This window comes from Marmota monax, unplaced genomic scaffold, assembly GCF_021218885.2.
Source record: "Marmota monax isolate L192 unplaced genomic scaffold, Marmota_monax_Labrador192_F-V1.1 WCK01_AAM20220418_F8-fsc01481, whole genome shotgun sequence".
Lineage (NCBI taxonomy): Eukaryota > Metazoa > Chordata > Mammalia > Rodentia > Sciuridae > Marmota > Marmota monax.
The window spans coordinates 1-63277 of NW_026693936.1; the positions used below are offsets into that span (position 1 = coordinate 1).

At 39.6% G+C, this 63277-nt stretch overlaps 3 long non-coding RNA genes across 3 annotated transcripts; 2 read left to right on the forward strand and 1 right to left on the reverse strand.

Moving 5' to 3' along the window:
• Positions 1-9310: 9310 nt before the first annotated feature.
• LOC124106242 (uncharacterized) lies at positions 9311-32992 on the reverse strand. The gene is made up of 2 exons (XR_006856033.2): positions 31454-32992; positions 9311-30544 (listed from the first exon to the last, which is right to left on the reverse strand). It is a non-coding gene; the product is annotated as an uncharacterized LOC124106242 (long non-coding RNA).
• On the forward strand, positions 18330-25454 carry LOC124106246 (uncharacterized). Its single transcript, XR_006856036.2, has 2 exons — positions 18330-21483; positions 24770-25454. It is a non-coding gene; the product is annotated as an uncharacterized LOC124106246 (long non-coding RNA).
• Position 32993: 1 nt separating the features above from the next.
• On the forward strand, positions 32994-43883 carry LOC131424921 (uncharacterized). The gene is made up of 3 exons (XR_009228569.1): positions 32994-33474; positions 34990-39419; positions 43339-43883. It is a non-coding gene; the product is annotated as an uncharacterized LOC131424921 (long non-coding RNA).
• The last annotated feature ends 19394 nt before the right edge of the window (positions 43884-63277 follow it).

Genomic DNA, 63277 nt, shown 5'->3' on the forward strand with positions numbered 1-63277 from the left:
TCCTGGGAACCACCATCCTGCTCTCTGCTTTTACAGAGCAACTGGTTTTGATTCCACACTTCATTGAGGGAGCACCACCTTCTACATTTGCTGTTTTCAAATACAATAATGTCTCCTAAAGCTCATTAGGGTTTCAAATAACAAGATTTCCTGCATCTTGAAGGCAGTATGTTGTTCCGGTGTCAAATGGTTGACGTGTTTTTGTATGTGGACATAATCTTAAAACACCAGTTAAGAAAATTAAGGAGATTTTTTTCAGAAGTGATTTATGAAACATTATTTTTATTTGTTTTAGTACCAGGAATTGAACCCATGGGGGGTTAACACTGAGCCATATCCCAGCCCTTTTTGTTTGTTTGTTTGTTTTCAAATTTTGAGACAAGGGTCTTGCAAAGTTGTTTAGGGTCTTGCTAAATTGCTGAGACTGGATTTGAACTTGCAATTCTCCTGCTTCAACCTCCCAAGCTCTGGAAAGCAGTATAGAAATCTGCCAGAAAACTTGCAATGAAACAAACATTTGAACTAGTTATCCCACTCTTTGGCATACACCCAAAGTACTTAAAATTGGCATACCATAGGGATGCACCCACATCAATATTTTTTGCACCTTATTTCACAATAACTAAGCTCTGGAACCAACCTAGATGGCATTCAACAGATGAATGGAAAAAATACACACACATACACATACATACACACAACCATACACACACACAGGAATATTACTCAGCCATAAAGAATGAAATTATGACATTTGCTGGTAAGCAGATGGAACTGGAGACTATCATGCTAAATGAAATAAGCCAATCCCAAAAAACAAGGATTGACTGTTCTCTGATATGTGGATGCCAATGCACAATAAAGGGGTGGGGAGGGAAGAATTGACATTCATTGGATAAGACAAAGGGGAATGAAGGGAAGGGAAAAGGGATGAGAAAAGGAAAGACAGTAGAATGAACCAGATGTAACTTTCCTCTGTTCACATATGGATTCATGGCCAGTGTAAATCCTCATCATGTACAGCCAAAATATGGGGAGTTATACTCCATGTACCTATAATGTGTCAAAATGCATTCCACTGGCATGTATAACTAAAAAGAACATAAAAAATTTAAAATTCATCTGCAGAGGCTTTACTGGGGCCTATTCTGGATCACAAGGTGGGCAGTCCATGGAACAGCGGTGTCAGAATGGCCCAATGAGCGTACGAGGAATTGTGTTGTCCATGACAGGAGGGTGGGTCTGTGCACATAGTCAGTTGCCTGCCTGCTGGACCCCATTTTGCACTGCCATGCCAGTCTGCACAAGCTTACTGGGCTCGTCTCTCTGAGCTGTCACGTATGGGAGAGTTGTTCCTCAATAAAGAGTGGGGGCATCAGAAGTACTTCCACTGTGGGTGGGCACATACGGAGTAATTGTGTCCTAGGAAACCTCCTTGGTGCCAGGGACTGTTGCAGTGGTCAAGCAGAGTCTTCTGGGCAACCAAGACACCTGCAGGGACCGGATCAGGGGGTGATAGAAGCAGCATTGGGTGGTGGGGTGGGACATGGTTTCCACAGATAATCTTATTTCCAATAGTCCCAAAGGTGTGGACAAGTGTCCCAGCAAGGACACAGGGGTGGTGGCAGCTGCCACATCTAAGCCATGTCAAGGTTCCAAAGGATGACAGCAGCTGGCTACCTGGCTGTGTGACAGGGTGTTGGCAACTGTAAGTCCAGCATGTGGACCACTGTACCGGACAGGAGAAGATGGGGAGCACGTTGTGGCAGTGACAAACAGACACCTGTCCCTTTCTTTCCCGCCTTTCCAGAGGGAATGGGGTTTGTGCCCTCTGGTGCAGGTGCTGTGACCCCACCTCTGATCCTTGGCCTGCCTTCTCCATTTCCTGATCCCTAGGTGGAAGCAACATGGGTCTTTGCAGTGCAGGGTCCAGCAGAGGTCACAGCTGGGTGTGGTCACAGTGATGCAATAGGCAGCAGGGACAGCAGACTACCATGCACCATGGGGCACCTAGAAGAGCATGTCCCTACACTGGTCCACAGTGGAAGCAGCCAATGTGAGTGTCAAAGTCAGAATTGTGCCTTTTCCGGTGTTTCTTAATTAGAAAACACAAGGATGTTGGACTCGCTTTATGTTTGGATATGGAGTGACCAGGAGAGAAAAGCAAACACAAAACCATCAATTGCAAAATGAAACACACCTATCCCACTCCTTGAGTTATGCCCGAATGACTTAATGTGACACAGCCACATTAATGTTTATAGCAGCTCAACTCACAATAGCTAAACTATGCAAGAAACCTAGGGGCCCTTTAGCAGATGAAATGGAAAAGAAAATGTGGTATATACACACAATGGACTATTACTCAGTCATAAAAAAGAACAAAGTTATGACATTGGCGAAAGAAGCTAATCCCAAAGAACCAAAGGCTGAATGTTTTCTCTGATTTGTGGATGCTAATTCACAAAAACGGGGGAGGGTGCCTAAGGAAGAATAGAAGGGCTTTGGATTAGGCAAAGAGAGGTAAAGGGAGGGGAGGTGGCATGGGAGTAGGAGGGATAGTAGAATGAATCAGACATTATGAGCTTATGTGCATATATGATTACATGATCAGTGTAATTCTACAACACATACAGCTGGAAGAATGAGAAGTTATACTCCATTTATGTATGATGTATCAAAATACCATCTACTGTCATATAAAACTAATTAGAATAAATAAGTTTAAAAAAACAAACACAGTTTACCTAATCGCTTTCCATTCACCAGGACTCCTACAGATCCATTCTCATTGTGGTCAACCCGGGTTTAATGGAGTCTTCTCATCCCAGGACATATTCCTGCTTGAACCAGAACAACAGCATGTGTTACAATTTAGATATGAGGTATCCCCAGAAGCTCATGGGTGAGACAATTCAAGAAATATTAGAGGTGAAATGATTAGGCTATGAGAACCTTAGCCAATCATTCCCTTAATCCACTGATACAGGTTAACTGGACAATGATTGTCCGCAGGTAGGGGTTGGCAAAAAGAAGTAGGTCAATGAGCGCTTGTATGTGGGATGTATATATTGTGCCCAGGGAGCCCACTAGCACTTCTCCACCTTGTGGCAATATCCTGAGCTTCTTACTTCCACCACACTCTTTTGCCATGATTATTTGCTTCCTGATGTCCAGAGTTCTGGAGGCAGCTGACTCTGGACTGCTTGTGAAACCGTGAGCCAATTAAACATTGCCTCCTCTAGTTCTTCTTGTCAGGTCTTTTGATCATAGTGGCAAAAAAAAGCTGACTAGAATAGAAGTGGTTACCAAGAGATGAGTTCTTCACTGTGACTAATCTAACCATCTGGTTCAGTACTGTCTAGATCCTTTCGGAATTTGGGGTGGAATTTTCAAAACTTTAGAGATGCCATCTGGAAAAGCTTTCACTATGGTAAGCAGAGCTTTGGGAGTGATTTTGGTGGAAGCTCAGAAGGCCAGGAGGCTAAAGGACTGTCAGTATTAAAGACGGTGCTCATGACTTTGCTGAGGAGAAAGCTTATTCTATTGGAAGAGGGACTGGAGGGCATTCATGTTACTTTCTAGCAAATTCATTGTCATTTTCCATTTAACATTTTACACATGTCTTGACACTATCTATGTGGCTAAATTTAGTTAGAGATGATGTCTTAATTATTCTAGTGGAAAAATTTCAATGCAGCACAAAAATTTCAATGTCATCCAGTGGTATGGATATTGCTAGCAGCATTTATCCAGATGACTGTGAAAATGAGCAGCAGGTAGCAGAGTTTGGCCAGAGAAGTTGCAGTAAAGCTGGCTCCACTGGTAGCGAACTAGGTCACTAGTAGCAAACCCTTGGAGATGAATCTTGCCATTTGCTCCTTCTTACTATCTACGTTGTGGCTGCCATGAGGTGAGCAGCTGCCCTTCAAAATGTCCTTGTGCCCTAATGTTCTGCTCCACCTCTGGCCCAGGGCAATGGAGCTGGCTGTCCATGGACTGACACCTCTGAGACATGAAATGTTCTGCATCATCTTAGCCCCAGAGCAATGTAGTCAGCCAAACATGGACTGAGCTCTCTGGAAAATGCAACGCTAGGCCACAGGAAGAACACTGCACACCTTCAATATGGTGTAGAGAGAAGGATGTGTATGTGCTTTGGTCAGGATGAGAGGGAACTCTTCCCAAACAAACTACATATTTTACCTGAAGTAACATCACAGTCAGGCACCATTACTGGATCAAGGATCCTGTGGGACAGTTCCAGGGACAACTGTAATGGTTTTCTAAATTGATAGTATGGTGGGAACTATAGCTGTAGTTATCTGAGGGCAACGGATGGTGGTTTGACTCTGGATGGCTACAGTCACGTCCAGTAGAATCGTGGAGATATTTATTTTCGGAGCCAAGTAGAATGACTGCCTAAGTAACCCAAAGGAAAGCAGCCTCAGAATGACCCTCTGGAGGGTGAGAATAACTGTGCGGTGGGTGTGGGAGAAGAAGCAGGGGAGAGTCAGGAGGCACCTAAGCTCAGACCAAGTGGGGGGAGGGGTCTCTTCACCCTGGAACCTTCCTTTGACCAATCATCTTGGCCCAAGTCCTTTCTCTGTCACAGGCTCCAGCCACATGTCACAAAGGCTAAACTGGAGTTCAGCCTGTGGTTGAAGGAGGAGCTGGCTTCTCAGCCAAGCTGCTCTGTGCTGACTAGCGTTGGACTAGTGTGGACTTCTGCCTAGTGACGAGCCCCAGGTGCCCTCCATGGGCAGTCTTTTGACCAAGTGCGTTCGCAGGCTGCGCCGCAGGGCCCTCTTGGGCCATCGCACTCCCCTCCGCCTCACCCGGGAGGCTCCCTCTCCTCACAGGGACCACCCCGCTGCACCTGCCTCTCCCCTCAGCCCTGCCAGCAGGCGTTTCCCCCAGGATCACAGACCTCGGGGGCCTCCTGCTGCTGGCAGGGACAGAGGCCCGCTCCTCTCTCGGGGGACCCTGCTGCCCGTGTCCTGGGGGCCGCTCCCCAAAAAGCCAGTGCTATCCCGGAAGAACTCTCAGATGTTCGGACCCTCGAGAGCAGTAAGGATCCCCCCTCCTGCGCGCAGGCCTCTCCTCCTGCCTTCAGTTCCTCAGCTCATCCACCACGCTGAGGGGCCCATGACACCTTCTTGCTGCCCTATTGGTGCCTCTAAGGAAGCTGAGCTCAGGGCCCAGGAACAGCAAGACGAAGGCAAGATCCATCAGGACGAGGAGGAGGAGGAGAAGGAGGAGGAGGGGGAGGAGGAGAAGCTGAAGGAGAAGAAAGAAGAGAAGCTGGAGGAGGAGAAGGACGAGGAGGAAGAGGAGAAGAAGGACGAGGAGGAGGAGGAGGAGGAGGAGGAGGAGGAGGAGAAGCTGAAGGAGAAGAAAGAAGAGAAGCTGGAGGAGGAGAAGGACGAGGAGGAAGAGGAGAAGAAGGACGAGGAGGAGGAGGAGCTGGAGGAGGAGGAGGAGGAGAAGGTGGAGAAGGAGGAGGAGGAGGACACTCGGGGAGACCTCAGTGCCCTGGAGCCCAGTTCTTGGCCCCCAGAGGGAAACATCCTTCCAGAGAGGGCCCAGGTGTCTCCCAAGAACTTATCATCTGGGAGCCCCACAACCTGCAGCTCCCACTGCCCTGCTCAAGGAGTGCTCGCCCTCCTTAAAGCTGAGGGCCCCTCAATGCTCCACAAGTGGACCCAGGAGCCTGTAGATCTGCCTGTCTCTCCAGCCTCCCAAGATGCCATCCAGGGAGAGCAGGGCCTAAAGCCGACCTGTGTTCTAGCCCAGAGTTGGCCCTCACTAACTGCTGCTTCCAAGAGGCCGCATAAAAGGAAACAGCTCATGCCAGTGGCCCTGCCATCACTGATTTCCTGGCATCAGGATGGGCTGCCCCCACCTGCAAAGCGGCCACGTTTATGTACAAATGGCACCCTGAGGAGGGTTCAGAGTGCCAGAAGTAACCACGTGGAGCCTGAGGCAGAGGTCGCCCAGGGCGGAAGAGAGGCTCCGGAGGACTGCACCACCACTGTCCATTCATCCTCCCCACCTGCAGGCCCTACCTGGAATGCAGGCCCCCTCCCCCCACCCACTGACCCCTCCCCCATCCCAACCAACCTTGCCAGCAGGCAGGTGGAATTCCAACCTGCTGGGCCCCTGAACCAATCCATCCCTCCACCTTCCCCCTCATCTAATATTCCTCTGCCTCTTCCCAGGAAACCTCCTTCTCCATTCAGCCCCAGTCCCCATGTCGGAGTTACCCCTAATGTGTTTCACCCAACAACACAACTGTCAAGACCTGTGATACCTCCCAGTTCCCACCTCCCCACACCTCATACCCAGGTCCCTTTCCCCTCCAATCCTACCTCTTCCAGAACAGAATCCCCAACCCCCATGTGTATTGATCCTCCTCCTCCTCCACCACCTCCTCCCCTTCCTTCTTCTTTTCCTCCTCCTCTTCCTTCACTTTTTCCTCCTCCTCCCCCTCCTCCTCCCCTTCCTTCTTTTCCTCCTCCTCCCCCTCCTCCTCTTCCTCCTCCTTTTCCTCCTCCCCCTTCTCCATTTCCTCTTCCTCCTCCTCCTATCCCTCCTCCTCCAACTCCTTTTCCTGCTCCTCCTCCTCTTCCTCCTCCTAATGTTCCCTCTCCTTTGGCTGCTCCTCCTGCTGCTCCTCTTCCTCCTCCTCCTCATTCTTTCCCACGACCCACTCCTGTCCCTTCCACCCGCAACCCCAATACCCAGGGCCAGCACTCCGTCCCTCCAACCCTCATAGCCATGCCATTGGCTCACCATTCCAAGCATCCTGCTGTGCTGCCTGAGGACACGGCCATGGACACTACCCCCCCTTCCATGGCCGTCATTTTCCCATCTTCTGCGTCCAGTGACAGCTCTGGCCCACACCGCAGTGTCCATCGCCATAGGCAGCACAGGAAGCCAGCAAAGGGACCAGTCTTCCCCGGCCCCCCAACCCTTCAGTTCTCCCAACCCAACCCCAATCTGTCCCATCCCATTGTCCCACCACCCACCCCTCAGCCTGCACTTGGGAACCCTGGAAAAGCCAGAAAAAGGAAAAGAGCCTCTCTTCCCAATGCCCCCGTGGTTACCATGCTGCCAGTGAAGGTCCACTCACCATCCTCCACCCTGGCACAGAGGGCCTCTGCACCACCAACCTCCCAGGCTGCCAGTGAAGAGCCCATGGATACGACCCCTCCTTCGAAGGCTGTCAAGTTCTAGTCACCTCCTGCCTCCCAAGTTCTTAGACTGACTCAATTTGGTAAGCATGGAAGACACATCGACAGCTATTTCTATATTGTAGGCCTGGTGCTACATATTTGGGATTTGATTTCTGCTTTCTATTTTTTTGCAATGTTACTTTTGAGATAAAATGTGCTTTGCAAATGTTGGCTTTTGACATAATAGCTGAAGACATAATCACCAATGAAGCAGTGCTTATGTGTGCGTGCACACACACACACACACACTCACACACACACACACACACACACATACACAGAAATGCCACAGTCTTTGTCTCTAAGTTTCAGAAGTAGGCAAACTTCAAAATTTTCTAAAACTATAAAGGAGACTAAAGAGATGTGATAAGTGTATGAACTGTGGGAGCCTGGACTTAAATCAAGCATGGAGGATGACAACAGGACAACTAACAAATTGGGCTATAGACTAGAGGAAAGTATTGTGTCAATGTTAGTTTCCTGAATGTAGGAATTTTTCAGGGTCATGAGAGAGAATGTGCTATCCTGGACAATTCATAGCAGAGTAATGGCATTAAGTGTCCAGGGGTGTGAGACACAAATACTCTTCTCAAACTGTTCAGAAAGGTTGAATTAGGGAAAGAGGCAAGATAAAGTACATGTGGCAAAATGTGAAAAGTCTGTGACTCCTCCTAGACATTCCAAATAACTCTCATGGAGAGACAGGAAATAAAGTTTGTCCAGGCAGTTTCAGTGGTCTTCCCTCCCCCACTAGGAAGAAATTTTGGCATTCATTTGCAAATACACTTCAATATTTCACATGTATAGATGAATCTTTCAACTATTATAATATAGACCTGTCTCCCTCATTAATGATGTGTTAAAAATCTTTAAAAGCTGTTTGCTCAACAAGATTAGTTCAACAAGATTGATTACATCAATTAGGAAAGAATTCCTATATGGAATTCTCTTAACGGTATTTCTAAAGTTTGAAAATCCTGCAGAGTAAAAAATATCTAAAATTACTATAAAGAGTAAATAAGAATGAATTGGAACTGATGTAAGAATGACTGCAGGTTGTGTTTACATAGAAAGCAGAATTGGGCTTTACAGAAGGAAATGTGGCCAGGCCAGAAACAGGGCAGCAATGAAGTTATGTAAGTTGTCAAGAGTTTGATAGCACCATGACGTTGATCATAAAACTGTTCCATGATGTGTGTCCTCATGAGAATCCTGAGGTGCCCGTTTCCATGACTCTGTACACTATGCTTTGCTTTGCTTCACATCCTCTATATTGAAGAAGCTGGAGTAGAGCAGCTTTCTATTTCTCAAAAAGATTAAATTTAATCTCAACTGGAGGAAGACCTTTCTAACATGTGGGACATGAGTAGTCACATTGGGTCTGGCCTTGTGATCCTCAGGTGACATATTTGTCATCAAATATAGCAGTTGTCCTTGGGGGGAGGATCAGAAGACCTAAAAAACGCTACCAGAAGTCTTATAGAACTGATAAGCAAATTCACTGAAGTAGCAGTATGCAAGATCAACATTCGTAAATCAATAGATTTCCTATAGTCCAATAAGGGTTTGCTGAGAAAGAAATTAGGAAAACTATCTCATTCAAAATAACCTCAAAAAATAAATTAAAATACTTGGGAATAAATCTACACAAGGAAGTGAAAGATCTCTACAATTAAAAAAGCAATTGAAGAAGATCTTAAAGATGGAAATCCCCTCCCCTCCCCATGTTCTTGGATAGGCAGGATTAACACTGTCCACCTGCTGAGCCCTCAACTGACCTTATTGAAATCTCATGAGAGATGCTGCACCATAACCACTGAAATTTATATTTTAGAGAAACTATGAGATAATAAATATTTGCTATGTTATGCCACAAAGTTTTGGAGAAAAAATATTATATAGCAATAGATAACCAATAGCCAAATCTCATCATATCCAGGTCAATCACTGGAACCCTGGCCCCTAAATTCTTCTTTATGGTTCAAGTGGCAGAAAAATGGGGCAGAATTATCCCTCATACTTCCATGTGGCTTTCTTCTTCTGCTCATGGGAAGTCTTATCCTCTGCCACCCTCTGAATGCTATGTACAGTCAATAGTGATATTCTCTAATTGAGTATTAATTCTCATTGTGCTGAGCTGGAAAAACCATCCTCCTCCTCACCCATGCTACAGTCTGACATTATGGTCATGAGAAGAAATGTTTTTACATTTTTAGTTTCTATAACCGGGTCTCTAAGAATGTTATTCTTTTATTTGCCTGCTGTGTTTCAGCACCTTCTTTTTTAGGGTAATGACAGTTTATTCCTTAAGGGCAAGGCTCAAACACAATGTGAGAGACAACACACTCTGAAGCACTCAACCTCTTCTCTTCCCTTTGACTGTCCAGATTAGGTACTGGATGCCACTCTTTCAGAAAAAATATGTCTTACCTTTAAGCTTAATATGTTTATAATAATTCAGCCATGATAGCGAAGAGAGTCTTAAAGTTTAAGAACTTAGTAAACAAGTGTGACATGGTCTAAACTATCTTGATAGATGATTTATCTATAAGGTAGATAAGGCTTAGTGTTGTTATAAAGTTATTCATAATAAAATCTCCTTCCTCAATAGAAACTGCCCTGAGAGATCAGTAGGCCAATGGGTACCCAGAGTGTCACAGTATCTTTGACACAATCTCCAAGCAGTGTGAACACAATAGTGTCTCCCAGGCCAAATAATTCAAAGTGATTCCTGACACATACTGCTTTACTTCGGGCCCTTTGACTTTGCCAGGCTGACCACCAAAGTTTATTCTAGAGGCTAAAATTCAGTCATTAGCAATCACCCACAGGGGATGCACAGGCATCTCTGAGGGGCTTGGCAGGAGAAGACTACTCCATAGGGATGGTCAATACTGTACTACGACTAAACTTTCTATAAGACAGGGTCTAATTTTATTAGTTAATTCTGAGACACAGAGAAGGATAGATGAAAGAATGCCAAAGAAAGGCATGATTCAGAAAGAGAGTCTGAGGAATAAAGGAATATGCTGCAGAGCATTTGGTAACTTCAGAGTAAAAGTGGAGCTGGGAACAGAGTCAGGAGAGAGACAGAGGGAGCTCTGTGGAGAGATGATACATCAGAGTGTCACAAAGTTCCAATTCTCCATGATGCTTTCTGGCACCACAGAGGAGAATGACTGCCCTCCTTCCTTCCTTCCCTGTGGCTTTACACTAACTCTTATCACCAGAGATAAGCTGAGTGTTTAGTTATTTTAGATGACATGAATCAAACACAGCAAACTTAAATTTTTCTTAGGGCCAGTCAACCTCATTACATCTACAGTTGGTCTTCCCAAGTGCTACCCTGGGTTCTCATTAAAATGACCCATCACTGGACGTGGTGCATGCCTGTACTCCCAGTCACTCAGGAGGCTGAGGCAGAAGGATAACACGTTCAAGATCAGCCTGAGAAACTTGATGAAACCCAATTCTAAAATAAAAAGGTCTGGGTATATAGCTCAGTGATAGTATCCCAGAGTTGAATCCTCAGTATCAAAACAACCAACCAACCAACAAATAAATAAATAAAACAACAATAACAGCTAAAAAAACAACCCTGTGTGGCCAAATTTCCCTATCTCTGTGTCCTAATATAGATGATCCTCAAATTGCAATGGGATTATATTCTGATACATCCATGGTAAACTGAAAATATCATTGTTTAAAATGCACTTAATTTGTTTAATGACATCATACCCAACCTAGCCTGCCTTAAACATGTTCAGAACACTTATATCAGGCTATTGTTGGACAACATGCATGAGAGCATCATATTGTATATTGCTAGTGTGGTAAAAGATCAAAATTCAAAGTATAGTTTATGCTAAATGCATATCATTTTCACACTACTGGATTAAAAGACATAAATCGAACCATTGTAAATGGGGGAGAATATAGTAATAATAGCTGCCATGTATTCATCAAGGCTTTGTTTTTAACAGATATCATTTCCAATCCTTATACTGACTTGAGAGTCTTATTCACTGAACTGACAAATACTTCATTTTGAAATTGATAGCCCCATTTAAAAAGTAGATTAAAGTTCAAAATAACCTTGGTTTAATCCAAGGTCACACAGCTAATGATTTTTAGAGCTGGCATTAAAACCAAGCATTATTTATCTCCAAAGATCCATCCACTAAACCCAGGTACAAAGATGACAGTTTTTTTTTCCCCAAAATACAAAGATGACAGATTTTATCATTCAACTAGTATGTTCTGAACAACTATAAGCTTTCTACAAAGGGATTTCCACTGGGTCTATTATTTGTTACATAAGGTTTGGAAGTACATCACCTAAGAAGGAACAATAAGATTTGGAGGCTTTACCTTGGAAATACTAAATTTCTAAGCTAGTGCACAGAAAGAGGGGAGAAGAGATTTTGTCCACTGAGTAGGACAGAAGACAAGTGGCGGGGACTGGGGAGGTAAATAGGACAAATGGGAGCATATGTTAAAGGCCATCAAGTGCTGACAACTTCTTTGATTAAATGCAGAAAGTGATAGAGTTATTTTATTCCAAACTAGGAAGGAGAAAACTGATAATTATAACATAGGGATGGTCTGGGGAGAGGAACAGCAACTGCCAAATTAATTCATTTGCTCAGGGAATAAGGGACCACTGGTGGGTTCCGAGCTCTAAGGAGGGATGCTATATTGCAAACAGACAATTTTAAGGTGTAGAGTTGAAGACTTGGAGACTTTAAGAATAACCCCACTCATCCTTTAATACTGTTTCATAAATCTCTCTGGTCTTCCCTTCCAGCCTTCCCTGGGTGATCTAGTATGATACAAATGCACTGAGTCTCTTTTCTGACCTGTTTCTGAATTGTTAACACTGGAATGCTCAAATTAAGCCAGTGACACAGAAAGAATATTCTCAAAACCAGACTCAAAAAGTAAAGCTAAATTTCTCATTGTTTTCTTCTCTTTCTTTCAGAACTCTGGAATACGTACTAAATAATAACTATGCAAGAAATTACCAGCACGAGTCAGCCTTATTACAGATGAACAGTTCATCACTAATGTATTTAACTCAAGTTCTTCGAGTTCTAATGAATTAACTGCACTTAAGTGGCCTGTAGCTGAGAACTTGTTGGGGGAAAATGGCTTGGATACAAATCCCATCTGTAATCACCCTTTGAAAACACTTAATACTTATGCAATATTTAAATCAAGGATTATTTTCAATTCCCCTGTCAAACATCTTAAAGGAATATAAACAACTTATGGCTTTCTAATATGTGGCAATATGTAATGCATGCAGATGACCATTAGGGATAAATACAAATTAACATGTATGGGCTCTTAAATTGGGATCCATTTCCCCTTTAGGCTATGAATGCTGTAGTCCTATGCAGCTTAATTACTTTGCCTGAGAAATTTCTAGCTGATGACTGTATCTACAGGACACAGAATCACATTGTAGATCAGCTCCAAATCCTGTGAAGTCAAACAATCATTATTTGATTTATCCATTGTTTGGAGAAAGGAGACATATGTGTCTAAATTGATTCTTTGGAGTTAATATCCAAAGTATCATAAGATCATTTAATGTGCAGTTCATCATGCAGTGATTTGAACAGCATTTTTGAGACTCATGTCACTTCACTGAAGAAGATCCTATAAATAAACACTGCTAAAAGCACTTTGCTTATGAGCTGCTATATTGGAAATGTCTAGAGCGAGCCAGAAACTCTCTAAGAAACCACAGCAGCTTCCTTTGGTCAGCAAGCACAGATATAGAGTTATTACTTGTACTATTCTGTTTTAAGAGGGCTCAGCCAGGCTGTACTTGAGCATGAAAGGACTCACTGTCAATAACTCTGAAGTGTTAATGAGACATAGAAACATAGATGCTATTCAAAACTGGCCAGGACCTTAACAGAACATTTTACCATTTTAATTTCAGTGTGTTAAAAGAGGTGTCTGGAAAATGGATGTAGTCCAGAGAGGAAAACAAGAGAAATGATTAAAGGGTAGGGAAAATAACAGTTTGTAGAAAAGTCTAAAGGGATTTGGATTTTTCTATTCTAAAGAAAATTGGAGCTATATTGTTCTTTAAAAGTCATTTTCCGTTTAGTGAAAAACTATTCTAAAGTTAAATTGAGAATTAGTACTTGGAGATAGCACTATATATATACACACATGCATATATATGCATATGTATTTATATATAGATATAGAACAAGGGAGATGTGTTCTCTAGTCTAAAACTTTGTAAAGGCAGGAAAATGCCACTAATGGTGGTAAAGATGTATTTTCCCCAATTGTACTCTGAAAATCACTGATCTCAGAGGCAGGACTAGCGATTACTGAGTCATTTCCACAATTAATGTTTGGTCTTATTTTGGACAAGCTGTCTCTCCCCAGATACTTATTCCTATTTCCTACCAGAGTCTTATTAGCCATGACAATTTTTTCCTAATCCTATCTCAGGAATTTTTCTTTTACTACTAGTTCTTCATTTACTTAATATATTGTATTTAAATCACCTCATGTACCTTTATAAAGTATGATCCTTTGAAATTCTGCCTATCTACTTTTGCTCAGTCCAAATCATACATATCTGAACACCAAACTCCTGCATTTTACAAACTGCAGACAAAAGTAGTACTTTTAACTTGTTGGTCCACTAAATCTCCTTTCTGCCTACTCTTACCATAGAGATAGATACACAGGCTATGAAAGTATTAGTGATTAATTCTGACTACCCTACATTAATTGAATTCTCACCTAGGTAAAGGTCTTTGACAAAGCCATTATAATGTGATTAGTCAAATAACTTTTATAAGTGGAAAGAGAAGGATTTGATTTATCTCTGATTCAAAGATGCATCAAGATCACTCTGAATAAAAATATCCATCTGTGTCCACATATATAACATTTGTTGAATGAATGAATGGGCTGTGATTTTAAAATAGTGTCTTTAATACACAAATTACTCTCAAGCAATATGCATGATGAAATGTTCATATTGGCTATTGTCCTGATTTTTACTTTTTCTGTGTGACTCCCCAGACTATTTTGACTCCAATAAAGATTGTTTTTAACATAATAAAGATTAATAAAGATTGTTTTAATTGATGATCAACTCCATCTTTCTTCTTCCCATAACCATGAGCCACATCAGAAAATATAATGGATACCATTGAAAAATCACTGTATATCAGGAGCTCAAGCATGATTCTTTAAATAATGAATCAAAGACTCCACTATATTCCTATAGCCTATTGAATCACCACATACTTTAAAGTGCTCTGTGGTGTGTTTAACAAATGTTTATCCATGCCCGAATGTATAATTACTAATTTAGTCTGAAACCCCACTTAGTAATTTCAGAAGGTTCTGCATTCTGGTTCCAAAGTAAACTTTTAGAAGAAAACTGAAATACTAAGTGATTTTTATGTGAGTAGAATTGATATGAATCCATACATTATTAAATGTTCTTATACTTCAACAGTTAATGTTTTCTTCCTTCATGGCTATTCATTTTTGTAGTAAAGCCAACAGACATTAAGACTTTTCTTGCTTGTTTATAATGAAAGCCATTGATACAATCAAAGAAAATAGAAGATGTTTATATACAGACCTACTTGGTGTCCTGGAATATCCAATGATTACCCTGTGGGGAGGAATTCACAATGCAAAAGAACCTTTACTATCACTGCTGGCTGGTAAGGCAACCTCTCCCACACTGGCTGGAAAGATAATTTATTTTAGGGGAGAAGGTGCATGCCTGAAGCCATCATGAAATTATATGCGTCTGTCAAAGCAGCCACTGAGCTGAATCTCTCCTCCCTTTCCCTTGTCCCTGTCTTCCCTCTTCTTCTTTTCCATTCTTCGTCTCAGCTTCTTCCATAAACTTCACATCTTTTACCCTCTCTTAGCCGCTTTCTTTCCTGAGGTGTTGATTGTCAGCAGCTTCAGTTCCTCCAGCTGGACGCACCTGTTCCTTTTGTTTCTGCTCATGCAGACAAGTTGACTAAGGAGGAGTAGGAGTGATGAGAAGTATGACTGAGATCCGTCCCATTGTTCTATATCTATCTACTGCACAGCTTGCTTCTCATGCTCTAATCTACAGTCTTAATTGAGAAACCATCTCATATTTGTTCCTGTGAATAAAAGTTTTATAGAAAAATGAAGTATTGGAAAAGTTTTCTTAGTAGAATTTTACACAAGATTTATGAGCACATTTCAATCTGTTAACATAAGGTGGTCTATTTAATATACCTAATTAGTTCTCTATTACTGCATAACCGCTTACGTTTATTACCTCACAGTGTCCATAGATCAAGAACTGGGGCATGGGTTAACTGGGTCCTGTGCTCAAGATCTTATAAATCTGCAATCAAGGTGTCAGTCAGGATTGGAGTCTTGTTGTGGCATGAGATCCTTTTCGGAACTCATGTGGTGGTTGGAAGAATTCATTCCTGTGTTATAGAAATAGGCCCTCAGTTCCTCAAAGCTATCTCCTCTACTGAAAATTCAAAACATGGCTTCTGTGTCCTTAAAGGGTACAGGAGAGCATTTCTCTGACTTCACCCATCTCTGACCTTTAGACCCTCTTTTAATGCTTCACCTAACAACATCAGGCTCAATCCAGAATAGGCCCATTATTATACTTTAAACTAATTAAGTAACAATTATATATGCAAAATCCTTCACCTATATCACATAACAACAATGGATTTATAGGCATGATATCCTATCACTTATATATTCTGTTGGTTAGAAGCAAGTTAAAGGTCCAAGCTACAGCTTAGGAGGAGAATTCTACAAGGGTGTGTACCACTAGGGTTATTTGGCAACCACAGCTTAAAATCAATGAGTTCAATAATCTCCCTCCTCTTTGCTAGCCATCCTGGTAGTAACTACTCTTTCCCCTAAGATACAGCAATTAATTCTGTAATAGGCGGGTTGGGTTCTTTGTCTTGCCAATTCAAAGAAAGATTTCCAAGGACAAGCAGAGGGTAGAGAAGTAAGATTTATTTAAAGCATAGAAAAAAGGCTCCAATAGAACAGGAGGGGTCCCATGGGAGGGTGCTGTTGGCTATTCTTTGCCTGAGGGTTTTTAAAGACATACCTAATGGCCTAGCACAGGTGATAGGTGGAGACTTTGTTAATGAGGGATGCTAGTCTGGACTAATTAAACTCTTCAAGCTCTGAGTTTAATGAGCCAATCAGAGGTGTGTAAATTCAATCCCTTATTTATGTAATTAAGAGAATGGGTCCAACTTTGTGCTTTTGCACATCTGTCAGGGAGAAGCCACCCTTCATGTAAGGGTAGATTTTTGTGGGTGGCCGTTGCAACAGGTAAAGGTAACTAAGGAAGAGCCATCATGGTTGCAGCTATCAGGGGTAGCAACCGGATATTCTCATGGCCCACTGTCTCCTTTCAGAATGTCATGGTGCCTTTTCCTCTTTCCCTATTCTGAGGACCTTAACCTATCTGCCTTGGAGAGTCATTTATTTAACTCTAAAAATTTTCTTCAAGTACCACTTTAGCTATACACTTTCCTTCTCCTAATCCTCATCATCAACCAGAAAAAAGAACTATTTCAAATCAGAAACCTTACATGCAAATCCCTGCTTTCTGATCTCAGACTCTTGTCCATCATGTTCCTCATGCCTTCACTCTATCCATAACTACTCTTTAACTTCAGAGAGGCAAAGGTTCTTCAAGGGTTCCATTTTCTTCCAGATTATCAGCCACCTCTTGGTTCTCTCATTTCCCTAACTAGAATCCAATCCCTGGATATTACCTCAATCTTGCTCTCACCAATACCTTTAATTACTTTAGCCCTAGTATTTCCATTGTTTCTTTCCCTCATTACCCAGCCTTATTCTTTTCAACCTCTAGGCTGCTTAAGATTGGTGAAGATAAATCAATCAAACAGGTCTTTTAATGTCCCTACAAACACATAGTAGTCAAAGTTCTCAACTACCTTAAATCTTTAACTTTTCTGCCTGAGAATATGTATAGCTCAGTTGGTAGAATGCTTGCCTAACATGAGAAAGGCCAAGTTTGATAATCAGCACTACAAAAAAAGTTTTGACTTTTATTACTCTCTCCTACACCCTTCAGAGGCTCCATGTATTTGATATCCTATTCAAGTATCCTACCCAATTCCCATAATTCAATGGTGTTATTGGGAAGTGATGGAAACTTTAAGGGTGATGCCTATATGAAGAAAGTAGATCATTTAAGAAAAGATCCTATATGTCACATAGAAAAGGTAAAGTCACAAATAGTCTGATTACCCTCTACAAAATGTGTCCTAACTGAACTTATTACCTGCCACATCCTTCAAGATAGTAATTATCCTGTTTTTCTTCAATACTGTCCCTTTCTCTTTTTCTTTCTTCCTTCCTTTCTTTCTCTCTTTTCTTTTCCCTTTCTTCCTTCCTTCCCTCCCTCCTCCTTCCCTCTTTCTCTTTTTCTTTCTTTCTTTACTTTCTTTGAACACTTTATTGAATGAAGATACTGCATCTCACTTCCATCTTCATCTTGTCTCCCCATACTTACTATTATGGTAATACTACATATAAACTCAGACAGGAAGAACTAAACTTGGAGATAAAACCACAAAACTAATTGTGTGCACAATATTTTAACATGAACAAAGTGATGATTTGTATTTTCCTACACTTCTATAAGCTACCTGAGGACAAATACTTGGTTATTGATTTTTGTTTTTGAGAGCATCTAGTACATTTTTGCATGTGATAAATGTTCAATAAATGTTTGGTTCCATTATAGTTAGTATTTCTATCAGTATTTGTCTTTTTGGTGGGGGTAGGGACTGGGGATTGAACTCAGATGCACTTTACCACTGAGCCACATCCCTAGCCCTATTTTGTATTTTATTTAGAGACAGGGTCTCACTGAGTTGTTTAGCACCTCTTTTTGACATTGGCTTTGAACTTGTGATCCTTCTGCTTCAGCCTCCCAAGCCACTGAGATTAGAGGCATGTGCTACCACTCCTGGCTTATATTTGTCTTTATTTATTGATTGATGAATATATACATATACATGCATATCTATATATCTTTATTTATTATTGTATTTGTTTTTATTTATTTATGTGTTCTATTTGACGCTGTAAGGTTTGCATCTGGAAAATGTCCAAGAGATTCATGCACTGAAATCTTGAGACCAAATGCAGGAATGTTCAGAGGTGGGGCTTTGGGAATATGATTAGATCATGAGGACTGTAACCTCATCACTGTATTAATCCACTGATGGATTCATAATTGGATGGCATTATTGGGAGGTCATGGAAACTCTAGGAGGTGGGGCCTAGGTGGAGGAAACATCAATGTAGGCATGCTTCTAGCCCCTTCCTCACTTTCTCCCTCTGTTTTCCAACTGCCATGAGGCAAGCAGCTCTGTTCTGTTATATGTTCCATGCTGTGATGTTCTGCCTCCCCACAAGGCCAACCAATCATGGAATGAAATCTCTAAAACCATGAGTCAAAATAAATCCTTCCTCACTTTAGTTGTTTTTATCATGTATTGTTACTGTGGCAGAAAACTGACTAACACAACAGCCCCCACAAATAGAAGGTAAGTTCCACGAAGAAAGGAAGACTTTCTACCTGTTACTGCTATATCATTAGTTCATTGTTAAATGTGTGACATTTAACAGATAGTTGTTAAATGAATATATAAAACTGAAATAGTAGGTGCTTAATCAATTTAAAAATACATTTTGGGACCTGTGTAGGTTAAAAGTGAGGAAAACTCAAGTTAATTTTCTTTCAACTAAGCTTCTTTTTCCCATTTACAGAGAAGAAAATTCTGTTCAAGGAGAGTATACTGTAGGGCTTGAAAAACATCCATCAGAGTAGTTCTACAGGCATTAGTATTTCTCTCTGGCTTTTTTTTTAATCTAATGCAGCATTAAAAAAAAAAAAAAAAAAAAAAACATGTCTTGTTGAATGATACAAAGCATTATCCAAAGCACAGGGGGGTGTCTGAGAAGGTAGGTTTAGTAGCATTGTAATATGATTACATTGTTTTGAAATTCATTACTTTTTCATCTGAATGAATATGAAACCCAGAATATTAATACAATGAAGACTGGCAGTTGATGACCCTACAGAAGCTGCTCCAAGTTGCTGATAAAACAAGGACAGTGGTACTTCTAAATCTCAGAGTTGTTTGTAGGTGTCTTATTTTTAATCAAGATTTGTAAGTAATGGTGCATGAGCTGTTCTCTGGCCATTGTTATTCAACACCATCACCTACTATTGTCTGCAATCTTAAATGGGCTGTCTCATCAATCAAACCTCCCCTTCCCATATTCACAGTACCTGGAGAATCAACAAAGCATGTAAAATCAGCACTTTACTTGGTCCTTGAGAAGGTACTCCTTTAGACATGATGAGAGCCCCTTCCTTCTCCACAGCTCCTCAGACAATTTATAGCCCATTCTGCACTTGACTTTTACAAATACCATCTTCAGATATAACAAGACCCCCTAGGGTTGAAGGGTGAAAAGGGGTTCTGAGGAATGCCATTTCCTTTTTTGATGCCTTGGTGCCTGAGTGCCACGTGAAAGATTTAATACCAACTCTATTCCTCTGATGCATATGACAATATAATATCCTCTAACTGCATCTGTTATGTCTTTGTACAAAGAGGAAAAATATTCTTTGCAGCAGGACTACAAAATTACACACATTACAACTGAATATTCAGGTATGAAAATAGATGTTCTTATTTGCTGGGGAAAAAAAGCAACTGGAAATTGTTTTTGTTTTTGTTTCATGTTTCACATAACATGGGGCTGAAGGAGAAGGACTTAGTAATTTTACAGGTGTCTTAAAATACATAGCTCATGGATATTTGATAGGAATATTTCAGCATAGTGACACAAAAGTTACTTCAAGTAAACAATGGATAAATCCATGTTACCTCACTTTCAGTAGTATTACAGAAAAGTTAAAGGCTGATGAATAGCTTTCTCCCCCTTTTAACAGCATCTATTTTTCTTTTTACCACTTTTGGCCATCCAAAGTTGACTAGAGCTGTAATCCATCTATGTACTATTTACTTTAAGTGAATTTTGTAAGTATGTGAAACATCTGGCTTCCTATCTGTCCAAATATGACCATTTGCATGTAAGGGTAGGACATATGCCATTTGCAAGCTGTCAGGCACTATGTGGTCACTAAGTAAATTTAAACTAAGTGCAATAAAAATGGCTATCAATTGTTAAAGAGTAAAATAATTTATTAAGTATCTGCCTATCTTCCATTGTGATATGACTCATTTCTCTTATCCTTACTTCCAAAGAATAATCATTTTCAATAACCAATAATGTCACAAACCAACCTGATAATTGGTGAGGGAACATACAAACATTTCTTTCTTCTTTTTTTGGTAAATAGGATGCTGCCATGTTCATAAGACATGCCTTTCCTCCCTGTGGAAATACCCTTGCTCAATTTTTGTTGTGGAAAGGCAAGTATCAGCTTTTGTGTCTATATGCCCAATGTGGAATTTTATCCTTCTAAAACAGACTAACCCATCTGGGAATGGAGCTTACACTTTTAGTCTCACAAAATGTTCAGAACCAACAAATCCAGTTTAGGGCAACATCCCCAACATGCTCTTTTTCTTTGCCCACTAAGGCACTAAGCATTCTGCATTATCATGTTTATCTTGGGCTTAATAAAGTATCAGGACAGACTAAGTGACAAATGCAAAATGTAAAAAATTTCTCAAGTAATAATTAAAATCATGGTTTTCAGTCTGTATGTGTAAGAATACCAAGTAATAGTCTCAGAAAAATAGAGGATAATGACTACATTCATCTTTAGATCTTTCCTCATGATTTTGTCCATAAGTAGTGATTAAGTATAACAAATTAAGAAGATACACACTTACAATATAAATTTTGCATTATTATTCAGTCCACTTTAGAACTCTGGAAAATTCAGTGGTATCCCTACAATTATCATCGTCAAACTGTGATACCTAAAAGGAAATGTTACATCATTTTGTAAAATCCTTTCATGTCTTCTCTTGACCTCAAAAGGAAAAGTATGACCTCATGTGGTGGTGCACACCTATCATCCCAGAGATTTGAGAGGCTGAGCGAACAGGAGCACAAGCTCAAGGCCAGCCTCAGGAACCTAGTGAGACCATGCTTCAAAGTGAAAAATAAAAAGAACTGGGGATGTGGCTTAGTGGTAAAGTATCCTTGGTTTCCTCTCTCATTACCAATCAATCAATAAATAAATATAAAAAGTAAAAGTATATGTTTTGTATTCTGTGTAAAATCTTTCAAATACACATTTCTATCTAAATCCACCTCTCTACTGTTGACTGTATTGCTCCAAGAAATAAGTAATAAGAATGATGTTGAGACCTCAAGTTTTCATGTCTTCCACTATGGTCTGGCCCAGACAAATCAATACAGTAAACTCAGTGCCCCAGCATCAGTATATCCTTGGTGCTTTCTCTTCTCCCAGAATCTTACTTCTGACATTTTTCCCCGTCATTTTGTTCACTTGTCTTATAACAAAATCCTCACATCAGCTGTCAATTTGCCACACTGACAAGAAAGTAATAATGACACATTTTTATAGCCAGGGAAATTAGAGACAATCAAGGCCCTCATTTTAAGCTCGTTATTAAAGTCTAGAGAGCCAATGCCAGTTAGTAACCAAGTCAAGATTAGAAAACTGGGTCCCCTAACCCCAATACCAACATGGTATCAGGGACCATGTAGTCATGTTTAAGCAAGTGTAACAGCAAATTAAATGTCCTACTAATTCTATTATGTCAAAATCATTTATTTATTTAGCTTTGTTTTAGTCTAGAATGAATATATGTATATATATATATATATATATATATATATATATCACGTGTGCATTTGTCTTCAGAATATTCTACCAATTTCTACTAATAAATCTGAACTGCCCATCAGCTGTTCCACTTTTTCAGTCAACATATATTGAATGCCTATTGGAATGTGTACTAGGTACTGAACATAAATAACATATACTTCACACTCTGAGAGAGATTTGAAGAAAAGAGAGCAGGAAGTGCTGTAGTTTGTGTTTCAAAGTAAAGAGTACAGAATTGAAATAATCAATGTCTACTTCATTGTCTTTTTTTCCTTAATAGAAAATATGTGATCTTATGTTCAGTTGGAGTTAGGTAAGATGCACCTGGAGATTTAAGGAAAGAGGAGAATTTGTTTTGAAGAATGAGAAAAAATGCATTAGACATTATGGGGAAATCAAAGAATTATGAAGAAAAATTGATGTTTTAGTTTTGCTTTCAAACCTGGAACAGTACAAGAGGAAAAGAACTTTATCATTGTGACATCTATTATACTACTCTAAGTCCAAGTATATGATTGTATAACAAAGGTTTTTTTTAAATATTCATTCCAATTAGTTATACAAGATAGTAGAATGCATTTTGACACATTATACACAAATGAAGCACAACTTCTCATTTTTCTGGCTGAACATGGTGCAGAGTCACACCGGTAGTGTAATCATACATGTTTGTCTCATTCCAGTGTCCTTCCCATCTCCACATCCCTTCCCTCCTCTCGCTCCCCTCTGCACAATCCAAAGTTCCTTCATTCTTCCCTGCCAGCCCTCCATCCCATTATGTATCAGCATCCACTTATCAGAGAAAACATTCGGTCCTTGGTTTTTTGGGTTTGGCTTATTTTGCTTAGCATGATTTTATCCAGCTCCATCCATTTACCTGCAAATGCCATAATTTCATTCTTCACAAAGGAGTTTTTAAAAAGCTTGTGAGAGTTCATTGAAATGCTTAGTCATTAGTTAGTTATTTAGATCATAAGCAGATAAGCGAGAAAATGAAATTTAGAAGATTTGTCAGAAGTATAAGAAAAAAGGATTCAAGGGTTTTATATAAATCAATAAGACCTTCAAGGAAAAATTCAGAAAGAATTAGAAAAGAGTGTGATATAAAGATAGGTAATTGTGGTCTAAGAGAGGAGGATATTAGAAGTTTGAGATGATGACAAATTATGGCTTTGAGAATCACTCACTGAGCTGGAATAATGGTGAAATACATTTCAGAAAATATGAGAAACTGTACAATAGGGCATGAATAGGACATTAATGTGACCTGGACATATCCTCAAAACAATAGAAACACAATGAGGGACCCACCAGTAGGTGGATGTTGGCTAGAAGAATAAGAAAGCAGATTTATTATTTATTTGAATAATACATTGTTATAGTATGGATGTGAGGTGTCGCCCAAAAGCTCATGTGTGAGACAGTACAAGAAGTTTTAGAGGATAAATGGTTGGGTTATGAGAGTCTTAACTCAATGAGTGAATTAATTACCTAATGGCATTAACTGGTAACTGAAGATCAGTAGGGTATGATTGGAGGAGATGGGCATTAGGTCATAACTTTGGAGTATATATTTTATAACTGGTGAGTGGAGTTTCTGTCTCTCTGCTTCCTGATCATCATGTGAGCTGCTTTTTTCTGCCACATGATGTTTAGCCACATCTTGAGCTCTGAGAAAGAGAGAGCTGTCTATGGATAGAGACCTCTGAAACTGTGAGCCCCCCAAAAAACTTCTCCTCCTCTAAAGTTGTTCTTCTCAGGTCTTTTAGTTAGAGCAGTGAAAAAGCTGACTAATACAGAGGTACTGTCCTAAACACTGAAATATGTGCTAAGCAATAGCTTATACTTTATAAATAAACAAGTAAATACATGAACAAAATATTTGAAGGTAGTGATAACTGATATAAAAAGAAAGGAAAGTAATGAAGTGAAGAGTGGCTGGGTGAAGGACACACCAGTAAAGGAATAACTTAAAGAGGTGGCATTTGGGCTGAGACACTAGAAGGAGCTAGACTTGCTGAGATCCTGGGAAAACATTCTAGGCAGAGCTTAAATATGTATAAAATCTCTGAGATAGGGATGAGTTGATATGCTTAAGAAAAAGACAAGCCACCTGGCTGAAATGCAATGAATGAAGCAGAGACTGATAGGAGGTAAGGTTAAAGAAGAAGTGAATGTCTGATATCTGGGGCATTATTGTGCATAAAAAGGATCCTAGGTGCCATTCTAGGTACAACAAGAAATTGACTTCTAGTGGATGCAATTAACTTTACTAGTGGTAAAGATTATCAAATAGAAGTCATAATCTCAAAATGACATACAAGAATCAAAAGAATGCTCTGCCTTCAACTGTTTCCATGATATTAAGTCAGAGAAAGTAGGAAGATATGGGGAGACACAGGATTAACAATCAATTTGTTTCTCTATAACCTTCTTTGATATAGACAGCATTGAAATAATCGGTGAGATATCAAGGTAATAAATGAAGACAACAAACCAAATTAAAAGTCAGAATCAAGACTTTATTTACTGCATAAGTATGCAGTAAATACAAAAATTAATTAATTAATTAATTAAAAGAGGAACAAAAGTGCCAGATTCCCAGTGTTCATTTCTCTTACAGAACAGCACTGTGTGAGGATGAAGAGATACATCACATACAAGGAAAATGATCTCATTGCTAAGGAGCCCCAAATAAACTACGGACTCGAGAGAGAATTTCCAAGAGTGGAAAGGTACAGAGTAAAGTGCCTTAGCCAAGGGCCTGGAGAAGGAGACCTTCACATGGAAGCCTGTGGGCTAGGAATATGGATGCTACGTTTAAGCATAGCTGGGCCAAAGCAGGGGATGGTTTTGGGGTTTCTCACTGAATGCCAATCTCTGCAGAAAACTAGAATGCACTGGCTGTAGGGAGGGTAGCTCCCACTATGGGGCCTGAAGGCAAAGCTTGGTGAGGCCTGAAAAAACAGACAGAGGATTTTGACTGAAGCAGCAATTGTCAGGGATAAATCTACTGTTTAATGAAAATGGAATGGTAGAAGGACTATTCTGGAGGAAAGCCTGAGACATGAGAATGTGAAGAAAGGAAGTAAATATCCAGTGATTATGTTAGTATGATGGTATCTCTGAAATGTACTCTTCCTGGAAATAAAAGAAAGACTGTTTGTACCAAAGAGGTCAGCTGAGTATAAGACCCAAACTTTCAGTGACCCCAATACATTTCTTATTAAGAAGGAATTTTTCATTTTTGATTCTTTGTCATTAGAACATTTGATGAAAAGTGCTCAATTAAATGAATTAATGAATTATGATTTTGGCCTCTGTAATACTTCTCTATGGAGCCTTTAAAATGATGTTAGCAGAGTTACCAAATCAGGCAGGCACGTAAAGTAAGTGTGTCAATCAGTCAGGTGTAAAACATGAGGATAGGAAAAGGAGCACCCATGACCTACCTAAAGGCAAATGAAAACAGCAATAAAAACCTACTATTCTAACAGAGGAAGGTAGACTTGTGTACCTTTTCTGTTTGACGTTTGTCATTATAGAAATTTCTTGAAAGATAATTTCTAAACACAGCAGAAAAATAAGAACTAAAATAAAATCTTATCATACACTTAGGTTTTCCTCTATTCTTCAATTACTAATTCATTCATTCCTTCATTCAAATACGTTTTGTGTCAGCTTTAGGTCAAGTACCATTCTAAAGACTGGAAAGGCCACTATATAGAATCTAGACAAAAATTTCTGCTCTTACAGACGTTATATTTTAGAGATATAAGAGATAATTAGCAGAAATAATTAATAGAACATGCTAGATGGTGATATGAATAATAGATGAATAAACCATGAAAGAATAGAAATGGGAAAGTTTATTAGGTAAAATAAGAGTTTTCCATCTTATATAAAGTGGACTAAGGAAACCTCATTGAGAAGATGAATTCAGAGAAAAGACCAGAGTTTAGGGGGCAAGCTATGATATTATCCAGTGTACCAGGGAGGGAATGGCCAGTGCAAAGCCTTGAAGATGGAAATGAGTGGCATGTCTGGGCAACAGTAAGAATGCTCTAGTAATAGAAGCTGAATGAATGAAGGGTGGAGAAGCAGGACAATCAAATAGAGCCAGGAGGGGACTAGGTCATGTATGGCTTTGCATGATCTTGTAAGCATTCTAGCTTTTAACATAAAACAGCTGAGAAGCTCCCTACAAGGTTTTGAGAAAATTTGATGAGATCTGACCTGTTTTAATTCTTTGGTATTAGACCAGTTCATGGAAAATGCTTAATTCAATTAAATGAATTTATGAATTATGATTTAATGAAACAGTGAATTATGAATTAGGATTATTGTAGTTTGGTATGATGATTTGTGGGCACACAAGTAGTAGCAGAGAGACTGATTATGATGCTATTAAAATAACTCATGCAAAAGATCAGTTGTTTGGACAGTGGTAGAGGTAATAGGAACTAGTTATATGGAAATGCTTTGAGGGTGTAACTGACTTGCTGATAAACTGGATACCGACTGTAAATAAAGGAGAGGAGTCAAAAACAATGTCAAGCCCTCCTCCCCTTTTTTTGTACATTATATATTTTAACATACATGTGGTCTTCTGTAACAGGATGTTTCTGTAGTGATGTGGCCTTGTCTCTGGACTTCAGCAGCAAAAGCCCATAGACAATACTATTTATTGTGACTTAAGATCATTTTATCTCAAAGAGTACTGAACATATTCTTAACTAGCAAACCAAAGTTTACTGTTTTCAATTGATTTTCTATTGCTAATTGGAAGTCCAATTGTTGTCACTTTGATATTTTTATGATGTAATTCTTACTAAAAATTTACAAATTTCTGGATGTTTCCATATCTGTAAGGTAAGTTCATTTTCCATAATAGTAACATGTACTGAGCATAGAAGAGAACATATATAAACTTTGTCTCTTAATCCTTAACCCAATCATGCTCCCTCAAAATGAACAACATGCTACTTTTAAGGACATAGATTTTGCTTTAGTATTTGCACACAAAAACAATACCTTTATGGTTTAAGATTTAAATTATTACTATCTTTCCTTTTTGGAATACTACTAATAAGAGGATAGTAGAAAATGTGCTGAGGTAAAAAACAATTCTCAGTAAAAAGTCAGATCTGGAGTCTAGTGAGGATTGACCCTGCACAGATGATGTCTCATTATGAGTCAAATATGCAAAAAAGGAAAAAATATTAAGAAATAGATAACTTTGAGTTTTGTGCATAATGAGAGATAGTAGTTTATTTTTATTTTGGTGCATATGGATTTTAAGTTCCAGCACCATTTGTTGAAGAGGCTATCTTTTCTTCAATGTATGTTTTTGACACTTTTGTCTAGTATTGACACTTTTGTCTGTATTTATGTGGGTTTATCTCTGTGTCCTCTATTTTGTACCTCTGGTCTACAGGTCTATTTTGGTGTCAATACCATGCAGGTTTTGTTACTATAATTTTGTAGTATAGTTTAAGGTTTGGTATTGTGATGCCTCCTGCTTCACTCTTTTTGCTAAGGATTGCTTTGGCTATTCTGGGTCTTTTATTTTTCCAGATGAATTTCATGATTGCTTTTTCTATTTCTACAGGAATGATGCTGATATTTTTCTTGGAATCACATTAAATCTGTAGAGCGCTTTGGGTAGTATGGCCATTTTGACAATATTAATTTTGCCTATCCAAGAGCATGGGAGATCTTTCCATTTTCTATGGTCTTTTTAAATTTCTTTCTTTAGTGTTGTGTAGTTTTCATTATAGAAGTTTTTCACCATTTTTGTTAATTTGATTCCCAAGTATTTTTTTGAGGCTATTGAGGAGTAGTTTTCCTAATTTCTCTTTCAGAGGATAAATCCCTGATCCATAGAAATGCTTTTGATTTATGGGTATTGATTTTATATCCTGCTATTTTGATGAATTCATTAATTAATTCTAGAATTTTTCAGGTAGAGTTTTTTGGACACTATAATATAAAATCATGTCATCATCAAATAATGATAGTTTGAGTTCTTCTTTTCCTATTTGTATCCCTTCATTTTCTTTTGTCTAATTGCTCTGGCTAGAGTTTTAAGGACTATGTTGAGTAGAAATGGAGAAAGAGGGCATCCCTGTCTTGTTCCAGTTTTGAGAAGAAATGCTTCCAATTTTTCTCCATTTAAAATGATGTTGGCCTTGGGTTTAGCATAGCTAGTTTTTACAATGTTAAGATATGTTCTTACTTATCCCTAGTTTTTCTAGTGTTTTATACATGTAAGGGTGCTGTATTTTGTCAAATGTTTTCTCTGTATCAATTGATATAATCATATGGTTCTTATCTTTAAGTCTATTGATGTGATAGTTATATTTATTAATTTCCATATGTTGAACCAACCTTGCATCCCTGGAATAAACCCAACTTGATAATTGTGCACTGTGGACCTAGGAATTAGCCCAAAGACCCTGTGCCTAACAGAGAAAAAGGAGGCCCAAATCTTTATCACATCAAAGTTGGCCCTGAGTTACTTAACAAGACTCCTAAAGCACAGAAATAAAATAAAGAATTAATAAATGGGATGGACTCAAAACTATAAAGTTTATTCTTAAAAAAAAAAAAAAAAACAATCAATGAGGTGAAGAGAGAGCCTACATTTAGGGAGCAGATTTTGACCACAGGCTCATCAGAGCATTAATCTCCAGAATATATAAAGAATTCAAAAAAACTTAACAGCAGAAAAACAAACAACCCAATTAGTAAATGGGCTAAGGAGCTGAACAGACACTTCTAAAAAAGATATACATTCTATCAACAAATATATGAAAAAATGTTCAACATCTCTAGTAACTAGAGAAATGCAAAATAAGACTACTCTAAGATTTCATTTCACGCCAGTCAGAATGGCAGTTATCAAGAATACAGACAATATAACTGTTGGCGGGGATGTGGGGGAAAAGGCACACTCATACATTGCTGGTGGGACTGCAAATTGGCACAACCAATCTGGAAATCAGTATGGAGATTCCCTAGAAAACTTGGAATGGAACCACCGTTCAACCCAGCTATCCCACTCCTTGGTCTATACACAAAGGACTTAAAATCAGCATACTATAGTAGTGTAGCCACTTCAATGTTCATAGCAGTTCAATTCACAATAGCTAAACTGTGGAAGCAACCTAGATGCCCTTTAATTGATGAATGGATAAAGAAACTGTGGTATGTATACACAATGGAATATTACTCAGCCTTAAAGAAGAATGAAATTATGGCTTATGCCAGTAAATGGATGGAGCTGTAAAATATCAGCTAAGCAAAATAAGCCAATCCCAGAGAACCACAGGGTGAATATTATCTCTGATATGCAAATACTAAGCCACAATAAAGGGGGGCTGCTTTAGACAGAGGGGAGTGAAGGGAGAAGAGGGGTATGGGTTTAGGAAGAATAATAGAATGAATTGGACATTATTACCCTATGTGCATATATGATTTCATGACCAGTATGATTCTACATCACATACAAACCAAAGAATGAGAGGTTATACTCCATTTATGAATCATGTGTCAAAATGCATTCTATTCTCATGCATAACTAATTAGAAAAAATTAGAAAAAGTAAAACAAAGAAAAAACTGACTATATATTTATATTATTTTATTCTCAGTCACAAAAGGGGGAAAAAGGAAGATAAGTAACCACAATCCTGATCTTCCACATGAGCACTGCATTGAAATGAATAGGTATTGGTCTTGGTTGAATGTGGCATATGTGCAAAAAGTGATATATATCTTGACACACCACGTCCTTCAATCCTCAGATTGAGAAATGTGTCCCAAGTCCTAGGAGGCTTCACAGCAACTGAGAGATTCCAGGACTGGGATGTGTCCCACTCGTCCTTGAAGCCACAATGTCCTTGCTTGAGGCCAGGACTGCTTGCCCACAGGGCTGCAAATCTGGGTGCAGTGGGTGGTCCTGCCTGCATGAGGAGCCTGGGAGACTCTGAAGGCCAGGTTTTCCCAGTCCTTCCACACCTAGTGATTCACTGACCATGGCCCTGATGAGTTGGGGGTTGGACAGGCAGAGTGGTTGTCAGTCCCTGCAGAGTAAGAGATTGAACCTCTCCAGTGGCATCTCCATCAGGGACACAGTGGGCAGCCCCCTCTGAGTCACACACCCTGGTGCCAGCAGCACCTGCAGCCTCTGCGTCTGGATAAAGGAGATATGGAGCCTCAGCCTGGCAGCAGGAGGAGCAGCTATGGAGTGGTGATGGATTCCCTGGGAGAGTGTTCTGGGGCCTGCTTAAATGAAATACGTGGATTGTCCCATCCTCTTGTCTCCACTTGTGAGCTCACACAGTAGCAGCCTCTGCAGAGCTCCCCTCAGTGTGTCTGGTTTCTTCCTATGTCATCTGCCAAAAAAGTGAGCCGGGCACTTTAGAACATGGGCACCCATTTGTCTTACTCTGCATCCAGCCCCTGAATCTCACACTTCCCCACTTCCTCTCAGTATCCTTTCATCTCCTTCTTCCAGTAAACTGGATTCTGATGCAGGAGGTTCTCATTCTCCCCTCATCTCCCTACAATGGTTGGGTGCACACACTCATCCCAGACGAAACACTCCTGAACTATCCAGACCTCGCTGTGCCCTGTTATCCAGATGTTGACGGTGAGGAAGAGAAGGTGATGCTGCTGCACATCCTGAACCTGCAGAAAGTGGGTGCACTGCCCTCCTTACACCTGGCAGATGAGAGAAAAATTTTGTCTCCTGGCTCCAGGTTGTGCCTGTGGGAGTTCCACCCCCCCACCCCACGCCCTGTCCTCCTGCCTTCTGCCATGTGCAGACACAGCAAGAATGCCCTCAGCAGTCCAATGCTCAGCACCTGGATCTGGGACTCTATGGTCTCCAGGGCTGTGAGAAAGGAATTTCTCTTCCTCTTAGATAACCATCCCCAGGTAATTCGTTGCAGAGCAGAAAGAGTCTAGACAGAAATAAACACTAATCCCAAATAAGATCTCCTAGGCTTCTTGCCTAAGAGGTCATCACCAATCAGAGCCCAAGGCTAGATGTTTGGGTAACAAGGGGAGAATGAGCTCATCTCCTGGCAAAGGTCAACTTTCCATAGAGAGCTAGAAAAGGTGGTAACGTAGCACACTCAAAGGTCATGGAATCAGATCTCTTGACACAGGTCATTAAGATATGAAAACTATAAAGAGACCTGCATTCAGACATATATTTTTGGATTCAAAACTCCCTCCCCAGGTTCAAAAGCAGCAGTGTCCTCCAGCTCTTACAGAGACCTGCTCCCTTGGTGTCCTACCTTCAGTGTGTGACTGTCTAGTGGGTCATGCCATTCACTGCTGAAGACAAAGATACTCTCCAGGATCCAATCATACAAAACAGAAACAAACACCAGGTGGCTACAGAGTGGCTCTGCCATTGCTCCTACTGCTGAGTCAATGCGGGGCCACACAGCATCTTCTTGCTCTGACTTCTGTGTTGTCAGGCCCTCTGTTGGGCACAGAGTCAGGACAGGGATGGGCCACCGCCCAACAATGGCAGCCACCTCTAGGACTCTAGGCTTCCCGATCCTTCCTGCTGATTAGGAGGAAAAGCCAGCCAAAAGAACCCACCAAAGACTGGTCAGCGGCCCAGGAGCCCAATAGGGAACTGAGAACAGGCACTTAGGATCACCTGGCCAATTGTAACCAGGCACATTTCCCTTAGGGGCTATATAGATCCCTAGAACCACACCACTGCTGCTGCAGATGCTTCCACCTCTGCTAAATAAACTGATCTCTGGACAACCTGGTGTGCTCCCTCACTTTCGGACTTTGAATGGTTGGGGTCTTTCACTCTCCCTGGGTTCTGTGCATCAGAAGCCTTCCACAAGATAGTGTAATCAGAACAAAGGCTCTTCCACTTGGAGTTTCAGGAATCTATGCCTCTAATTTCAAAGCTCTTCAGCGAGATCCACAGGATGTTCTATATGAACGTAGAGTAAATGTCAGTACATGAGTGTGGCTGAAGATTTCTCAGGCAGCAGTGTATGGACACAGGGCTGGAGTGGTTGGAGGTGGTAGAAAAACACTCAGAGATAGAGTTGCTGCTGGGACATGATCTATGGTGGACAAAGAAATATAAAGGCATGGATCAGTAGGGCATGAAGTGGAGCCTTGGCTTCTCTAGCTAAAGCCCTGCTAATCAACGTGGGATGGTGAATTTACCAATGGGTTAAAACAAAATAAACGCACTATACAATTCAACGGCAGTATCTTACCACTCCTCCTGCCCATTGTGGAGTCCTGTCAACTCCCCACTGTTCTCTCTCAATATTGTATGATCATTTGGCTTCCTTGTATCTCCATGTGCTTCTAGAGAGCTTTAAAATTCTTTTTTTTTTTTTGAAGTATGCTGATTTATTTTTTAATTAATTAATTAATTTTAATTAGGTGTATATGACAGCAGAATGCATTGTGATTCATTGTACACAATTGCAGCACAACTTTTCATTTTTCTGGTTGTACATGATGCACCATTTGTGCATTCATACATGGACCTAGGGTAATGATGTCCATCTCATCCCACCGTCTTTCCTGCCTCCATTTCCCCCTCCCCAATCCTCCCTCCCTTTGCCCCATCAAAATTCCTCCATCCACCCCCCTTCTCCAATTATGGATCAGCATCCACTTATCAGAGAGAACATTCAGCCTTTGATTTGAAATAGCTGCAGAGTCCTGCGCTTTCCTTGCCGGCTTGGCGGCTTGGCGGCTGAGTGGCCGACCAGCCAGTAGGGGGCGCACTGTCCGCCGTGGTCCCTCCAATTGCCCGCTTCCGCTAACGGAAGCCTGGAGAGCTGGATCCTGCGGGATGGCAGTGCGCTCAGGTCCCGCTCTGGTCGCTACCTGCGCTGCCCGGGGCACGGCATCCACTCGCCCGGCCTCACGCTCCGCCCTTCGCCGGCAGGTGTGCAAAGCCTGACCGGCCGAGGCTGCCATTTCCGCGGCCTGCGACCCGCCGCCCGCGGCAGCTCGAAGCTGGTGGCTGAACCAGAACTTCGGGCGCCTCTTTCCCGCTAGGACGCTGCCTGCACCGCGTGCCAGGGCGGCGGGCAGGTGTCCTCCGGGAGGAGCCTCTGGGACCCGCGGCGGGCAGGGATGGCGTGCAGCAACCCGTGTCTTTCTTACCTTTGTCCCTGTGGTGTCCGCTGATGGGGACTGGGTGCCGCGGCCCACCCAGGCCGGCCTGCCGCCCGGAGCGCCCTGGAGCTGGGTAGGAGCGGCGGTTGAGCGCGTGAGTGGATCTGCACCCACCTGTCCGCTGGCGCGGGGTGGGGGCCAGGTGAGTGGTCAGTGAGCATGCGTGGGCTTCAGGTGGTGCGGAGGGAACACCGCGGACTGTGCCAGTTGTGCCTCCAGGCAGGAGCACCAAAGTATGAACAACAGGCCTTGCTTGGGTGCCTTGAGGTTGATTTCTGTCTGTGTCAGGTCCCTGCTTTGGAAGCTTTCCCTAAGGATGACCACTCACTCTGAAAGCTCCTTTTTCCACTTCTTCCTTTTGTACTTAGGCAAACACTTTGTCATATGCCATGCTCTGTGATTTGTGTTTCTAAGTTTGATTATTCACTTTCTATAGATCAATTATGAATCTCTCCAATTAGGACTTTAATATTTGTTTTTCTCAAAACTCTGTTTTTGACCTACAAGCAACTAAAAACTTAGCATTTAATGCATACCTTTTTCTTCATTAATTCAGCTAAGAAATATGTATGGAACACCCACTGTGTGCATTGTGCTGGGCACTATACTAGACACCCTCCATGCATATTTGATTAAGGCATAGGCCTTTGCATCACATGTCCTTTCAATTTGGTGGAAAAGTGAAGAGAATCAATTGCTCATTATCTTTCTTGCTTGGCATAATGTCAGTCAATACTCTCAAATCTCACTTTTGTTCAAGGATTCTGATTCTTGCAAGAATATTTTAATTTCTTTGGGGAGTTCATTTAGTATCTGAAATTTTGTGTGTATTTTATGCTGCCTTTCTATAATATGCCTTTACTGGCTTTTTAAAGTGCACATATGTAACTTTTCTGAAGACAAAATGAGGCCTTTACCTATAATGGAGTCGTGTTTGGTTTTTAACACAGTATGCAGTATGGTTACTGCTGAAGCTGAAAACCTGGTATTCTTTCTCAGTAGTGGTAATGTTTTTCTGGCAATTGCCATACTAGGCCCTTCACATTCTTGGAGTATATTGGAACTTTATGAATATAGAAATGTTTAACAGGCTTCTGACTTTATCCCATGTAACACTTCAATTGAGAGTCTCTTGTTTTCTTTGTATATACCCATACCCCAAATTCACTATTTAATGTTTAAGTTTATCTTTCATTTGATGCACTTTTCCCCTTCACAAAGAAACCAAGTTTTTGTCAACTCATGAAGCTGATGATACATAAACAACTGTAAAGAGAACCACAAACTGAGATGTGTTTTCTTTGCTATCTTCATCTAGACACAGTTATGTCTGTCTCCTATGCTACCCCACCTTGGCCTTATGATAAAAATTCATAACCCAGCAGAATTACAAAGTGTTAAGTCCACAAATAATTGCCAAGTCCTGTTCAAAGGCATTCTTTCTCACCTGCCTTTACCTGTGCTTTGATTTTGAATAGCTTTGTGCTGTTTTGGAGCCTTCATTTCTTAAAAGTTAAAATGGACCCCTAGAGAATAAATACAGCACAGGAGGAGTGATTTCAGTGACTTAGTCACAGATCAACACAAAACATTTTAAATAATGAATGGGATTCAATTATCATTTTGTAAATGATCATCTTTCTTCCTTTTCTGGTAGGATTTTTAGACCGTGAGGAGCAATTGGAGCTAATCCACATTGTGGGAATGGAAACCACCGAACCTGAGCCAGACAGTGCAGTGCAGCCTGCTTCTTGTCCTGATGACCTTTCATGCCAAATGAGACTCTTTGAGAAGATCACTCCATTGAAGACTGTTCTATGAAAAAGCAGGATCAGGAGAGATTGGGAACTCAAACCCTAAAGTCTTTGAGACCAATATTAAACACTTTGCTAGAATCTGGATCACTTCATGGGGATTTTAGATCTGAAGACCAGAGTGGAGATGAGAGCAGTTTACATGAACCTATGTGAAAAAACCTCTGAAAATTAATCCATCATGTCCAACAGAAGAAAATAATGTGTCTGTCCTGATTCCTGTGGGGGGCCAAATACCAGAAGCCCATCTTTCCACTGATGTTCCAGAAAAAGCGGTTCCAATCCAAATCACACCTTTCCACCAGAAACCATGAGTGAGACAGTGTTTCATTCGACCACAAGGCACTTCCAGACTGAACTTTTTTAAAAATTTATTTATTTGTTCTAATTAGTCATACATGTCAGCAGAATTCATTTTGATTCATAGTACACAAATGGAGCACAACTTTTTATTTCTCTGGTTGTACACAAAGTAGAGTCACATCATTCATGTCATCATATATGTACCTAGGGTAATGATGTGCATCTCATTCCATCATCTTTCCTACCCCCTTGCCTCTCCCTTTCCATCCCTCCCCTTTGCCCTATCTAAAGTTCATCCATTCCTCCCTTGCCCCCTCCCCCATTATGGATCAGCATCTACTTATCAGAGAAAACATTCACATTCAGTTTCAAGTGATATTCCTACTAGCCCTGACTGCATAAAGTAATGGATTGATTATATTCCAGGGATTTTCCAAGACAACAGATTTATAATCCAGTATATTTGGACATCAGTGATAAATTGAGTACTGAGCTCTTCCAGGACAAAAGTGAGGAGGCTTCCCTTGACCTTGTGTTTGAGCTGGTAAGTCAGCTACAGTGTCACACTCACAAAGAGAATGGAATTGAAATTTGCATGGAGTTTCTGCAAGGCACTTATATTTATGGCAGGAATTGTTTGAAGCATCACACTGTGTTGCTATATCATGGGCAGATCAAGAGCACAACTGCTCAGAAGTGGCAAAGTATTCTATGATTCTCAGGAATATTCAGAAAAATTTTATTGTAACCCAGAAAAAGATAGAATGAGAAAGAAGTGTGGGTATGTATTATAACAACTTGTAAAAACTGTTAAATTCTGTAGAGAAAGTAAAAAGGCAAAAGTAAAGTAGTTTCAGTAAAAAAGAAAAAAAAATTATTGAAATAGCCATAATGTTACCCAAATTAATAATTTGTAAGTGTACATGTTAGTGGTATTGAGTCCTCAAATCTTTGGACATAATCAGCAGCAAGATCATGATATTGACATTTCCCACTGCCACTCATCATTGAACATGGGAATTCTCAGTAGGGCATTTAGACAAGAACTATACCAGAGATAGGGGAAGAAATTGCTTTATCTCTACTCTCAGAAGACAGGATCCTACACTTCAAATTCCCACAAGATTTCTCAAGAAAACCCAGGGTATTAATAATTAATTTCTGCATAGTTGCTATAAATAAGTTTATATATCGGCAATGACAAATACACAAAGAAATTTAGAATAGCATTTCCAATAGCATGTAAAAAGCACATATTTCTATGGAAATTTACCCAGGGAAATAAGGCTTATATAATTAAATGAATACATTACTGGGGAAAAAAAAAAAGCTCCAAATAGAGTTTTCTCAAATAGCACAGAAAAATACTTATAGAGAGAAAAAATCACCATGAGACCTGTACAAAAATTCCATAAAATTCAACAAAAGTAGAAAACCTATGGCTGAGTAAAGCTGAGGACATACTGGTATGAATGTGGGAGATGTGAGCAAAAAGTAAGTAGGCAGAGAACAACACAGGCTGTACGACCTGAATGAAGAAATACATTACACAAGATCTGGAATGTTGCTACCTGTCCTTTGGTTTTGCATTATACTCAAAAATAAAAGTACTGTGCTGGCACATGAGCTTTCTAAATTTCTTATATATGGATAGGATTTAAACATGAAAATAGACTTAAAACATAAGTAAATATTGTAGAATTTCAAGCAAAATCAATTTGTAGAAATGGTAAGCATCATTTAGGGAATTTGCATACTCCTTCAGGTGCCCTGGGCCTCTCAGTGCCCAAGAGCAACCCTCGCTGCTATCCTCCCTGCTCAGTGCATGCCCAAGGAGATAGAATTTATTCTGAAGCAGCTCCAGAGCATGGATGGCCATGGCTTATGGTGGCTGTTTGCAGAATTTCTGTGTAGCCAAGGCTGCAGACACAGGTGACTTCAGGGTTTTTCCATGGTGAGATCTCTCCACATTGCCTTCCCCCATCCCTTCCTCCTCCTGTTCCTCCTGTATCTAGAGTGGGCCAGGACACCATAGCTCCTCACAAAAGCAGCAGCAGGATTCCTCGCCTACTCCTTGCTTCTCAGCCCATAAGCCTTGCATTTCTTCAGGGCTCCCCATGGACCTTTGGTGCTAGCGTCTTTTTCCCTGGGAGTGCCTTGTCCAGCTGAAAAAACCTATTGCTCTTCACTGAGCTCAACCAGAACAAGACCACTAGCAAGCTATTATGGTCTAGTTGGGACGCCAAGCTGAGCCAGTTTGTACCCTAGCAGCCTGAGGACATTTCCCTGATCCTTGTTGCCCTCTCCAGTTAGGGACTTGCCGCACCTGGCCTCTTCTTCCATTTGCAGCCATAGTAGCTGCAGCTGCAGAGACAGACAGTAACTGGTCTATGTGCCTAGCACCCACTGCTGTCTGTCTGGCCTATCTTCAGTGGGGACCCTGGTTGGCCCCAAGCCTCAGCCCACAGTCCCCCATAAGGCAGAAGAAGCAGTGTAGCCAGTGGTTGGGCCAAAAGAGCCTGATTTTCCTGGCTAGGCTGAGTTGTACACCTTGGTGCTTCCCCTACTGGCCGAGCCCTCCCATGGTGCATGGCACAGCACAAGATCCTGGGGGCTACACTGTGGTGGGAAGCAGGGGCTCTGGCAGCATGAGAGGCAGTGGCAGGTGCATCTTGGCACCCATGAACAGCCAGGAGCACAAGTACACAGTGTCTATGGCATGGCCCCAGACATACCACCATTACCACCACCAATACTGAGTCCATACTCACTCTACATGGGTGCACCACTGATACCTGCCTGGCCACCTGGAGCCCTACACCTGGTACCTGAGTACCCCATGCAGACATGCTGGAGAATCTGGCAGAGAGCCCCTAGTGTGTGAATTGTGGCTTCTGTGGACATCTGGAGGACACTGGCCATTGCCCAAGCAAAGTATGTGGCTCTTACAACAAGATGAATGGCCTCAGCTGACTCCCCATGAGCCAGAAGCATGTGCCTCCACCATGGAGACTTAGACTATCTGTGCCAACTGGCACACCACAACCACCGTATGGTGCAGAAACTTTCAGGGTGAAACTGTATGTAATGCTTTTGCACTCGAAACTCATGGGGTGCTTTGACCACTTGATATGAAAAAAAAGGAGTTCAAACCAGGAAACAAAGACATAAATAAGTCAAAGACTTGCTCTGGTAATAACAATAATTGCATTTCTGTGACTCCAACTTCCACCTCTTCTAAGAGGATTGCAGCAAAAATATTTCTTCTCCAACACATCCAACAGCCTCAGGTACAGGTGCCCCAGTAATGGCTGGTGCAGGAGGGGCACCAATCCCAGAACAGCAAGCTCAGGTATTCCAGTCAAGATGGGTGGGCTCTACATAGACATCAATCTGGCCTTGCTTGCTGGTGTCGCATCCTTACAGCAACAGGATTTCAGGTATGCTCTGGCCCTGGCCTGAGCCCCTGCTGCCAGGAGGCAGGGAGAACACCACTGAAGAAGTCCTTGTGCCTTTCATGTGTGATTTTGTCCAGTAGCCCTGACAGTGGTGAATGCCAACAGAACATTGCTCCAATGTGTGATTTCTGTGCCTTTGAGTCTAAAAGTGATGTGTTTCCCCAGGAGGCTTGCTGAAGAGTAAAAGAAGATGAGGCTCCTCTGGAGAAGGGTCAGTGCAGCAGAAACATGGTGAGCTCCATCCACCCAGGGCCACCTCCAGCCAGCCTGCCTCTGGGTTGGCTCCTGCACTGCTTGCAGAAACTGGGACTGGGATGAGGGCCTTGCCTGCTAAGGAAGATGGAGAGATATCCTTTAAAACAAGGTTTCATGTGTATAACCTCAAGTCTTGTGTTTCTTCTGATTGATTCTGGTTATTCCAGAATTTCTGCATGTCTGTTCCATATGCAGATTTCACAAGCATTCGTTGAGAAGATCATTGAAGGCCACCTGGGACATATCTTAGAAAATGAGTAAGTTTCCTTATCTTTTGTCAAAATATTCATCAGTTTCCAAGACTGCATAGATACTCTAACATACACTGTGACTGGTGTACTCAAAGTTTATCTTGCCTGCCTGATCTGAGGTCAGTTGGAAGTTGAACACAGGTAGCAAACAAGACATTTTTCTTCCATGTATACAACATATTTTTAAAGGGCAATTTTCATTGCAGAAATATTTTGCATATGTTATATCATTTGCATAAGATTTAAGAGTGGTTTTATAATGAATATAAACCTTTTACCTTAATGGTTCTTACAATAATGTAAAAGAAAAATGCTAACTTACACATTGTTATAATTCTTTTATATCTACAGCCTTTTTCTATATTCCCAATTGTTTAAGAAAACTATTTCAAGAACAAATATTCTTTCTGGAAAATTGCCATTTTCCATTTGTTAGGAATTTTTATAGAACACCACCAATATATGCCCTTTCTTTTACTATGGAATATGTGCTGGAAAAATTGCAGCAAACCATTACTACCTAATGAATAATACTTGTAAATCTTCTAGACTCTGTAAACATATTGTGCAATTCTGTATAGCTTGAGTAACCCACAGGTTGGTTTACATTAAATTTTAAAATGGGATGTCATATGGAAAACAATTTCATGAGAGTTTTTAAAATAAAATGAGCATTATTTTTTTTGTCTGAAAAAAATGAAAAGTAATTTTCTTGGCAGTCACTTTTTTGTTACTGTGACCCAAATACCTGACAAGAACAATTTAGAGCAGAAAAAGTCATTTTCATAGTTACAGAAGATTCAGTCCATGGTCAATTGGTGCCATTGCTCTGGGCCTGAGCAAAGGCAGAAGATCATGGCGGAAGGATGCATCAGAGGAAAGCTCCCTAGTATATGACAGCAGGAAAGGAGAGAGAGAGAGAGAGAGAGAGAGAGAGAGAGAGAGAACAAATGAACAAACTCATAGGGAGGAAATATAGCCACTAAGAGCATGCCCCCAGTGACCTCTATCTTCCTGAGTCACATCACCTGCTGGCAGTTACCACATAGTACCTTAGTCATCTCAAATGATTAAGCCATCTGGATTAGTGCCCTGTTAGGACACAGCTCTCATAATCTAATCACTTCACTGTGAGCATTACTGCATTGTCTCCCATGAGCTTTGGGAAACTTATACCCAAAGCATAACACATTTAGTTGTCAAACAGTAAGAATTTTTTGCCCCGAATCTAAGTAAGTTGATAAAAACATACAGGGAGAAATTCTGTCCATCTTTAGCCTGGTGAAACTGCTTTCCAATACTCCTTTGGAAGTTCCGTCAGATACATCCAGGACAGCAACTCTTTGGATAATATTTAAAAACTATTAGGTCCCATCCCAAGTTACACTCCCAAAGCACCATGACTTACTGAATGCAGCAGTCATTCCTATGCTCACTGGAACCTTTGAAGCACGGCTGCATTTTTAGTTCATGCTTCTCCAAATATGAGAGTTGCTTGCTGTTCAGAGTCCCACACTGCCTTTGTCTTAGGGACGGTGCTGCATCTTCATACTTCGCTCCACTATCAATTAATGCTAAGGCACACAGCACTGGAGCTCTCCCAAGGTTCAAATGCAACAGGCAGTAATGAAACAGCCATGTGGTTCATGGAAGTTAATTGTTCATACTTAATGGGTCAACAATGATCTGGCTGGAGGGTGGTGCAACATCCTCCACAGAGCAATCAAGCACATGGGTGCCTCCTTTCTCCACAAGTGGAGTGTCCTCAATGGCTTCACATGTGCTTACTCTTAGGGTAACACCACACTCCTTAACTTCCTCTGTAAATTGGGTCAAGCTCACATTGGCTGGATTGTGAGTAGTAAGGCATGTTCCTTCTTTCATATGACACTCACAGGAACAAGGCAGTTTTTTAGATCCATTGTAAATAAGGTAAAAAGCACTCAAAGGGTCTATGAATGAAAGTGTAATAACTGAATGAAGAAATAATATCCACTTGAGATCCTCAGTGATTAATTATGAAGGTGGGCATGAGGGTACATGAAAGGAAGCTCCTCTCAAGAAGCAGCAATTCTGCAGTCCAGGGATACTGAGGCAATAGTAAGGAGGGGCAGGCACTGAGGTTCACCCTATCCAGCTAGAACTCCTGTGACATGCTCGGTGTGACCCTTCCACACCCAGGTGAAATACTTTTATGGGTATCCTGTTAGAGTAGAGATGAATTTCTACAGTTCATTTACTTGCAGAGATGTCATTATTTGCCTGGCAATAATGTCCACTGACTTTGAGGTACCCATAAACATGTGAGGAACTGAGGAATAGGTTTGCCCCCTGAAAACTGTGACATACTCATGCAGTGGTTCATAGGGGAGACCACACAGGTGGTGTTGGTGTTGGTGGCTGCAAGGCAGGGGTGGCTGTATTGTTACTGGGCAGTGGCAGGAATGATGCAGGTCACAGTGGGGCACTAGATTGCCATGCAGTAAGCAGACCCTGGAAAGTGCCTCCCAGAGAAGGCCCTCAGCCAAGGAGCCAATACACATGCCAAGTCCAAAATTGTGCCTTTAGAAGTTTTTGTTAGTTATAAGTTACATGAGCCAGGCAGGGTGGGGTGCATAGCTATTATCAAGCTATCTGTGAGGCTGAGGGAGGAGGGGAATAAGTCTGAGGCCAACTGAAGGCAATTTAGCAAGAATGTGTCTCAAAATAAATAATAAAAAGGGCCAGGGATAAAGAATCCTGGTAAATGTCCCTATGTTCAATCCTCAGTTTTGAAAAAGTAAAAAATAATTTTGGGCATGTTGTTACGTGCATTTAATCCCAGCTACTAGGGAAACAAGGAGGAGGATTTTGCGAGTTTGAAGTCAGGCTTGGAAATTCAGTAATCAGCAAGATATTGTCTCAAATAAGAAAAGGGCTGTGTATGTACTTCATAGGAAGTTGGTAAGTTTCTAATATAACAAATACTGTCAGGATGGTCACTAATGTCATCCTGAATCACACACAGAGAGTGTGGCATGCATTTCAGGAGCTACAGAGATCCCGATCTCCTATTTGTATCTATAATTGTTGATAGGGGTCCCATGTGCATGGTGAGATTACAATACCTTCATTGCTCCTGACATGGATGTCACCAGGTCATATCTGTGCACATGTATTAGCACAGATTGAGAGTCCCCAGGAGCAGACTGGAGACTTTCTCCACTTCAGCTCAAAGCACAGTGACCATCTGTGACTTTTTTCCAAATACAACATTAAATCTCTGAAAACAGGAAGATGCTCTGATGGTGTTTTCCTGGTAAAAACAACATTGCAACACAATAGCTCTGTACACAAAAAGGCCTGGATTTTTTTAAACTAATGATCAATGAGCTTATGGGAACGCCTTTCCATGTGCATTTGACCCCAAACAAGTACTGGGTAAACTCTTCCAAGAAGCATGCAGATGTCCTGTCTGCCTTGAATATCTTAAAAATCCCATGTACCTGAAGTGTGGATGCATCTACTGCCTCTATCTGTTGGATTCTCTGCAGAAGGATTTTGGTGGGGAGGTATTCTGGTGCCTCCTGTGCCCTGTAATCTCTAGGAATAAGGATGTCTTTGCCAGTCTGCAGTTAGAAAAGCTGGTTTCCAAGATGGAGGAAAGGGAAGCCCAACTTCCAACAAGTGCAAGTTGTTCTACAAGTGTACCCAACAATGCAGAATTTCCAAGGTGATGCATTTGTATACCTTGCCACCTCGTCCCCACAAGACCAAGAAAATCACCTGTGCATTTGGCTGTGTATTCCATATGGAAACTAGATGTAGTCTGGCTCCTGAAATTTTGATGTTGGGGTGGCATTGATGGATCTCAGTCCTGATAACACGTAATATCACTTTGTGATCTTGACCATAAATGCTGATGTCTTTGTATTGGCTTACACAGGGGATTCTCCACACTTGGAGTGCTGAGATTGCCTGGAGTGGTTGGTAGGGAGAAGAGTCTAAAGTGGTTGAGTTCATCCAGGATATTGCAGGCTGTGGACCACACTTGAGAAGCAAACACAGAGCCACTGAACCAGAACTTATTTGTGGATGAGACATCCAAGAGTCTAACATGAAACTCTTTCAGTACCTACAGACTCACCAGTGTGGCCTGGAATTTGTTTCTTGAATATATCATCTGATTTGGGACTTTGCAGTGAAAGTTTAGAATAGGGCTCTATCTCCCCTGTGTGCTGAGCTCTATTTCCTTTTCATAGTGACTGTGACCTGGATGTTGACAAGTCTACACATGAAAAAGCTCAATTTCTAAAGCAGGCACTGGAAAAGATTAGCAGCAATAACTTATAGTGAAATCACACAATAATAACAATACACTATAATAAAATTAATCTGAATGTAGACTTTCTATCTGAGAATAAGACAAGCAATATTTTTGTAGCTCTGCTGATCACAGGTAACTGAAGCCTTGGAAAGCAAAGCTGTGGGGAAGGGGGACCTGCTATATGTTTCTCATTCTTGCCTTGTATTCCAGGTGCAACACAGTATATACATAATATTCCTGTGATGTGAATATGAAATAGGCCAGTTGGCTCATCCCAAGGAATCTTTTTACTAATAAGCTATTTATTCAGATGATGTGCCCTGGAGTCAACCTTGCTGCAGTAGGACTGGGTGTTCAACCTGAAGTTAGGGGTTTCTGGGTGTTTTCGGCCCAGGCATGGGGTAAAAGTAAGATGGACCATGGCTTGAAACAAGGTTATTCACAGGGTTAGTTCCCCTGGGCACGATGGAGGTACTCTGGTGATGGGGCTCCCAAGAGTTCAGGGCCACAAATCCCTTAGAGCAAGGTGTAGTTTATGGGGCTCTCTTCTGTTTGCTGTGATGCTCAGGGATCCAAAGCTGGAGTCAGATCAGGCTCTGCCTCTCTCCACAAGAAGCCCATGGGTCCTGAAGAACCAGGAAACAAGGAGGTAGTGTGGAACTTCGGGAAGTCTAGGCTAATGTGGTTAGAACTTGGGCTGTAAAGTATGTGGGCTGAATCGCCAGAGGTGGTAGGGGTAACAGAGGGAATACAGGTGGCGTGGCAGCAGAGGGAAGCTGGGTATTGCCATGGGTACCCAAGGTGTAATTTGTGTGTAATTAGTCCCCAGGCTGAGTGTGACTTCCTGTGCCTGGCTGGCTGACCTGGAGCAGAATTTGAGATCATGGCTAGAGCCAGAGCTGCCAGGTCCAAAAGGAGGAAAATGTTGTAAAATGGGGAATCTTTGTGCTGCTTCCTGCCAAGAGCTTCAAACATGGACTGAGCAGTGTCTCCAGGGCACACAAGATGTTACAGACCCGGCGAGATATCATTGCTGACCCTATGCTGAATCCAGTGGGGACTTGACATCCTGGGCCAAGGGTGGGAGAATGCTTCCAATGGATCCAGGGGAAGACCCTAAAGGAGAGGCAGTGAAGGGGGTGTAGTGTCCATAGGGGTAACTCTGGGAGAAATAAATCCTGCAGATGTGTTGGGTGAGGGGCTGGAATAGATGGCAGATTCAGTGCTGTACAGCTGTGGAAAAGCAGGGGATGCAGGATCCATGGTGAGATCCTCTGAGAGAAGGAGAAAGGAGACCTGAGTATCACTCAATGTACCTTTGGTGTGCTGGAGGACTGCTTCCCTTTGCATGTCTAAGTCTTGATCAGTGACTTGAAATCCCAGTTTGGATATGGTGGCAGCATTAGAATGTTCCATCTCCTATGTGACAGTAGAGGAATCTTGTGATTTCAGGAACTAGACTGTTAGGTTTAGGTGCTCCATTCCTAGAGGTCCCTGTCTGCTATGGGGGTGAAGGGTGTCTCCCAATTTGTCATATGGTGTCTTCAGAAAGATCTGAAATGGGAATGGACATCTATTGTCCCTACTTGCCCACTCTCTTTGAGGATATGAGGATCAGCTACAGTGGAAAGTGTCTTTTCTCTTCTTCTGCACGAGCTGGAAACATCCACTGGAGTTATGTGAGCCTTCAAGGGCATTCTGCTGGGGGCAGGATCTCAGATAGAGGGTATGGGGTTGACAATGAGATGTTCTCTGGGCCAGCATCCCTTGTTGTTACCAGTTCATTTTGCAATTAGCTCAGCCCTCTCTATCCAAGACAGACATAAATGAGTAGATAATGAAAACATTTGTTAGAGACTTTATTGGGGCCTCTGCTGCAGCAAAAGTGAGCAGTACAACAGATGGAGGCATCAGACTGGCCCAATAAGAATGAAAGTAATTGTTCATATATAGACAAAAGAGCGGCTGCCTGAATGTAGCCATCACCTGCCTGCTAAACCACATTTGCACTCTCATGGCAGTCTGCATAGGATTATTGGGTTCCCCATCTTTGCTATTGGGTATGGGACAGGTATTCCTGAAAAAAAAAGTGGAGACATCAGAAATACTTCCACTCTAGGTAGCCACAGGTGGAGTACTTGGGGCCTAGCAAACCTCCTCAGAGCCCATGACTGTTGCAGTGGTCAAGCAGAGCCCTCTGGGAAACCAAGACACCTGCAGGGACTGAATCATGGTCTAGTAGAAGCAGCGGTTGGCAGTGTGGTGGGACATGGTTTCCATAAACATCCTAGATCCAACAGTCTCTTTTGAGCAAGGGTCTCATCAGGGATGCACAAGTGGCAGCAATTGCCACAACCCATCCATACCAGGGATCCACAGGGGTGACAATAGCTGGTTTGACTACTTGGCTGTGCAATAGGGTGATTGTTGACTATCAGTTGAGCATGTGGACCACTGTATCTGACTGTTGAACAGTTGGGAACATGTTGTTGCAGTGACCAAAACAGATACCCATCTGTTTCTTTCCCATCTTTCCTGAGGGACAGGGGCTTCTTCCCTGTATTTCAGGCACTGTGACCCTACCTCTCATCCTTAGCCTGCCTCCTTGCTTTTGTCCTCTGAAGAAGTAGCATTTTTGTCTCTGCAGCACAGGGTCCAACAGAGGTCACAATCTGGCAGTGGTGGCAGTGATGAAGCAGGCATTAGGGACACAAGACTACCATGCCCTGTATGGCCCCTAGGAGAGGGGGCCATATCCTTTTACTGGTCCACAGTGGAAGTAACCAATGTGAGTGTCAAAGACAGAATTGTGTCTTGTCCAGTTTTTCTTCTTTATTAAACACATGGAGGCTGAACTCTTTTTGTATTTGGATATGGAAGGACCATGGAATCCAGCAAATATCAAACACCAAATCATCAGTTGCAAAATGAAACTGTTTATCAAATCACATTCCATTAGGTTGTCCTCCTACAGTTCTACTCCAAGAACCATGCTCATTGCTCTCAGGCTGGAATCTTCTCATCATAGGACAATCCACATTTGAATAAGTCCAATATCAGGTGTTATAATTTTGGAATGAGGTGTCCCCTAGAAGCTCCTGTGTGAGACAATATGAGAAAGTTTTATGTAAATAGATTGGGGTATGAGAGCCTTAACTTAATCTGTTCTTTAATCCACAGATATGGATTATCTGGGGGTAACTGTAGGCAGGTAGCAGGTGGTTATAAGAAGTAGGTAACTGGAAGAATGACTTTCGTTGCTTATATCTTCTGATTGGTGAGCTTGCGCTCTCTCAGCTTCCTGGTGGCCATGTTCTGAACTGGGTACTTCCACCACACACTTCTGTTATGATGTTATGCCCCTTCTTTGTTCCAGAGTTATGGAGTCAGCTGTCTGTGAACTGACCTCTGACTCTGTGAGCCAAATAAACATCTCCTCCTCTAATGGTTCTTGTCAGGTCATTTGATGATTTAAAAAAATGGAAAAAAAAATAGCTGACTAGAACAGAAATTGGTACAAAGAGATGAATTCCTTGTTGTGATGAGTCAGACCATATTGTTCATGAATTTCTGGCAACTGTTGTTATTTGAGGTAAGAATTTTGAAACTTTTAGAGATGCAAGGTGGAAAAAAAATTGAATATTGCAAGTGGAATTTATTGTGTGACTCTGGTGGAGGCTCAGAAGACCAGAATGGTGATAGTATTGTCCATGGGAAAGGCTGTGCTCCTGAGATTGCAGCAGAGGAGGACACCATTGCAAATGCAAACAGAGGCCATTCATGCTACATTCTGGCATAGAGATTATATACATTTTGCACATGTTCTGTCACTGTTTGTGTCGCTGAATTTAGAGGTGATGCACTCATTACTCTGCTGGAGGAAATTTCAAGGCAGCCCAGCATTCAGTCTGTGGTGTGGATATTGCTAGCAGCTTTTCTCCAGATTTACTCTGATAATGAGGAGTAGAAATGAGAGGGTGAATGAAGTTTGGAAAGAAAAGTCAGAGTAAAACTGGGTCTCAGGAAGATGTGGTTGTTAAAGAATTACACTCACTACAGAGATTCTAAACAGTTTACTCTGAGACACTAGGAGATATGGCTTGGGAACATCTCAGGAACTTGCAAGACCACCCAGGCCACTGCTCCACTGCTCTAGGACAAGGGCTTGAATTCCACTCAATGCCTTTGACCTGTAGATTTTGGATTTCTTTCTCTGGCTTGTACTTTTGACAATTTGAGGATCATATACCATGGTGAATATCTCTTCAGGCAATGCCTATTTGGGGTCCCATAAGCTTCCTTTACATGGATGCCCACATCTTCCTATGATTCGGAGAGTTTTTTTCTATGACTTCAATGAACGGGCTTTCTATGTCCTCAACTTGACTCTCCTCATATTCAGGTGCCCTGAAGTGTGGACATCTGTGCATTTAATGGTATTCTAAGAGGCTCAAATACTTCCTTCATGTTTTCTATTTTGTTTCTCTTTTTCATCTTAAGAGCTCTGCTTCAAGGTCTGATATTTTTTGTTTTGTTTCATGTACTCTGTTGTTGGGGATTTCTAATGCATTTGTGTGTGTCAGTTCTGATCAACCCTGTGCATGCCCTCTATGCCAGAGAGATTTTTTTAAGGATATATTAATATGAATTTTGAGATTATTAGGCTGTATGATAAGCAAGTTTTATATGTTAACATTTAAAATGTCTTTTGGAAATAATCCCAGTTTGATCTGTGCTACATGGTTTTATAGAATACCTTTTAGATATTTGTACTCATGTGTGGTAAATTTTTGTGCCATATGCTGAAAGCCAATGTCCATGAGTAATTGAACTGCAGTCAGGGGGAGAATTTATTGTAATTGAGAATCATTCATAATAGATCAGTGGATGAGAATAGATACTTTTAGAGTCAAACTCAGAAGGACAATTGATGTTAAAGAATGGTACAAAGGAAGTTCAGTGGAGGAAAGGGAGAGTTTTTGAGAAGTGTTTCTGAACACATGTAGTATATGGGGATGGAATGTAGAGAACCCTTCTCAAAATATAAGAATTTGTCTCCTATTTAAAAGGACATAAAGGTTATGTGAAAATAGGTCAAGAGCCCAAATTCAAAACATACATCTATGAAATTTTTATAGGATTAAATGTGGGACAAAGTTTTGCTCTTGGGTGAGATGAATGTTACTTACAGACAGTACCATCACAAGAACAAGAAAGAAGAAAAAATGACATCTGAGATAACAAAGTTTTATTTGGAAGATATCTCTGTAAGAGTAAAAGAGCAGAACAGAGATTGATAGAAATGATTGCAAATCATATAAAAACATTTGTTTTATGCCATATGAAACAACCCAAGCCATAATATGATAAAATTAAAATGAAATTGAAAGCACTGGCAAAATGCTTTGAAAAGAGATCATTAAGAAAGTCATACACACATCAAACACATGAAAATGTACTTGTCATAATCAAATAATTATCATAATAAAAATTGAGATCACAATAGGATACCACTAAACAGCAGTTAAAGAGTTAAAACTTAAAAGTCTGACTGCACAAAATGTTGGTGAGAATGTGTAAGGAATAGGACACTTCTGCACTGTTAGTGGCACGGTACCCTCACTTCCAAGAGCAGAAAGTCCAGCCACATAAAATTAAATAGCATATGACATAGCCCTTCTCTTCCTTGGCATATTTTTATAAGATCTTTCAAGAGACATTCACTTTACCTTTAATAACTGAAAACTACAATGTAGATATCCACCAATGGTTGGGTGATCAGCTTCCCCAGGTACTTTCATACAATGGAATACTCTACAGCAAAACACAGGAATGGCTCACTGACACAAACAAAAACCTGTCTACCTCACAAAATCATTATCAGGACCTGGGATGATAGCTCAGTGGCAGAATGCTTGCCTAGCATGTGTGAAGCACTGGGTTCAATCCTCAACACCACATAAATATGAATAAAGTAAGTATATTGTGTCCATCTATAATTTTAAAAAAGGATAAAAAAGAAAATAAATAAATCATTATAGTTTATGAAAGAAACCAAACATGTCACTTTGTATATACTCATTTGCATACATTTATAAAAAGTATTGACACATCAGTAGTGATGGAAATCAGATCCACAGCATCTTGGGGATGAGGAGGTGTAACATGGACAAAGTTGGAAGGTAGGCCACAGGAAGGAGCATGAAGAATTGTTTTTAGGGTTCACTGGACATAATTATACAATCACAGTATTTCAGTATACTGAAATATATTTCAGTATATTTTCCTATACTCCTTTGCTCCCAAGATCTGTCATCTGTACACTGATTTTTTTTATTAATCATTTTGAGTACCTTGTGGATATAAGCGAAAGCAAATTTCACCGTGATGTATTCATATAACTACACAGGAAGTTTGATCAGATTCATTCTACTATTCTTCCCTTTTCTCCACCTCAATCCCCATCCTCTGCTCAACTGATGTCTCTTCTATTTCCATGGCATCTCTCCGCACAGCACACACATATACTTTTTCTCCTCTTTTTTTCTGTACTTCGGTTCAGCTTCTGAGAGAAAGTATTTGACCTTTTAATTTGTGTGTTGGGTTTATTTCACTTAGCAAGATGATCTCCAGTTCCAACCATCTACTGCAAATACCATAGTTTCATTCTTCTTTATGGCTAAGTAACAATTCACTGGTTGTATAATGTGTGTGTGTGTGTGTGTGTGTGTGACATTTTGCTTGTGGATTCATGTGTTGTTGGGCACCTAGGTTGATTCCATACCTAACCAATGTAAGTTGTTCTCCTACAAATATTGTTGTGGCTGCACCCTGCAGTGTGCTGATTTCAGCTCCTCTGGTTATACATCAAAGCGTGGGAGAGCTGTTTGATATGGTGAGTCCCTTCCTAGTTTTTTGAGGAACCTCTATACTGCCTTCCAGAGCAGATGCACTAATTCGCAATCCCACCAACAATTTATGTGTTCTTTTCCGTATCTGGCATGAGGAAGACAATGGAACAGATAGGTGAATTTTCTTAAAAAGGATCATTGTTTTATGGGAATAGGCAGCCACCCCCCAACATCAGAAATTGTATTTTTATGTATAAAAAAGCTCATGGTATTTCACATTAGTATAATATATATATATATATATATTTTTTTTTTTAAGTCAGGGACAGCAGTGTGTTTGGACCAAAAGATATCACCTAAAAATAGAGATGTGTTAAAAGGATCATCCACCATGATCTAGTAGAATTTATCCCTGAGATGTAATGATAGTTCAACAAATGCAAATCAATAACTGTGATATATCCCACTAAGAGAATGAAGAAGGAACAGTAAGACATGTGCCAAAATATAACAAATTTTCATGATTAAAGTAGTACCACTCAATGAACTGGTTACAGGAAGAATGTACCTCATCACAATAAAGGTCATATACGAGAAGCCCATATCTAACATACTCAGAAAAAATGAAAGCAGTTCTTCATATATCTGAAAAAAAGACAAGAATGCTCACTTTCACCATTTCTACTTAACATAGCATTGGCAGTCCTTACCAGAGAAATTTAGAGCAATTATGCTAAAATGAAATACCTGAAAAAGAGAACAATCTCATTTTTGCTAGCTACAAAAAAATAAAACACTTAGAAACAAATATAACCAAGAAGATAAAACACCTATATGTTTAAAACTATAAAATGTTGATAAAAGAAATTGAAGAAGACAAAATAAATGGAAATATATTCTATATTCATTAGAAGAATTAATATTGTTAAATTCCCATACTACTCAAGGCAATATACAAATTCAATGCACTCCCTATCAAAATGCCAATGTCATTTTCACAGAAATATAAAATAGATAATGAAACAAACAAAAAAAATAGCATATATAATCATGAGCAAAAAGAACAAGGATAAAGACATCAGATTACTTGATTTCAAATGATATTACAAGGCTACAGTGATTAAAACAGTAACAAATTAATCCATCCACATGGAGTTCTGATAAAGGTACCAAGAATACGCAATGGGAAAATGGTAGTTTCTTCAATAAAATGTATTGAGGAAATGCATATTCACATAGAAAAGAATGAAATTAACCCACTACATCATACTGTATACAAGAATACACGCATCTGGGCATGTTAGCACATGCCTGTAATCCCGGCTGCTTGGGAGGCTGAGGCAGTAAGGTCTCAAGTTCAAAGACTTCAAACCCAGTTTCAGCAACTTATCCAGGCCCTAGGCAACTTAGTGAGACCCTGTCTCAAAATGTAAAATAAAAAGGCTGAGATGTGGCTCAGTGGTTGAGTAGCGGCCATGGGTTCAATCCATGTTACCAAAAAATACACACACACACACACACACACTCAAAATCAATTAAAGACTTAAAAATCAGAAACAATAAGACAGCCAGAAGAAATCTCATAGGAAAAATAACTCTACAACATTGGTCTGAGCAATTAGTTTTTGCATCTGACCCCAAAATTGCCAAGAACAAATACAAAATTAGACTAATGGAATGACACTAAACAAAATGTGTCTGCACAGCATGGAAACAATTAACAATGTGAAGAGACAACTTGCAGATTTGGAAGAAAAATTTTCAAGCCATACATTCAACAAAGAGTTAATATTCGAGATATTATAAGAAACTCAACTCAATAGCAAGGAAAAAAAACAATTTCAAAACAGGCAAGAAAACTGAACAAATATTTCTCAAAAGAAGACATACAAATGATCAAGGGATAATTTTTTTTAAATATTCAGCATCATTGATTAGTAGGTAAATGCTACTTAAACCACCATGAGATATCATCTCATACCTCTCAGAATGGTTATGATCAAAAAAAGATAAAAGATAACAAGTATTGGCAAGGATGTGGGGAAAACGAAACTTGAGTACACTGTTGGTAAGAATGTAAATTAGCTCAGGTTGACCATCCTTATCCAAAACTCCAAAATGCTCCAAAATCCAAATCTTTTTGAGCATTGCTATGATACCACAGAGCGAAAACTCCATATTGCTTAACTTTGATTTGAGTACAATATTATTTTTTAAATATATAAAATTGCCTTCAGGCTATGTATATAGATGTATATGAAGCATAACAGAATTTCATGTTGTAGACTTGGGTCCTATCTGGGAGATATTTGTTATGTACATGCAAATATCCCCAAATCCCCCAAATAAATAAATAAATCTGAAAAATTTCTCTTCCTAAGCACTTAGGATAAGGTATATTCTACATATAAAGCTATTATGGAAAACTCTATGCAGTTTCCTCCAAAAACTAAAGATAGCATTACCATGTGATACAGTGATCCCTGTGCTCCCTATTTATTTCAACACTATTTACAATGGCCACATTATGGAATTAAACTGTGTCAATAGATGGATGGATGAATAAAATGTAGCGTGTATATACAATGAAATATTTTTCAGCCCTAAAACCAAAAATATCCTGTCATTTATGATGATATGGATGGAAAAAGATGTCACTAGGTTATGTGAAATGAGCCAGGCACATTAAGATAAATACATGATTTCACTCATATGTAAAAAAGAGTTAATATCATATAAGTTGATAGTAGAATGAATAGTGGTTACCAGAGGCATGGGATAGAAGAGAAGAGGGACAGACAGGGAAACATTGTTCAATGAATAGTTAGGAGAAATTAGTTCTGGTCTTCTATTGCACAGTAGGCGGGCTATAAATAATGATAATATATATTTCAAAAATGCTACATTTAATAAGTTGAAAATACCCAAATATTTGGATATCAAATAACAGGCTTGTAAGTGATCCATAATTCAGAGTAGAATTAAAAATAAAATACATGAGCTGAACAAAAATGAAAATACAATGTAATAGGAATGCAGCTGAAGAAGAACATAGAGCAAATTTATAATTTTAAATGCATTGGAAAGCAAGGTTTAAAAACAATGATCTAAACTTTCATCTCAAGAAGATAGGAAAAAAAAAACAACCCAGAGATCTGCAGAAAACAGTAAATTAGTTAAATAGATAAATTCTTAACAAGACTGATCAGAAAGAGAACAAGGATCACTGTTATTAGGAAACAAAGAGGTGATGTAACTATAAATTTCATGCCAAAAATTAAACCACTAAGTGAAACAGATAAACTCCTTTAAAAACACAGTCTCTGAAAAAAATACTATCACAAAATTAGTAGAAAATTTGAATAGTCCTCTGTTAAAGAGATTGAATCTATAATTAGTAATCTTCCCCCTCCCCCAAAAATTCTAGTCCCATAAAACTTCAAAGGCAAATTTTGCCTAATATTTAATAGAAGAACTAAACAGTTTTACACAAATTTTTACAAAAAATGGAAAATTTTTTAAAAAAAAAAACTTTCCTTATTTCATTTTATAAATCCTCATAGCAAAGATGGACAAGTTAATCTTTCACATTGAGACCCAAGCTCAAGCTCTGTGGGCCCTTCACAAGCTGCCCTCTCATGTCAGGTAGCCATAGCTCACAGAAGAGATGAGGAGGAGTACAAGGAGAGTCCCCAGAGGGCAAGAGCCCATGAAAGGATCACAGCCCTGCTTGGAAGGCGGGGTTAGGGTTGTAGGGAAGGTGAGAAGGCAAATATCTGGATTTTCACACATAAGCAAAAAGGCCACAGGCAGGTAGTTGGTGGTAGGAAATCTACAGAGAAGATAGTGGGAAGAACTCAGAGTCAGGTGAGAACCCAGAGGCCTGAGTTGGTGTCGCTGTCTTCTGTTCAGAACCCTGAAGGGGCAGACCCATAGCCCAGTGGGCCGAATTCTGAAGTGGAGGAAGGGGAAAAGAAAATCAGACACACTGGCATGAGAACTGGTTCACACTCTGTTTATTCTTTGCTTTAGCTGCAACCAAAGGAGAATCGGTAGTTTTCTTTTCTCAGTGAGACCCTGGATATCATTCATTGCCTTCTGAAGGGATTACTGGTCACTGCGGAAGAGAAGAAAAATACTCATGCTCAAATTCCATTCCACTGTAAAGTGCACAAAAAGAGTACTATCACATGAAAAATTCATGTGTCAGGAGAAAGAATTCTTGAAAGAATGATCACAATTTTTATTAGATGTTTTGGTCATGAGTCATTTATTCACTTTACGATTTTTTTTATTTCTGGGGAACTAAGGCAGAATTTGCAAATGAGAAAAGTTAAAATTCTTCACTTTTAATGAAATATGGGTGTGTTTTTATAAATTCATAGATCTTACATCTTATTAGCTTCATCTCTTTAATTCCAGTCTGACAACAAGAATAACTGCTCAATAAACTTAAGATAATACTACTAAACTGAATAAAAAACAGATTAATAACAAGATAAGATTTCATCAATTCATCTGTCAAATCAATACTTAGGAATTAATTTTGGATTGTGAATTTCATTTTAGTTTACTTAATTAACACTATATATTTGGGTGCTTCCCAATGAATTTGATCTAAATATTTAAGGAAATAATATTTTTAGATTGGTATAACAGAATCTGTCAAAGTTATGTTTATTTTTATGGTAATTTCTTTCTCTTCCATTTCAAAGTGTGAGGGAAAAGAAATTTATCTGTTCAAATTCTATTTTATGTTTTGTTTTAATAATTACCAAAAGTCTTTCTTGAATATATCATTTCTGGAAGAGGATGATTATGATAAAATGTGAGGATACAACTAGAGTAGTAGTTACAACACTAACTCCATATGCAATGTGAAGGTCAAGAGTAATTACTCATTCATAAGTATTTATTGAGTATATTCTCTGCATGGTACTACCTATAAATTGGTGATAAGCAAAATAAATATGGCCATTACTTTCAAGTAATTTCAGACTAATGGGAGGGTAATACTTCTAGGAAACAAAAGTCTGAATGAATTGCAGTGTTTAAGCACTCTATCATAATTCCCTTGGTGACAGGGACAGAGACTGGAGACAATAAAGATCTTTTTTGTCTTACTTTGGAGGAAGTAACTAATTTTCATATGTAAAAGTGTGGTTATGTTAGGAGACTTCAGAGGACAATAAGGTAATAAAGGATATAGAAATACTGTGGTTTTCCTAACCAATGGGGTGATTTCCATCAGGAAGGATAGAAACTATGTAAAGTTTGAGGTGTAGCCTAAAATACTTAACCTGCAGTTATAAAGAATGCTCTGGGAGAGCAGTAAATTGAATGTAACTAAAAGAGATCACTTTAAGGAAAAATACTAGACAATACAAGAAAAGAAAATTCTACAAGGGAGAAAGGAATATAAACAGACATACAAATACCTGAAAACTTCCAAAAGATCACAAATCATGTCTGTGGACCATGGGAAACTAAAACTTAGAAAGAATTCAGAAAGAACTTGTTAACACAATTATGGGATGTTAAGGGTATATAATGAAAGTAGGTTTCAGTGTGTTTATGTTATAGTCTCTTAAGTTAACTCCTCCTAAGTGGAGTAATCATTCACTCCATTGTTTATGTTGAGTTTGTGTGTATAAATACAATCCAAACAAAGTGACATTTTCCTTTGTGGACCCCAGCAAAAAGGAAACAAAAAATGTTCAGCTTATACGTTAGTTTTGCAAACTTAATTATAAATATCTGTCTCTTCATAGATTTTATTAGTAATTCACCTGCATATCATAAGAGGGGGCCCCCAATCAATAAAAATTTAGTCAGCTGAATAAAGATCAGTAATATTTATTAAATAATAAATAATTGTTTCTAGAATGGGAAATATTGAGTTTGGCAAAGTACTTTATCAATTGTGATCACTCAAAAATATGGAATAATTATTTGTGAATTATCAACTTTCTCATTCTTAAGTTTTCAACATATTTATTTATAAGAAATACTTCCTAAGTTGCTTACCTGCAGGTATATGCTTGAGTACTCTCTTCCATTGTGGACCTAAATATAAATTTTAAAAAATAATGTCTAAAAATTAACACTAAAAATATTGCCAATTTTTAGAATAAAGAACAAGCCATTTTACACCAATACTAATTCTTTCAACAAAGGACATGCAAATAGAAAGCATTCTTGTTTACCTAAACACCAACTGCAATGTATAATACAAAATTTAAATTCTCCAGTAGACAATAGTATCAAGGCAGCAGAGAACTTTTTTTCTTGTGAATTCTAAGCACAGAATATAAATTTGACTCTAAATTCATAAATCTGGTCTTTAGGTTCTAAGTTGGTTTTTTTATTTGTTAAATATATAAATTGCCATATTTTGTAATTTAAAACTTATATTTGCAGTCTGGCATACTGAACTATCGAAAACCTCTCCTTCCTATCCCATACCTTAAAAAAAAATAAAGAAAATAGCACAAAAATCTAATCCACAACTGAGACTGAGAGCCACAAAAGGCTTTCCCATCGCTCAGTGAAAAATGAAGAAACTAGAAACTCATAGGAAAAACAGGAGCTAAAGCTGAAGTACACATACCTTAAGGTATATGGTTTAATAAAGATAGCTTGGAAGGAGTTGAGGATATGTGTTTTTTGTTTGTTTGTTTGTTTTGTTTTTTTAATTTGGTAGAGAGCTGGAATGAGCTATTTGTCCAAGCCTGAGTCTTAAATGGAAATAACAAGCTATGACCACTGGACTTGAAAATGAACCAGGCCAACTGTTTCAGCAATATGGATGGAAAGGATCAGCTTGGGATGCAAGAACTCCATAGGGCAGGGCCTTGATTGCTCCATGCCACCACTCACAAATTGGAACTGCAAGCATAGAAAATATTTTAACATTTATGTTATGTCATAGGAGAAATGGCCCTGGAACACCCTCCTCCTCCCAATGTAGGTCTCTACAACTCAGGGCAAGCAGAATTCCCACCAGAATAATCATTGCCCTGAGGATGAACTTACAAATCTAAATTATAAACTACTGTAAAATTACCACAGCCACAGTGCAATAAAACAAAAATTTCATACATCAAGATCAACATATAATATAAAAACCTTTTTTAAAAGGGGTTTAATATCTCCAGAGATAAAGGCAGGAATAATGCAAGAAAATGATAGCTCTTAAAAGAATGGGTGATCAGGAAACTGCTTGGAAAACAAACACTGTCAGATACAGAGGTATAAGAGCATAGTTATGAACAGTCCAATTAAGAAATATGCAAGCTAAGTTGAGAAGACCCTCCTGAACATAAACATTTCAGATAGAGAAGAGAAAGATGGGGTCGGGTCAATCACTGAGGAGATCATGACTGAATTTTTCCAGAATTAATGACCTGGGTCCTGACATATAAAGACTACCCTAAATCCAGAGGTGGATAAAAAAATATATCAAAGTATATAATAATAATAAAATAAAACATTTAAGGCACAGATGAAACCTTACAAACTACCTAGAAAAAACACTCATTAATAGGAAGTAAGGGAATAAGGGAATGAGTAAGTTAATTAGACTGACAACAGAAAACTAATCAATGAAAGTAAGTGGCATATTACAACAGAGTATTTTTTTCAAGTTTCAGGAAAGTGATTCTCAACTAGATGTCTGTAACCACTTAAATGATCATTCAAAAATAAATATAAAAACAAATCATGCTCAGCCATTTAACACAAAATGTTTTATAACCCAGAGATTAGCTCAAACTAAAAGAGTAGTACTTTGAGAAAAAAGGACATTGAAGCCAGAAAGAAAAATAAAGAAATTCAAGAATGAACAATGAGCAAAAAAGTTGATAAATGTGTTTTAAAACTCTTCTACACATTCATTTAACATAAAAAATGATAATGACAACAGGGACTAATGGAGTGTGGAATTCTATAGGTTAAAAATCTGAAAGAAACTAAATGACAATAATATGGGAAGATTAATATTTATAATTTGTTGTTAAATAGTCTAAGATCCTTCTGTTGTTTAGGGAAAGACTGGATATATTGATGGAATGTAGGCATTTAAAACTTAGTTATACTAAAGTGGTACTCATAATGAGATTCTTCCTCTCTGCTGTCTTTGGCTTCAGTATCCTTTCCCACTAACTTTCTGCCTGTAGAAGATTATTCCAAAGATAAGTGACCTAAAATTTCAATGAATACTCATCCTAAAAGTGTCACCCTAGTGCACATTATGCCAGAAGGGTAAACCAGAGGATTAACATTACAAAATTAAGCTATTTGAATTGAAACATGCATTTTCCTGTAGGTGATGCAACCATCCCTCATTCAATACAGATGAATGATGATTCTAAGAAAGATTATGTTAACAAGATTTCAGGAGGAGCTGGGCTGTGGTGACTTATGCCTGTAATCCCAGAGGTTTGGGAGGCTGAGGCAAGGGAATAGCGAGTTCAAAGCCAGCCTCAGCAAAAGGGGCACTAAGCAACTCAGTGAGACCCTGTCTCAAAATAAAATACACGATTAGGGATGGAGATGTGGCTCGGTAGTCTCATGTCCCTGAGTTCAATCCCTGGTCCCCAAAAAGATTTCAGGAGGAGAAGTAATATAAAGAGAGAAACTGGGAAAGGTACAACACTACAGACATATATATGGATGGGTGTATGTGCACATGTGTATACAGATCAGTTCATAAAACTTATTTCTATGTTTTTGTTTTATTGATAATTTACTATATGTCAAGTATTCTGCTACATGTTGGTTATGCAGTACTTAGCAAGATAAATCTGGCCTTTATTGTCTGAGATTACAGAACATAAAAAGACATATATCCTCAGGTAAGGAAAAGGTAATTAAGACTTGCTGTGTTTGAGTACTATATGATAACTCCTTTGGTCACAATAGCAAAAGAAGACATCATACACAAAATCAACTTTTTTCATTTGGATGAGACTAATTCATAGCTCCAAAGGAAAAGATCATAATAACAAGGAATTAAGAATAAGAAAAGCAGAAGTTTCCTTCTTATTGAAGAGGGAAACTTCTTCTGGAATAAACAGAATCATACAATCTTTCTGTGTATCCTAGAAAGTTGACCCTGTGGACTTGGATGTGTTTTGGAATAGTACTAGACTTGAAAGAACTAGAAAGAATAACACCAACATCCTATATGTATAAACAAAGACAACAAGTGAAAGGAGTGAAAATTCCAAAACATCTTATACATGAAGAAAGACCCCAAAACCCACAACACTTATTGCATTATTATACAAAAACATCTACCTTTCAGGGAATGGTGGGGGTCTAGTTAAAACTACTTTGTAATAGTTGTCTTGTTGCTTTAGGATGTTTTTCTTCAGCAAATTCATTGCAAATGACCTGGACAGGCATTCACCCCAGTTGTTCATTACCCTATGTATAGAGTTTCTAGCTGTACAGTCTCCAAATAAAGAAGCAATCTTACCCTTTGTGTACTCCATGATAACAACTTTTTAAAACTCTGTTTATTATATGTTAGTTCCTTAAACAATTCACCAATCATTTATTCTCCTAGTTCCAAAGAATAAGTTTCCAACATTAAACCAAAAGAAAAAAGGGATTTATTTATTTAAACAACCACTTTCTGGTTCCCAGATTGGCAAATACCAGAAGGTTGCTTTTGGATTGGTACTTTAATCATGCCTCTTCAATTAATTGTCGTTACCTATAAATTAAGTGTTGATCATCAATTTGTTCATCTTGATTTTTAACACAAATTTATTGTAAGAGATACCTCTTAATTTACTTACTTTCTAGTATCCATTTGGCTCCTGCTTTCTGTTCTGGATCTAAATGAGAGAGAAAACAATGCTTCCGAATTAATGCTTTAAAAAAACACCTCCATAATGAATGAATGCAGACCATTTTGTAACCTGCATTAACCTACAGGACACCACTAAACACCATTAATGAAGAATTTTAAAGGGTTATTAAATTAGGATATATAAATAAGTAAAATTCTTATTTACCCATATATCATGTCCATAAAGAATACAAATTCAAATCCCCAACTAGGGAGAAGAGCAAGAAAAACAATATCCTGTAACTTCCAACATAGGGTATATGCTTGATTTTGAACATCTGGTTATAACATTCAGGTTCCAACCTAATATTTTATCCTATATTTACAATCAAGCAGACAGGGCAGACAAATTCCCCTCCTATATTACAAATGAGAAATGATAAAAAAATTAAGACATTAAAAACAACATACAAAGTTCTAATTAAAATTTAAAAAGGGATATCTCTAATGATAATTGTTATTGTTGTTGTTGTTTTTCTTCTTTTATTTTTTAAGGAGGATATTGAAAATGTAAAGCAAATACACACTAAAGGTGAATACCTTCATAGTGAAGGATGTGGAAAATGACAACCCCCCCAAAACTGTCTGACCTGGAGGAATAGGGAAGAGAAAGGCAATCATCGCAATCATTAATCCTCTGCCAGTAAATCCTTTCCCAGTAACAAAGGGCCCCAAGGAAAAAGAGCAGTTATTTATGCAATCATAATGGTCCTGAAACTGGTGGTTATTTTTGCTTACACATCCCTTCCCAGGTTCACCCCCAACATCTCCACCAAAAGCAAACATTCATCCCTTCCCAACCACAATGGGTCCTGAAGGGAGGAGGTGGACCCTGAAATGCTGCGCCCTGCACTTTTACCCTTTCCCATTGCCAATGAGTCCTAGAAGGAGAAAAGCAAACAGTGAAGCTCTGGGAAACAATGAATCCTGGAGAAAGAGGACAAGCAGTGAACATAGAGTTCGGAGCTTTTCCAGTGACAATGAGTTTGGGGCTTTTTACAACTTCTTTTCTGACTGTCCAAACCAACATGTCCTGCTTTAGTCACCAACAGTTAAACCAACCTCACTGTAAACTATAAAACTCAGAGCCCCTCTATAATGGTGTCCATTTTCCTATCAGAAAATCAGCCCCTCCAGTGCCTGATTGATTGACTCTTCTGCAGAATAAAGGAAAGCTTGCTGATCCATTTGGATTCTGCATCCAACCCAGTTATTTGTGCATTGATAATGGTGCCAAAACTGTGTTGGTTATTTTTGCTTATACAGAATATGTAAACTATTTATGTGAACCACTTATAAGCTATGTGAACCACATCAACTTATCAGAAGTTGAGGCTGCCTGGAAAGCTGGAGCTGACCTCCTTCTCTAACCCTGGGCACCACGGAAGGTCACATCATTCATGAAATGGGGATAGTAAAAGCTGTCATCAGTAAACATTGAGATGCATCAGGGACATTGCTTTGAACTACTGGACGAAGAAGGAACATTTAGGGCCTTTGCCATGTTTAGATACCAGACACTAATTAATACTACCCATTTGGGATTTTCATATGAATTTTAAAAGAAACCAAAATCCATTAAACAAGAAATAACAGAGATGAAAATTTTAAAACAAAAAAACCTGATTATTAAATTAGTTAGGGAAGTACTCCCATCCCCCCCACCGTACACACACACACACACATACACACACACACAAAAAAAACAGTTAAAAAGAAAAAGGAATTGATACAGGAGATTGAAAAAAAGCAGAGTTAGCATTTGAAGAGATAAAATCTAAGACTTTTTTGAATTTGAAAAAATGCATTAGTCTTCACAATGAAAGAGAATACTAAGCCCAGTTCATGGGCTATCATAGAACAATGAGAAATTAATTTATGGTTAAAAATATTAATAGGCATATAAAATGCTATTTGTTGATGATTTTTTAAAAAAAGAATAAAAGGGCTAAGTCAATATAATTAGTCATAGATATTTATACATCAAGATTCATGAGTTCCCTCATGGTCTATTGAATTTTAGGCATTGGTTTATTTATCTAAGGATTATACTAATATCATACACATTGGGTAACTTCTGGATACTATATATTATTTTAATTTATTCATTGCACAAATCATATCTCCTGTTCAACCAGCCTTTTTTTTTTTTTTTTTTTTTTTTGTACTGGGAATTGAACTCAGGGGCACTTGAGCACTGAACCACATCCCCAGCCCTATTTTGTATTTTATTTAGAGACAGGGTCTAAATGAGTTGCTTACCACCTCTCTTTTGCTGGGTCTGGCTATGAACTAGTGATTCTTCTGTCTCAGCCACCAAGTGCTGGGATTATAGGTGTGTTCCACCTCACCCATCTCATCAGCCATTTTATTCCTTGTTTGTACAGAGTAGACTTTCAATGAACATTTATTAACTAAGAGACTAATGTATTAGAAACTAAATTACTAAGTATTAGTAGTCAGTTTTCAGTGCCTTACTTTACCAATGTGGTTAGAAAATATTTAGGAATTTTGAATTATCAATTCATTCTTGGTTTTCAACATGTATCTTTTAACTCACATACCTACTGAGGTATGTATGAGTGCTTCCTCCTGATTTGAATCTAAAAAAAAAAAGGGAAATAATGTCTTAAGAAAGCTCACCGACTTTGTGAATAAAAGTCAGACTATGTTATAATCAGTATTTTGTCTTTTACAAGACTAGTTGCCAATAAATAAAATGATGTCCAAAGATCACTGAAAACAAGATGCAAATAACATTTTTATTTGTGCATATATTCATCCACAAAGGGTGAAAATTTCAAGTCTTGCAATGAGGAAAGCACCAAGAAACCAAAGGTATGCTTTT